We start from the raw sequence: 72,089 nt of genomic DNA on the forward strand, positions 1-72,089 counted from the left end.
TTAGTGATTGTGAATTGATAAATGGTGTAAGATTGTGCAAAAAGTTTGTATCTTGATTATATAACTAGGTTAGAAACCGGTGTATTACACAGGTTGAATATAGGAAATATGAAGATTCAATAATTATAAAATGATGTTTTGAGATAAGATATGATTGAAGTTGCGTATAAGTAAATACTTAAAATAACTAAAATCAGTAACTGGCGTTTTGTTATATGTAATTTGGGATTTTAGGTAACCTACATATTATTAGTGTATACTGTTGTATTCTAGAGTTGGTTATGATAGGAGAGACTCGGTGACCTTTCTGGTGAAATAGCTCTGTTTTCCAGCCAGATTACCTTTTCCCGTTAAGCGGAAACTGCTGTTGTCCGGTTAACCACCTCCGTTCATCTTCCCTTTTGTTTCTTCTTTTTCGAACTGGTTTCTCATCTGCAGATCTGTTGCAATTAAACTTGATGACAGCAATTTTCTTAACTGGAAACACCAAGTTCTAACTGTTCTCAAGAATTTGAGAATATTGAAGTTTCTTAATCCAAGCTTATCGGTTCCAGCCATTGGATCTGAAGCATGAGGCATATGGGAGAAGTCTGACGGCTTTGTGTCGGCATTCATTACTGCAACCGTATCGTCTTCTCATTTGTATTTAGCATGGGGAACCTATTTGTCATCAGAACTATGGATGAACATATAAGAATCGTTTAATCAGCAAGCTTTTGTATTCATGACCAGTTAGTTGATTTGTTTCTGTATTGAGAGTGTTGTAGTTTTTAATACTTTACTTTCTTTAAAGTGATTTAGTATGTTTATTCATTGAAAGTTAAATTGGTTGAAACGTAAAAGTGTCAAAAGATAAGATATTAGGATTAGTTTATTTAGTTTGTAGGTAATAAGAGTTTGAGTCAAAAAAGTTAGGAGGCTTTTGATACAAGTACCTTGTAAGGTTCAATGTAATTTGTGTGTGTTGGCCCGAAATGATCTTTGATCTCTAGAATGAGCGTGATTAAATAAACTTGCATAAACAATAACTTGAATGTATGTACAAATCGAAATGAGAGTGTGTGATTACAAATGAAAACATGTTGAAGCATGTGCAACATCCGTGAGGTTATTTTTAAGCTGCTGGTTCACGTGTGCATCACATGCACATTGGATTGTCTTGTGTTTTCCCTATTCAAGCATGTGTTTATTTGTGTTTTTCTTTTCAAGTAATGGGTCAGTTAGTTCCTTTATTTTAGGTAGTGGAGTAGTGGCTTAGTGGGTCTCTTTGACTAGTTATTTAAAGTTGTTATGTTTCTGCATTTTGCAAGTGTAATCGTTGTTTTGTTTAATCAGAAAATTGGCATTCAGCCACAAGTGTGTTTGTGAGTTGTGAGGTTTGCTTTGATTTAATTCACTGTGTTTATCAAGTGGTATCAGAGCCACTTTCGAGATGTCGGACCTGCAGTTGATCGGTGGTGTGAAGAAATTGAATAACCAGAATTACAAGACCTGGGCTACGTATCTTTCTTCGTATCTGCAGGGGCAAGATCTGTGGGAAGTGGTGCAAGGAAACGACACCGTGCAACCCCCGAGAGAGACTCAAGATGGAGCTCTACGGAAATGGAAAGTCAAAGCAGGAAAAGCAATGTTCGTACTCAAGACAACGGTGGAAGAAGAACTCCTTGATCATATCAAGGATGCAGCGAATCCTAAGGCGGCGTGGGATACCCTAGCTGAAGTTTTGTTGAAGAAAAATGAGGCTAGGCTGCAACTGTTAGAAAATGAGTTATTCAGTATAACTCAGGGTGATCTAACAATCCCACAATATTTCCACAAAGTCAAAGCTCTATGTCGCGAGATCGGTGATCTTGATCAGCAGTCTGTGATTGGTGATGCGAGGATGAAGCGTATCATCATACACGGTTTGAAGCCTGAGTATAGGAGTTTTGTTGCTGCGGTTCAGGGCTGGCCAACACAACCTTCTCTAGGCGAATTTGAGAACCTGTTGGCTAGCCAAGAAGCACTAGCCAAACAGTTTGGGGGCCTATCAGTTGGATCCAGTTCGAAGCAGGAAGATCAAGCTTTATATGCTGAAAAGTCGAAGGGTCGGCACAAGAATAAGCCACGTAACATGAACCGGAATCATGATAAAGCCAAAAATCATGATCAACGTGACAGAAAGAATGACAACTTTGATCGTGCAGGTAACCATTCGGGTGAAAGAAAGACTCGTTTTCAGGGTAAGCGGTTCCCGTTTAAGTGTTACAAATGTGGTAATAGGGGTCACATGGCACGTAATTGCGACGAACAGGTGAATGAAGAAGGTAATGTTGCTGCAGTAGAAAACGAAGAGGCCTGGGATGTAGAAGCTCATGTAACCCAGATTGAAGAAGACGTAGCATTCGCTACTACTGTTGAAACACAAGGAAACCGGCTAGATGATTGGATCGTAGATTCCGGGTGTTCCAATCATCTCACCGGTGATAAAAATCGACTCAAAAATCCAATTAAGTATGGTGGCAGCCGGGTTGTAACAATTGCAGATAACTCAAAGCATCTGATAGCCAACATTGGTGACGTTGTGCTTCCCTCCGGAAGTAGTAAGAAGGAGTTGACTCTAAGGGACGTGTACCATGTTCCAGGGATGAGAAAGAACCTGATTTCGGTGCCTTAGATGACGGAAGAAGGCAATTATGTTTTATTTGGGCCCAAGGATGTCAAGGTATTCAAAGAATTTGAAACCTCATCAATTCCAATTCTCCAAGGACGTAAAACTAAGACTGTTTATGTCCTCAATGCTGAGTCTGCGTATGTGGAGAAGGCTAAAGGGAAGCAAACGGCGGACTTGTGGCATAAACGATTGGGCCATGTAGGGTTTGATAAGTTGGGCCGTACTGTGAAACAAAAACTTGTTAATGGGGAGGTAAATAAAGACGGGGTATGTTCTGGGTGCCAGTACGGCAAGGCTACGCAACTTCCATTCAAGTCCTCTAATAATCGATCTGCCAACATCCTTGATCTTGTTCACTCTGATGTTTTTGGTCCAGTAAAACAATCTTCAATGCAAGGTTTCAGGTACATGGTTACTTTCATTGATGATTTTTCAAGATTTGTGTGGATCTATTTCATGAAGGAAAAGAGTGAAGTCTTCTGCAAGTTCAAAGAATTCGAAGTCGATGCAGAACTAATGACCGGGTGCAAAGTGAAGTGTTTACGGTCTGACAACGGTGGAGAGTATGTGTCTGCTGAATTCGATAATTATCTCAAGAGAAAACTTATCAGGCGCCAATTAACTTGCCCTAATACGCCTCAACAGAACGGGGTTTCGGAACGCAAGAATAGACATCTGGGTGAAGTGACAAAGAGCTTAATTCATGACAAGAACTTACCTGGTCGTTTTTGGGCAGAAGCAATGCGGGCGGCTTGCTATGTGATCAACCGAGTGCCGTCACAAAGCCTTGGTTATGTATCACCATATGAGAAGTTGACTCGAAAGAAACCCAATGTGAGTTATTTCCGTGTTTTTGGATGCGTATGCTATGTGTTTGTGCCTTCTCATCTTCGTCACAAGATGGAGAAAAAGGCGATTCGTTGTGTGTTTATAGGGTATGATTCACAGTGGAAAGGTTGGCGTTGTAGTGACCCTAGCAGTGGCAAGGTTTATGTATCAAGGAATGTGATTTTTGATGAGCAATCTTCATGGTGGTCTCCTGAGAAGCAAGTGTTGCCTGATAGTGAACAACTTAAGGAAGATCTTGAAAATTCAGAAATTACTCTATGGTTTACTGAAGATGATTTGTACGTTGAAGGTGAATCAACGGGTCAAAATAGTGAAGGGCAAGCTGGTACAAACAGTGAACCTGATAGCCAAGTCAGCCCCGGTTTGAGGCGATCTCAACGGGTACGTAAACCTAATACAAGATATGCTAATGTTGCCATTGTTGAAGATGTATGGGCAGAACCTAGTTCATTCGAAGAAGCTTGTTTGAAACAAGAATGGTATCTAGCAATGCAGGAGGAAATGGAAGCTTTATACCGGAATGAAACTTGGGAGTTGGTCCCAAAACCTGATGGTGTGAAACCGGTAAGTTGCAAATGGGTATACAAGCTCAAACAGAAAGCCGATGGGTCCGTGGAAAGGTTCAAAGCTAGGCTTGTGGCTCGTGGTTTTTCCCAAGAGTATGGCGTTAACTATGAAGAGACATTCAGCCCCGTGGCTAAGTTAACAACGGTTCGAATGTTGTTAGCCATTGCAATGAGTAAAGGGTGGTCGTTGGAGCAAATGGATGTGAACAATGCGTTTCTTTATGGTGAGCTCGATCATGTGATCTATCTGAATCAACCAAGTGGGTTTGAAAGTGAAGAACATCCAGAGTATGTGTGCAAGCTACAGAAAGCTATTTATGGGTTAAAACAATCACCGAGAGCTTGGTTCGGTAAGATTGCTGAATTTTTGGAGTTAAATGGTTTCAAACTAACCCATGCAGATTCAAGTCTCTTTGTCAAGAAATTAGGTGCACAAGTTGTAGTGGTTTTGGTCTATGTGGATGACCTCATTATTACCGGGGATGTGCAAGAAGAAATCACACAGCTGAAAGCTAATCTGTGTGTGAGGTTTAAGATGAAAGACTTGGGCAGGTTGGTACATTTTCTGGGATTGGAGCTAGACTACAGTGAAGAAGGAGCAATGTTGCATCAGAAAAAATATGCAACTGATTTGCTGCATAAGTTCGGGATGTTTTCCTGTAAAGCTGCTGCAACACCAATGGACTCAAGCATGAGATTATATGCTAATGTTGGGAGACAACTTGAAGATCCATCCGAGTACAGGAAGCTGGTTGGGAGTCTGATATACCTCACACTTACAAGGCCAGATTTGTCATTCTCTGTTGGTGTGTTGAGCCGGTTTATGCAAGACCCTCGCAAGCCTCATCTTATTGCCATTCGAAGAGTGCTTCGGTATTTGAAAGGAACGACAGGGCACGGAATATTGTTTAAGAGGGAGATTGAGCCCAAGCTGATGGGGTATTGTGACGCAGATTACGCCGGGGATTTGAATACAAGAAGATCGACTACCGGGTATGTTTTTCTGTTCGGGTCAAGTCCGGTTTCATGGTGCAGTAAACGACAGCCTACGGTGTCTCTGTCGACTACCGAGGCTGAGTATAGGGCAGCCGCCATGGCTGCACAGGAGTGTGCTTGGTTGGTTCAGCTGTTGGGTGACCTAAACCAAGTAGTAAACTACAAAGTTAGGTTGCTATGTGATAATATGTCGGCGATTAAGTTGGCTGAGAACCCGGTTTTTCACGCTCGTACTAAACACATAGAGATTCATTACCATTTTATAAGAGAAAAGGTGTTAAAAGGTGAGATTGAAATGGAATGGGTTGATACTACAGACCAAGCTGCTGATATGTTTACAAAAGGTTTGGCGAGTGCAAAGCTGCTGATGTTCTGTGAGAAGCTGAGGTTAATGGAGCTGGATGTTGAGAGGGAGTGTTGAAGCATGTGCAACATCCGTGAGGTTATTTTTAAGCTGCTGGTTCACGTGTGCATCACATGCACATTGGATTGTCTTGTGTTTTCCCTATTCAAGCATGTGTTTTATTTGTGTTTTTCTTTTCAAGTAATGGGTCAGTTAGTTCCTTTATTTTAGGTAGTGGAGTAGTGGCTTAGTGGGTCTCTTTGACTAGTTATTTAAAGTTGTTATGTTTCTGCATTTTGCAAGTGTAATCGTTGTTTTGTTTAATCAGAAAATTGGCATTCAGCCACAAGTGTGTTTGTGAGTTGTGAGGTTTGCTTTGATTTAATTCACTGTGTTTATCAAAACATACATACGATCCTATTTATAGTTTTCAACGGGTATGAGTGAAGAGTTGTGTCTCTTTGCGAATAGACACGTCCCTTGAATGTGTGGCTGTGATTAATCATGAAGAGTCACGTTGTTTCCTGTCCATTTAATCCAACCGGTGCCTCCTTCTTTTCTTTGCCTTGTACCGATCGGAAACTGTGTGAGGGAGGGACACACCCTTTCGGTAAGGGGTGGTGGTTACCACCTTTCATTCTTGACAATATTGGTCCTTGTAGTTCATACCGCTATATAACTATGTATTCTAACTATCTAACTAAGTGCTTGATGTTAAGAGATTAACCGGGTTTCAGTGTGCAAGTTTATTGAATAGAAGAAAAGGCCGTGACCCTTGTTTTGATCACAAAAAAATCCGATTGTGTGAGACTTGAGTGTGATTGTTTGAATCTGGCCCACCATGATTCAGTATTGCAAACAAATTACGTAGTGTGACAATAAATTATGCAAAATCCTGCAAAAAATTATGTTCTTGATTCTAGAATATATGCTTTGTATGATATCGTTACTTTTATGTGGAGGATTTAAACTGTATACCGTAATACTTCTCTCCCCTGTTCTTTTTAGCCTAGGTGAGTTCAACTTATTTCCAATATTTTAAAAACATAACGCATGTAAAGGATCTTGTAATATTAATCTTTAATAAAGGTTAAATTTTCTTTTTTTACTTCTCTCCCCTGTTCTTTTTAGCCTAGGAGGATTTAAACTGTATACCGCTTGCTTTTCATAGAAGTTTTAATTATATTGACCATGAAAAGTTGAAAACATCATTCGTTGATTGCTGACTCGTAAAATATATTTTGTAATATTTGTCAGGTTTTCAGCTTGGGTACACAGTGATATTTGGGTCATATGCATCATTTCTCTTTGTTCGAACTGGTTGGTGATTACTTTTTTTATTATCTTATTTTCACCAGATAAAATATGTTAATTATGTCTCATGTAAAATTTACATAAATCTACATAAAATTAAAACAGGACGGTTTGGTTTACTATATAAAACTGAAACCAAACAGAATTTTTCGGTTATTGAAAAAATCAAAATTGAACAATCCGTTAATCAAATGGGTCGGTTATTTCGGTTTCAGCTCATGTGTAATTTTCTTGTTAATCACAGGACATATTGCAGCACCACTCGTGTCACATATGTTTTGCAACATCATGGGTCTTCCCGCCTTCTTTTCACCAGGGACATACTCTTGAACAAAATCATTTATTGGTGAGCGTGGGATTTGTAGCAGGAGCGCTAAGCGTTGTATATCTTTTGTTTCCGCTCACTTCTTCAGCATTGTACAATTCAGACCCAGCTATTCGGCCGGCCAAGCTGGGCAGGCGCCCAAGGCCCAAAGTTTTTAGGGTCCGATAGATATGTGTAGGTTTAGTATTATGTATACACATAACAGGCCCAAACATATTTGATTATGGCTGAATCTCGCCTAATCCCCGTTGACAGCAAAAAATACAGGCCCAAAGTCCCAAAGGGTGAATATAACGCCCAATGAAAGATTCCTGTTGTGCGTGTGTACTCAGTAGCACTAAAAAAAACATGTGACGTTTCGGTTTCATCATCGACATCAGATAATCACTCTTTGTTTCAGCCTTCGGGTATGAATTTGTGAAATGGATTAATAGAATGTAAAGTTTTGATTTTTAGATTTAGAATTAGTCAATTAGATGAAACCTTGAATCTTTGATGTTTAGATTTATTGATTTAGAATTTAATGAAACTTTTTAGTCTTTGATGTTTGAATCTTTGAGACTTTGATGTTTAGTTAAAACTTTGACATGTAAAACTATGTGTCTCATCCGGGTTCAATACCCGTGTTAACATGGCACGTTTTACCATCTTCATGGGGATGAGGTCCCATATTCCCCATGTGTGTGTGTGTGTGGGGGGGGGGGGGACAAGCGGTGTTCCGCATGGCCCCACTCCACGTCAGCACCATGCAAGGCCTCACCGCAGGTCTATCATATACGCAAGTCTTAACCGCAGGTATAACATATAGCCTTAGTGAGCATGTTAATCACGTACTTTTATTAAGACACTTCTATCCCCGGGAAGTAACAAATACATCTCAAATTCATAAACAACTCCAATTTAAAGTCAACATTTCATAACACAATTAAATACTATCCAATATTACAAAAATAAACAACGATATCCAAATTATTGTCTAAATGGTTCAATAGTCGATTCGTTTACACAACTACATGAAATCCCATGACGCAAAAAGCCTAAAAATGAACATAATAAGCAGTAAAACATCGCACATCTCCCTCTTTTACAAATCTTGAACCACACTTGGATTTCATGACACCTATAAATTAACAATAAAGAAATATGAAGAATCAACGTAGAGTTCATTTCGAAAGAAAAGCAAACTAAAACTCGCATAAGGTTACCTTGTGTTTAGAGTGCCAAAGTTAAGTCACCAGCCATCATTTGTCAATCTCTTCACCACCAAAAGCTAAATTGAAAAAAAAGATTCAAAGAACTTTTGTCAGCTATATTCAAACGAAATTCAGTTTGCTAGAAAATTTCATGCATAATGAAACAAATGGTGAAGTTATGTATGCATGCCAGTTGAAACTAAGGTTAATAATATTCAGTACTTTTTATGTCTTTCTAAAATACTATATGGTACATATCAAAGGTCAGTGTAATTTTTAACATTTACGTACACTGTATTGATATTTCAGAAAAAAAAAAATACTGAAATCAAAAGCAACGTCCAAGCAAAATCAAATACTTTAATTATATGTTTTCTAAATTAAGAAAATTTCACTATTGTCTTTCTTAAAGAACGCGATACTTATGTAGTAAAAAGGTTAGGAAAAAGAGAATAAAGGAGATAAATCTTACGATGGAGCATTAATACTTAGATCGGGAATGTGAGAAACTTTATGCCAATCTTCACCCATGTTTTTGTTATACCTTTTTATTTAGATGTTTACAGCTTCTTATCGCAAGTTTGTTTAGATCCTTGAAACTCTGAATCTCATCCGGTAGAGAAAGTAATCCATCACAATCTTGAAATTTCATATTTCTTCTGATGCTTGGAAGATTACGCGGTAAAGAAATTAATTTCTCACACCTTTCTAATTTTAAATCCTTCAGATTTGGAAGATTATCTGGTAAGGCAATTAATTCCCTACACCAGCTGATATGTAATCTTTGTAAACAAATAAACCTATCGGTGTTATCTATTGACATGTTTATATCATCATCAGAAAATACTTCAAAGAATCCATGTGCCACAACTCAAGAACCCTAAGACTGGGGAGTCTCCCAAGTGGTGGAATATGCTCACAGTTCTTACACCCATAGAAAACAATTTCAACCAAATTCCTTAAATTTTCCATCCAACTTGGAGAAATGGTCTTTCCCATGTAATTACGCATTTTCAATATCTCTAAAGATGGATTTGGCTCTAATCCCTCAAGAACCTCTTCCATGTATGGAAACATTTCTGGTGTACTTTCTTCTATGTTGAAGATACTACTGTCTAACCAGTCTAACAACAAAATCGATAGATTTTTTTTTGCATATGAGATTGGCACTATTGGCCTCACTTAAACCTTCAACATACTTAAGTGCTTCTATCTCCAACCTCCCCTCAAGAAGATTTAAATCCCCCAATTCCCTTATTTTGGCCCCTCCCTCCTTACCAACAGGAAACCGTGTGATGAAACAATGGTTAACCGGGCAGGGTTAACTCACTGGTCTCGTCAAGAAGGGTTAATCCCTTCCTCTCGAGGATCGCTGGCTGGATCACCGGTGGGTTGATCTCCTGCACAAGGAAACAAACCGTGACTCAAGGAGGATGGGGTGGGGGGTGCTCCTTGTTACCACTCTCCGGCGTGAGAATCAGTAGTCTGTCTGCTTGGGAAGCAAAGTATGATAGTAGTAGTAGTGAGAGAGTTGTGAAGAGATACCTCAAACCTGCTTTGGGGTTGGTATTTATAGCCGAGGAGTGAAGGAGGAGGTGGATGGATAGACTGACGGCATGTTGCACCTTTGCAGGTGTGTCAGGCATGTCGGTTGTGGAGGTGATGCCATGTCAGTCTGTCGCTTACGTAGACCTGACAGGCGGCTGCCATTGGTGCTACTTGCTCTGTGGTGTCAGTCCCACTTGATGAGTAGACAGGGTGTGGTGCAAGCCGCATCGCTGTCTACGGTAACTGTAGATGTTCCCGCGTCTCACTCTTTGATCAAGAAATACGCGAGATGCGGTGCCATGCCGCATCGTCGTCTGTGGTGACTGTTGCTGTTATCCAGCTTCTCTGTATTGATAGAAGTGTTCACTGGATGCGGTGCGAGGCCGCATCGCTGTGAATACTTCCGTTTTCATACACCAGATGCGGTGCCAGCCGCATCGCTATACCGTTCTCATATTCCAGGTAAGACCTCCTCCATCATTGGACAGATTGGATTCAACCACTGTGTCGATGCGTTCCCGCACGGACACAAGTAGGTTGTTAGCTAGTGGGGGTTTTGAGAAGGGTAATGGTCACTCGCGGTCGATGCTGACGCGAGATCTGGGACCATACCCCTTCAAGTCCCCCCAGTCTAGTGTTGCTGCCATATGCAAGTTGCATGTGGGAGGAGTACTGGACTATGGTGTTTAGAAGGTAGTTTGGAGTCTGGAGAAGATCCTAGGCCATGTAGATGGTCTTTGCTCTTTGTAAATCAAGCTGGAGATCTAGAAGGGTCATTTGATGCCTCTTCCGTATGGTGAGAATGTTTCGTCTGATGCGAAATTCTCAGCCTCGGGTTGGGTGCCACCTGTTGGTGTGTCGAACCAACCTTGAGATCTTGCTAGGGATGTGCACAAACTTCGAACCAACCTCTGAGACGGTGGTTGAAGATGTGCACAAACTTCGAACCACCCATTAAGGTGGTGAATGATGAAGAGAGTGGTCTTCCACAATAATTGGACATCTAATGATGATCCCTTTTGTGGGGTGTTCATGTTCTTCCAATTAGCTCTCTAGTAACCGTACGTCTTTTGCGGTTACCTCGTTGCTTGACATTGTTGGCCACGGTTGGGTGAACAATGTTTGATACTTGCGTCATTGTTGGCCATGTTTGGTCGAACAATGTGAATCTGGATAATGGTCAAATAAACATGGTCATAGGCATGGTAATGCCCACCATTGTTTATTCTATCCGTATTACAAGTAGGGTAACAAAGTCATAAGCAGACTTGTTACCGCTGTTCGGCCGCTTGTTGTTCGACGAGATCTCTTATCAGCTTTGGGGATCCCGTCCGCATCTCTTCCTTAGCCACTTTCCTTCACGCTCCAATACCGAGGAGTTTTCCTTGAAGTAGCTTCGTTCATCTATGTGATGACTTAGTTGTGGCTCTTCCGTAGCAACCATTTGCGGAGCTATGGGTGTGTCCGCAGCGACTCATGAGTGTCTACGGTTTTGTCACCCCATACTCGCTTGAAACGTGTGTGTTGCTCGGATGTGGCTCTTGAAGGATCAGGAGTCAGGGTTGCTGATGTGCGTGCGCGTACATTCCCTTCCTTCTTCTTGTTGAAGAAGTTGTTTATGCGCCCTTTGTGGTTGTGAACCGGACATGAGGGATTTGAAGCTTGAAGAGAATGAAGGCAATGCGGTTTACCTGTTTCTGAGATGCGGTTCAGTCCAAAGAACAACGCTGGTTCTGAGTATCTGACACACCTGTACGGGCTCGTGTGTGTCATCTCCGCATATTCCACGTGTGCTCGTGGGTATGTGCGGACATGTTTATACCCCCTTAACCATGGAAAGATATAATTTTTTGGCTATTTTATGGGGTATGTAAAAAAACCGACATGTGGTATGGGTTATGGTGCGGTACACCAGAGAAACCGCATGCCGCTTGTGTTTGGATAATGTTGTCGCTTTTTGTTGTATACGTGGCTGAGCGCACGTGTGAGTTGGTGGAAGTTGGTGAGATTTTCTGGCATGTGCTGAAATGAAAGGACATTTGCACTGCCCGAGGTCATTAAATGCACTGTAGCAGGAGTGTAAACGTCTCTTTTGTCAGGCGCGTGGGCGGCCACGCGCGCGTGATAACCGTCAGCGGAAACGCCGCTTGACACGTGGTGCCGCATAATTCGCTCTTTTTGGACGTGATGATTCAGTTTTCATGCTGCATTTATTGCGATGAGTATATAAGGGGAAACCGTTCGTGGTTTTCCCTCACTTGTTCGAAATTTCAAAATTTTTCCGGTGAGAGAAACAATTCCATTGTCTTCTCTGAAAAGGTTTGCTGAACTTCCGGTGAGGTTATTTTGAGTTTTTCCACTCACGTTCTTCCCTTCGTCCATATTTCTGATGGCTGAACCATCAAATGTACACAATGTGGAGGGTGAAAATCCCGAGCAGCCACTGGCAGGGGCTGAAGAAGATGAAGATGATGATGGTGGTGCCGTCGGTGGTGGCCTACCGGTATTGAAGTGGTCGAAAGGTGGTTTTAAAACCCTGATGACCACTATTTAGATGGCGGACGATTGGGATGCCACCTACCCATAAGAGGGTGATACTGGTGCCGATGCTCCGGCCGGCTATATCACCCTGTGGGCTGATTTCTTCACCGAAGGCAACCTTCGATTGCCGGTGACGGTGTTCGTTGCTGAGGTGTTAGAATACTATCATCTCCATATTTCCCAACTAAGTCCATTTGGGATGTTCCGGATTAGGAACTTTGAGTACACCTTTCGTGCCCATGGTTTGGACATTACCGTTGAGAATTTCCGGCGGTTTTACTAGTTAACGGTGAACACCGGATTTTTTTCCTTTAACCAACGACATGGGAGTTTGAATTGATGACACCTCCCAAGGGTGTCTCAAAGTGGAAGACGAAGTTTTTTTACGTCAAAGCCTGTGCGGTCTACGCCCATATGACTTTTCGGGACGTAAATGTGGGTGTTACCGATGAGGATATTCCTGTTGCCACATCGAAGACTGTAGATTGGTTCTCTAGGTTGCGGCCTATTGAACTCAAGAAGTTAGACAACAACCAGTTGTGGGTGTTGCGGATGATGCTCAGTAGGCCGGATAGGAAGGCAAGGCCCGTTCTGCGGGAAAAGAGTGGTGGTAAGCCTGTTACTCTTGATTAATTTCTTTGCTTCTTTATCCTTTTAGTAATGTGTATGTGTTTTATCAGAGAATGCGGTTGGCCTGTGGAGGATGTTTGAGCCCGATTTTGAGGGAAAAGTTGAGCTAATTCCGTGTGAGGTACGGGAAGGTTTCAACCTGGAGATTGTTGGCAATTTCCGCGTTCCCACACGTGATGTGCTGAATGCACCCGTGCCAGAAGGCGAAGGTATTTTCTAAGTTGCTCTTGTTTTCAAAGTTCACCCTTGTAACTTGTTTGCTTGATTGCTTCAATGCAGGTATCCTTGGGGATCTGGGGAAGTTTGAAAAGCGTATCCCCAAGAAACATGTGGAGAAGAAGCAAGTAAAGAAAACCGCGCGGGGTCACGGTAAGGAGAAGACTGAGGGTTCTGCTGCCCCTCCCTTGGTGTCACGGGCCGCAGGTACCTACCGTTTTTGTTACCGCAGATATACCGATTACGTGGTAGTATCTGATACCCTTGAGGGTTTGGGTGTTCCAGGTGGTGGTGCGGCTGTAGGTGGGGCTGCTGCGGGTTCCACCCTTGATGGTGGTAAGAGGAAACCGGAGCAGGCAGCTGCTGTTGGTGGTGAATTGAAACGTCGGAAGCTGCAGTCTAAAAGGGCTGCTCCGACACAAAAGAAGCCTTCGGTCCCTGCTGGTAAGTGTATAACTGTGCAAGTGTTTTGTATGCACAACTTGTTTATTGATAGTTATTGCTTTCTTTGTATTGCAGAACCACAAGATGTAGGATTTTCTTTCTTTGATGCTTCCTTGTCTCCCTCGCATACCACAGCTGCGGACGCGGGGGTACCAAAGGAACCTGCGACACCTTTTGTTAAGGTGGTTCCTGATCCAACCGTGCAGGTAGAGAAAACGGCGGAGAAAACTGCGTCCCAGATTTTTGATACGGTGGATTCCTCCAACAACCTGATCAGTCCAAATGATGCTGATGGATTGGACTTGAGGTTTTCTGGTGTTGGACAACAAAAATCTGGAGCTGGATCGCAGAAGTCTCCAACTGCTGAGAAGGTTTCTGGTTCCGCATCTGGGGGTGCGGGTGATGAAGGACCTCTAATTCAGCCTGAGGAGTCTGAGTTGGAGTACTATTACCGCACGTACACCCCGGATCGGAGTACCAGCTATCATCGTCCCCCCTGGAGCGTTATGCAGGGGGATGATATTTCTAATGATCCTTCTGCGTGCAAGGAAATTCTGGGTGGTCTGGGCACCCCTTTTGAAACTGAGCGTGCTCGTTCCGCACCCCGTGAACTACGCATTAACCAACTTTCCACCATGTTAGTCGGAAGTTCCATAGTGGCGAATGCCATTCTGGAAGATTACCAGGTGCTAGGCCGCAGGGAGGAGAAAGTTGCTCGCTTGCGGGCCGAAGCGGAAGAGTTGGTGAAGGCTGCGCGTGCGGGTGCGGAGCAGCTTGATAGGGATAGGGCTGCTTTTGAGAAGCAAAAACAGACCGCAAAGTGGGCTGCAACTGCTGAGCTGAAACATGTTTGTACTCTTGCTAAGTTACTTTCTGATGAACGCAAGTGTTGGAACGAAAAACTTTCCAATGAGCGCAAGACATGGAAAGAATCTTGGGCTAAATAGAATGAAAATCTGTTTCGTGCTCATCAGGAGCTGACGAATGCCAAGGCAGCGAATGCTGTTTTGCGCAAGGAGAAGGCTGCGGCTGAGGTGATTGCGGTTAAAGCCCAACAGGCGGAGGCCCGGGCTGTGAAGGCACTTGAAAAGGACAAAGAAGCGGGGGCTCGTGCTGCAAAGGCCCTTGAAGAGGCCAAAGAGAGGGAGAGCCGTGCTTCTAAGGCTCTTGAAGAGGCGAATGCTGAGCGCATCCGTTTGAATCAGGTTGTTGGCAGCCTTCAGGTATGATTTGTTTTTCCTGTTTTATCTTTCCTTTTGCCTTTCGAGAATGTTTACTAACTTTGTGCAAACTGCTTCTTGTTTTTGAAAGGTTGAGGTTCAGACTTGCGAGGCTAAGCTCGCAGACACTACTGCCCGCGTGACTGTAGCGGAAGAGTGGGCAAATGCGGCTGTCGAGGCTAGAGATGCCTTAACCTCTTCGTTTAACCAACTTGAGGCTGAGCGTGAGTGGATGCGGAGTCACGGTGTTGCACATGTAAGTATCCCATGCCTTTGTATTTACTCGGATTAGCATGTGAATCTTATCATTCTTTTTATTGCAGATTGTTCAGGCTATTATGGATGCGCCTGAAACCGCCACTAGTTTATCCTTGGTCAAGCAACGTGCCCGTGATGCTGGTTTTAAAGCTAGTTATAGCCGTTGTATCGGTCATATAAACGTCATGTCTAAAGGCGGTTATACTGAAGAACGGTCCGGGTTTCGTGACGTGGACACCGAAGCGCTTCTTGATGTGGCCGTTGCATCTTTTTATGACACGTCTCTCTCTTGTGTGGAGAAGCTTGACGAATGCTTAGAGGCCACGGATTATGTAGACCGGTTGCGGATGTTATATGCCGACGCGGAAGAGGAAAATCCTGCTGGTGCCGGCCAAGATGGCGTGGGTACCAATGGTACAAAATAGGACGTAGGTTGGCCTGTGTGCCCCCTTTTTTGTTTTCCTATTGTACATGTTGGAACTTTATGTAAATCCATTGTGCACCGCGTGGGTGCCTGAATTTTTTGAATATAAAGTTTGTTGCTCAATTTGTACAAGTGTTTTTACTTCTTGCATGTTTGAACGTGTGTATGCGGGACTCTACCCATTGTGAATGGGGTTGAGTATACTCTATACCGTTGTCGTATGAGTATACGTCAATTCCATTGCTTGCCTTGTTAGGTTTTAGGAACTGTGCAAGTGTTGTAAAAACTTGTCCGGAGCTCTACCAATTGTGAATGGGGTCGAGTATACTCTATACCGTTGTCGTATGAGTATGTGTCAATTCCATTGCTTGGCTTGTTATGTTTTAGGAACTGTGCAAGTGTTGTAAAAACTTGTCCGGAGCTCTACCCATTGTGAATGGGGTCGAGTATACTCTATACCGTTGTCGTATGAGTATGCGTCAATTCCATTGCTTGCCTTATTAGGTTTTAGGAACTGTGCAAGTGTTGTAAAAACTTGTCCGGGGCTCTACCCATTGTGAATGGGGTCGAGTATACTCGATACCTTTGTCGTATGAGTACGAGTCAATTCCATTGTTTGCTTTATTAGGGTTCAGGAATTGTGTTAAGTTTTGTAAAAACTTGTCTAACCGGCCGGATAGACACTTAATATTCTGCCTTTTGCTGGCCTATTACAATATTTGTGTGTGGTTAACACTTTGTGTGGGTATCGCGAATGAAGATTTTGCCAATCTGTTTTTGCGGATACAGCAAAGTGGAACACGCATTTGTAATAGTAGTAACAAACAATATTGCATTGAATTGCTCGTTTATTTATTTGCAAATGGCCTGCGGCCCAATAGGTTACATAAAAACATGGCTTATATGTAACAGCGTCGAAGCTGTTGTGCATTCCATGTACGTGCGATAGGTTCGCCTTCTAACGTTTGTAACTTGTATGCGCCTTTGCCCAAGACCTCATTGATGAGGTAGGGTCCTTCCCACTTGGGGGCAAGTTTTCCTGGGCGTTCAACATTAGATGCTTCGTTGTCGTGGAGGACGTGGTCTCCCGGGTTGAAAGTACAAACGCGGACGCGTGAGTTGTAGTACTTTTCAAGTTTGTATTTGTACTTGGCCTCGTTGATGGCAGCGTTTTCGCGCCTTTCTTCCAAGAGGTCCAAGTCAATCTTGCGTTCCATACTGTTGTCTATTTTTTCAATAGCCAACATTCTAGGTGAAGGGATGCCTACTTCCGCGGGGATCACCGCTTCTGAGCCATAAACTAGGCTGAAAGGTGTCTCCCCATTGCTCGTTTTTGGGCTTGTACGGTGAGTCCATAAGATGCTTGGGAGTTCATCGACCCAGCCACGCCTGGCTGTTCCCAACCTTGCTTTGATGCCTTCGACTAGACTTTTGTTGATACTTTCAACCTGGCCATTCCCTTGCGGATGTGCCACAGATGAGAATATGTGTTCAATGTGTAGTTCTTCTAGCCATTTTTGAAATTCGTCGGCAGCAAAGTTGGTGCCGTTATCGGTAACAATGCACATTGGTAGACCGAAACGGTAGATGATGTGTTCCCAATTGAATTTCCTTGTTATCATAGCAGTGGTTGAGGTGAGCGGTTTCGCCTCTACCCATTTTGTGAAGTAATCAACCGCTACTATGATAAATTTGACCGCACCTGGTGCGTTTGGGAAGGGTCCGACCATGTCGATTGCCCATTTCTGAAAGGGCCATGCGGTGGTGACCGGACCAAGTTGTTCTTGGGGCGCAAAGTTTTTGGAGCATGTCGTTGACAGTTAATACATTTGCGCAACTCTTTGACGGCGTCCAGGTGCATGCCGGGCCAGTAATACCCAGCATTCATGATTTTGGCCACTACCATGCGTGGTCCTGCGTGTATGCCACACATTCCCTCGTGTATCTCTCTGATGAGGTATGTGGCATCTTGGGGGTTGACGCATCGTAGGAGTGGCCCTAGGTATGATTTACGGTATAAGATACGGTCTCCTATTTGATAATGGCACGCTTTGTATTGTAACTTGCGTGCCTCTGACTTGCTTTCGGGAGTCACACCTGATTGCAAATATGCAATAATTGGTGTCATCCAAGATGTTGTGCCGTATTGGATGACGTTGACCTGGCGCAGGGGTACCGAAGGATTCTGCAGAATTTCGATGCTTATCTCCTTTGCCAGGTGTTGGAAGCTGGTGGATGCAAGTTTTAATAGTGCATATGCGGATTTGTTTTCATTTCTGTTGATATGTCGGATATTGAATGAAGTGAACTTTGATGTTAGTTGCAGGGCTTGCTCGAGGTAGAGGATCATGATATCCCCCTTTGCGGCATAGTCGCCGCGTATCTGCCCTGCAACTAACAAAGAGTCGACGTGTGCTTCCAAATGTTGCACGCCGAGTTTGACTGCTAAACGTAGTCCTGCCAGTAGAGCCTCATATTCTGCCTCGTTATTTGTGCTTTTGAAATCGAGGCGGATTGCATATGTAAGTTCTTGGCCATCAGGGCTGACGAGTCGCAGACCTGCGCCTGCACCTTCCTCGTTGGAGGCACCATCAGTAAGACTTGGATGCGATTGGCCGGTACCTCGGCGACGAAATCAGCTAAGACTTGGCCTTTAATTGCGGGGCGCGGTTTATAGTTCAGCGTGTGCGCGCCCAGCTCGATTGCCCATTTCGCTAATCTCCTAGAAATGTCAAGTTTGGATAGGATCGGGCCGATCCTGTAAATGGTTCACACCGTGATGAAATGGTTTGCGAAGTAGCGTTGCAACCGTCTTGAAGCGTGTACTAGTGCTAATACCAATTTCTCCATTATTGAATATCTTGTCTCTGGGTCGTTGAGCATCTTGCTGATGTAATAGATGGGTGTTTGAACCCCCTCCCGCTCCACTATCAGTACCGCACCTAACGCGTTGTCTGCGGCAGATAGGTATAATATGAGTGGTTCATCCTTGCGTGGTGCGGTTAGAGTTAGAGTTGCGGTCCACTGGAATCGTTCTTTCTTTAAACAGTTCTGCAGGGTCTTGATGAAAGGATATGATTAGCTGCATGGTTGGCTAAGAATCTATTTAGTGCGGCTAGCCTGCCGGCCAGCCGTTGCATTTCTTTCATCGTTGAAGGCGATGGCATGCGCTCGATCGCCTGAACCTTTTCCGGGTTTACCTTGAATCCATCTTTGGTTACAATGAATCTAAGGAATTTGCCTTCTTCCATTCCAAATGAGCATTTCCCTGGATTGAGCTTTATGTTAACGCTTCGCAGAGTTTGGAATGTTCGTTCAATATCAGTGAGCATGGTATGTTCCTCCATGCTCATGACGACTAGGTCGTCCATGTAGATTTCGACACTTTTGCTTATTTGCCCGCGGAAAGTGTCGTGCATCAGTTTTTGATAGGTTGCGCCCGCGTTGCGCAACCCAAACGGCATTTTTGTATAACAGTAATTCCCGGTGGGAGTGCGGAATGTCGTTTTGTCTTCATCCTCGATTGCCATATGTACTTGGTGGTAGCCTTTATAACAATCGAGGAAACACTTCCATCTGAAAGGTGCGAGGTTATCGACTTTTTCGTCGATTTCCGGAAGTGCGTAACAATCCTTGGGACAGGCTTTGTTGAGGTCTTTGTAATCGACGCACATGCGCCAGCCCTCGGATGGTTTCTCTACCATGACTGGGTTGGATAACCAAGTCTGGTATTTAACTTCCCGCAGGATGCCTGCGGAGAGCAGTTCTTCCACCTGCTCATGCATCGCCTGGTTTTTAGCGGATCCAAGGTGGCGTTGGCATTGGATCACCGGCTTAATACCTGGCATGGTATTTAAGCAATGTTGCGCGATTTCACGCGGGACCCCAGTCATGCCTGCCGGTGTCCACGCGAAAATGTCTTGGTTCCTGAAGAGAAGTTGCTTCAGGTGCGCTTTGGTGTTAGGGGACAGGGCGTGGCCCAACGTAACCTTTTGTTCTGGGTATCTCGCGTTGAGAACCCATTTTTCCGGTTGGTTGTTGGGGGTAGGCCTTGCTATCTTGGTCGGGCGTATTTCGTCCGACATCATGACGTCTCTGCGTGCGTAGATTATCGCGACCCCTGTTTCGGTTGGGAATCCGACAGCAGAGTGGGGTACGGATGTAATCATGTTGAAATCCCCTTGGGATTCTCTCCCAAGGAGTACGTCATATTTGGAAGTATGAGGTAAAACCATGAAGTTTACCTCTTCTATTCGTGTGTGCCTTTCGCTGGTAAGGCGCACAGGAAACGTAATTTGGCCTAGGGGAAAGACAGTTTCCCCTGCGAACCCGGCCAACGGGTAGTCCACTGCTTGCAACCGATCTTTGTCCTCCTGATCGAACTGGTTGAAGCATTGCTCATAGATGATATCGGAAGTACTGCCCGGGTCGATGAATAGGCGCTCGGTGCAGTAATGAGCCAGTTGGCCTGTAATAACGACGGCGCGTCTGTCGCGCGGGCCGCCTCAGACTTTTGGAAAGACGACTTGCTCGTCTTTCCAGTCATTGTCCGGTCTTCTCGCCGCCTTGCGTGGCCTACCTTTACCTCCGTTGATCATGTGGGTTGAGGCCACATACATGGTCCTCTTCCCTGAGGAGGTGCCTTCGCCATGAGGGGTGATGCGCTTGGTGGGTTTCTGCCCACCTGGCAAAAGATGTTACAGTTTCCCCTCTTTTAAGGCTCGCTCAATCTCCAGCCGGAGACTGATGCAGTTGTTTGTGGTGTGGCCCGAGTCCTTGTGATACTCACAATAGAGAGTGAGATCTTAATTTTTCTTGGACTTCATTGGTTAGGCCGGTCGCAAGAGCTGTGCATCCGTAAGAAGGACTTCGCTTGGCGACACAGTGATCTCGGTCCCGTTGCGGTCCCGAGAATCTTTCTTTGACGCACGGTTGTCCCGTTGGGGATTGTGGTTCCTTGGGTCAAACGGGTTGGTCCGCGGGAAGTATGGTTTGGAAATGCTGTCGCGATTTCCAACGTCCCGGTTGCGTTTATTGTTACGCTTGGACCCCTGGTGGGAGGTTTCGGCTTGGGGCTGTGCCTTTGCCATATGCGGTTCAAGGGACCGCTGCGTCTGGGCGTATGTCTTGACTGCGGCCATGACATCTTCCCATTTTTTAGGCAAGCCCTCCTTGCCAGAGATGGTCATAACCATCTGCTTGTCCCTGACGGCCTTGATGAAATGGTTCCGTGCCATTTGGTCTGCCACGTCACCTATCTCCAGGCACTCTTTATTGTATCGGACGACGAATGCTTCTAGAGATTCGTCGTCCCTGCGCCAGATATTCATGACGTCCAACGAATCACGTTCGTGACGTCGTTGCTGGCTGAAATGAGCGAGGAACTTTGCATGCAAGTCTTCGAATGAGGCCAGTGATGCCACTGGCAAAGAATCGAACCAAGCCCAGGCCAAACCTGTGAGGGTCTGGGGTGAAAAAATTGCACCAAGTGGGTTCATCCCACTGGCCGTTGCATCCCGCGCCCATGAAAATGTTCATGTGGTCGTCCGGGTCGGACGAACCGCTGTATTTCCCAACATTAAATGGGAATTTTGTTGTGGTGACATGGGCGTGGGCCATTCGCGGGGCGAATTTGGAGTTTTCGGCCGCAGCTTTCGGCCTGTAAGGCTGGTTCTCAGGGCGGTTTGCAGCCCTAAGGTATGTGTTGCGGGGATGAGTGGGAGGAATATAGTTGCGTCCTCCCGGTCTGCTGCTAGTGTCATGCGAATCCCCGCAATATGTATGGTCGTCCGGGTCGGTACGGCCATAACCTTCATACTGGGGTAGCGGTCCCAGCCGACTTTGGATGCCGGAACTGCGGTGGGCTGTGGATTGCCGCCTGTTATCGCCTTGGGGGCCCAGGCGGCTTTGTATTGGGCCTCTTGTGCGGGACCCATATGAGGAATCGTCCTCATTTATTGTGCGGACCACACAGTAAGAGGATCTGCGGTCCTGACGTCTGCTTCTGGAGGCTGGACGTGAGGGTGCCCTGCCGTCATATTGTAAAATACGACCCGCAGGTGTGTGTGGTGCCGGGGTAGGCCCGGCTTGTATTTGCGCTTCAGCGCAAGCTCGGTTATATGTTGCGGCCAGCAGGGCGGCCTGCTGGTCATACCAGGTGTGAGGGTCCATGTCCGGAGGGATCACAGATGCGTACTGTGATAGATCGTGTCCGAACGTCAGGGATGGACCCCTTTGCGTTGATGTGCCAATGTGGCCCGGATTTAGGTCTGGGGGAGCAGTCCCCGCATTCCCTGGGTTGGTGGGGAGTAGATTATCCTCGGTAGTGTTGTTTTGGTGATCAGTCATGATCTTTTGAGAGGGAGAAGGATGGTTGAAAAAGTGCTAAGAGTAGCGGTGGGCGCTAATGATGAAACAATGGTTAACCGGGCAGGGTTAACTCACTGGTCTCGTCAAGAAGGGTTAATCCCTTCCTCTCGAGGATCGCTGGCTGGATCACCGGTGGGTTGATCTCCTGCACAAGGAAACAAACCGTGACTCGTAACAAGGAGGATGGGGTGGGGGTGCTCCTTGTTACCACTCTCCGGCGTGAGAATCAGTAGTCTGCTTGGGAAGCAAAGTATGATAGTAGTAGTAGTGAGAGAGTTGTGAAGAGATACCTCAAACCTGGTTTGGGGTTGGTATTTATAGCCGAGGAGTGAAGGAGGAGGTGGATGGATAGACTGACGGCATGCTGCACCTTTGCAGGTGTGTCAGGCATGTCGGTTGTGGAGGTGATGCCACGTCAGTCTGTCGCTTACGTAGACCTGACAGGCGGCTGCCATTGGTGCAACTTGCTCTGTGGTGTCAGTCCCACTTGATGAGTAGACAGGGTGCGGTGCAAGCCGCATCGCTGTCTGCGGTAACTGTAGATGTTCCCGCGTCTCACTCTTTGATCAAGAAATACGCGAGAAGCGGTACCAGGCCGCATCGTCGTCTGTGGTGGTTGTTGTTGTTATCCAGCTTCTCTGTATTGATAGAAGTGTTCACTGGATGCGATGCAAGACCGCATCGCTGTGAATACTTCCGTTTTCATACACCAGATGCGGTGCCAGCCGCATCGCTATACCGTTCTCATATTCCAGGTAAGTCCTCCTCCATCATTGGACAGATTGGATTCAACCACTGTGTCGATGCGTTCCCGCACGGACACAAGTAGGTTGTTAGCTAGTGGGGGTTTTGAGAAGGGTAATGGTCACTCGCGGTCGATGCTGACGCTAGATCTGGGACCATACCCCTTCACCGTGAAAGCATTCAAAGACTAGTTAGTTTCTCGATTCCAAACGGCAAATGTCGGAGTGAAAAACATTTGTTGATGTCCAAACGTTGAAGGCTAATCATGTCTTTTAGGCCGTCAGGTAAAACTTCTATTCCGACCATGCTAAGGTCAAGTATTTCAGATATCCGAGCTTGCTAATCGATTCAGGCAATTGACGCAAGTTCCCACAATAACATAAAATCAACACTTGCAAATTCAAGTATCTGATAAATTCAAGTATCTTAGATGAACCTGATAAATTCAAGTATCTTAGATGTTTGAGTTTACAAATTGATTCTGGTAATGTCCAATAGTTAGTAAGAGCCAAGTGTAATACCCTTACATACATGTGGTTGAAAAGTTGACTAATGCAGCCTTCATCCCCCTCCCCGAACATGAATATTGACCTTAATGATGTTAACTTTCCTAAATCCTCAGATGATAAAATTAACTTTTCATCCGAACATGACGAGCTCAAATGAAGCACCTCATTTGGGATTCCATCCTCGTTACAAGCAGGCTTTATAACTAAACAATCATGTTTCATTACATGTCGTGCCATGTCATGCACTAGATCATGCATTTTACATCTTTCAATACCATATTGGCCTTCAACCTGGAAGAGGGATTTCCAAATCAAACAATTAAAAATTTCTTCCCCAATCACATACAAGTCTGTTTCTCCTCTAGGCGGAATGAAACCGTTCGCCACCCATAACGAAATTAGGTCATCCTTTCCTAGTGTATAGCCTTTAGGAAACAAACAAACATAAGAAAAACATCTCTTTAAATTAGGTCTTTCACACGTTGCCAGTCATTGCTACTACTTTTTGACCACATTAAGCTACCCAAAGTCTTCACTGCCAAAGGCAGTCCTTTACATTTCACAACTATTTCCCTTCCAATAGGCTCTAGCTTACGTACGTCATCCCCCACTCTTCCTTGTGCAAATGCATGCTTCTTGAATAATAACCACGAGTCCTCTTCTGATAAACAATCGAGTTCATGTTGTAACTCGCCAACCTTAGCCATCATTCGACAAGTTTTCTCTGACCGTGTTGTCATCACAACAATACTTCCTTCTGCCCCACAACTTAATGTTCCACTTAAGGTTTTCCATTTTCCCTCTTCGTTCTCTTCAACCCAAACATCATCTAGTACGATTAAGAATTTCCTTCCCATTAACTTGTTTTGGAGGGACTCTTGCAACACATCTAGATGTGTAAGTGTACACTCACGTTTATCTATGGATGTGATGATTCCTTTTATTATCTCTTTAACTTGGAAGTTTTCAGAGACATACACACAACATCGACATACACACAACATCGTAAGTCGAAATGTTGATCAACCCTCTCATGGTTATAGACTAATTGAGCTAAAGTAGTCTTTCCCATGCCTCCCATACCCCATATACCATACACCCGAATCTCACCATTGTCATATTTTCCTATATCTTTGTTGCATATCGTTCTTGTAACCATCTCCACCTCTTCATCTCTTCCTAAAATTTTTGAAGAATCAAGTATAAGCGAGCTCGTTTCCCTATTCGGCATCTTACCTTTAACTCCCACATCTACATGACTTGTGTCACTAGAGGTCAAGTTTAACTCAAATCTCCTAGATGCTATGTCATCCAGTTTTGTTCTTATGGCTTTAACTTTGTGAGCAGCCCTGACACGAAACTTAAATTTGGACAATGAGGCTCTTACCTTATATTTAATGCCTATTTTGATTCCTCTTTCGATGTCTATCTCTTTGCGTAGACTTCGTAGCAAAGCTTCAGTTGAGATATCGTCCAGCACATTTTCAGCCTTGAACGATGCAGATCTAAGACGCTGAAGCCACAACTCTATAGCCTTTTCCTTGATGTGTTTCTCTTCTGCATCTTCAATAACAGCCCGGATCTCCTCAAAATCTTTCTTGAGACGCAAACTGTCGTTTTTGAACCCTCGAAATAAAGTAAACTCTTTGATAAGTTGAGAAGTGAGTCTCCCCAACACATCCCTCACAAGAGCCGAAACAGCTGCATCTCCCATGATTAATATTGAACTGATCGTAATTCAAGAAGTGAATGCTTGAAAGCCAAAGCAAGAAAGTGAAGAAGCTGGAATGAATTATTGCAATCCAACAACCGTATGTTTCTTCTTATCCACTTCTACTGTGTAGATAAAGCTGAACATGCATGTGGTCTATGTTTTTTTTAAAGGATCCTTTTTTCTAATACAGTATATACTTTTTTAAATATTTTAAACACATACGTTGATGGCATGCTACCTGTATCACTTCAAAAAGAAAAGAAAAAAATTAGAACGGCAGAATCATTACAAAATGTTTAACAAGATAGTCTGAGATTTTCAACCAAAAACACAAATATTGTGATGTCTACTTGTGTGTTTACAGGAGTCACGATTAATTTTGTTTACGTTCTAAAAGACCTACTTTGACATATACAACATGTCCCGTTTGGATCCCTACTTAATTACAAATGTGTTAATGTTGTGCGAAGATATATACCCTTACGAGAAGTGTGCATGGGCAGGTCGGTTCGGTTTTAATCCATTACCAAACCGAATCAAAAGTTATAGTATTAATAATTGCTTTTTGGTTAATCGGCTTTAAGTATGGCTTTGGTTATAGGTTTGGTAACTGATGCTATTGATTGATTTATACATGCACATAAAATGGTAAAAGATCTTATTAGTAATACTGTCTACATCAGCTGCGTCTCCAAAAGGGAGATCGATATGTGTGATAGGAGAGCACAATTAAACAAGTAGGTGAGGGGTCTCTCTCGCTCTGACGTCTTGTGTGAACTCCTTTCCGCCCATTATTTGATCTTCACTCTAAGTGAGCAGGCAAGGCAATTGAGGTGATAGCAAGAGTAAGTAGAGAAGCTAAAGAAATTTTGTGTAATAAGCTTCATGGTCTTGTTTCATTGGTCTCTAAGACTTTGCCCGCTTAATTGTTCGTCGATCTTTTTCTGTAAGGCCCCGGGCCAGTGGGCCACACAAATTCTAATTTTTTCGCCATAGTTGTATGAATTCATGATAGCCGGGGCTTGTTGAGTTTAGTACTTGTTCAAATGGTTGTATTATCCATCTTCAAACGTGTAGAACATATATTTTGTAGAGATATTAAAAATAAAAACCGTCCAATACATTGTAGTAGGCCTGGCAAAACCGACCCACATGCCTAGTTTTGGGTTAACATGGGCCATTATTTTAACGTGTTGATTTTAGCTGTTCCAACAAAAAAAAGTAAACCAGATAGAAGCCAGGGACCAGCAAACACACAATATACAAAGCTAGTACACCACTAGATAATTGTGTTTTTGCTGGTTAACGGGTCAATCACATGAACCCGAACACAACCCGAATATTTGCGGGTTGACCTGAACACGACCAACTAAGCTAAATGGGTTCGCAGGCTCAACTTGAAATTGACCCGACCCTTCTAAATTGGAAAACACGTGTGTCACGCGAGTTGTATAAAGGAAGTGTTAAATAGTTAGTAACGAAGATTCAATTAATGCAGGGACGTTTGGTCGTGAACATCATCACCATCATACTCAGTAAATCCCTTCAATAGCAAAGCTAAGATAGGGTCTAAGGAGGGTAAGATATAGACAGCCTTACCTCTACCCCGTAGGAATAAAGAGGCTGCTTCCAGTGAGACCCCCAGCTCGTTAGTAGTTTAATGAAAAAAATTGTTTGGTCGTGAATAGAGAGGCTGCTTCCAGTAAGACCCCCTGACTCGATAGGAATAGAGAGGCTACCCCGTAAGATGTAGACAACCTTACCTCTACCACGTTTGGTCGTGAACAATATGTTTAATGAAAAATATTCTTTGTGTCTGCTTAGAAATGTAGTTAAACCAATAATTTTAATTTTAATTACAACAAAGGAAGGTTATCATTTAGACAGTATGTTATGAAATGTTTAGTAGTACCCCAATAGTATAATAGTCTACCATTCTACACCTCCAACCAACATCTTATATAGATATCAACAATACTACATATACAACCACAAAAATAAATTACATTTAATTTTTTTTTTGTTGTGACCATGATTTTGAAAAAAAAAAATTTTACGGTTACATATTTATTCTCATTTCAGCACCAAAAAATCAATTGATACACGGCATTAGATACATCGTGATATATACAATGTAGTTTATGTCGGAAATGACATTCATATCAATATGGAATACAAGTATAACTCATCCAAATAAATACCTCATTTCGCTCTCGAACATAAGTACAACTCATCCAAACTTCACTATGAAAGATATATGCCCGGGTGATTCGGGTTTTGAGTATTCCAGTCGGGCTTAGGGCTATAATCGAGCCTCGCTAGCCGAGCCAAACCAAGTTGGTCTCTGGTTCTAGCTCGAACTTAAACGAGCCATCTCGGCTTGGCTCATTTATTTTATTGAGCTAAAAAGTCGAGCTCGAACTCGGCTTCTAAAATGTTCGAGTCAACTCAAGCCTAATTGAGTTGTCTCATCATTTTTTTCATTATCATAATTTTTTTAAGAGAAAAATGCCCGGATAGTCCCTGTGGTTTCGCCTTTTTTCACCTATAGTCCCCAACTTTCTAAAACTACCTGAATAGTCCCCAAGTTTTCATTTTTTGTTCCCGGATAGTCCCTGGGTCTAACTTCAGTTACTTTTCTCTGTTAAAATGATGTGAAATGACAAAAATACCCTTTCCTTGAAAGGCCAAACCATAGGGACTATCCGAGCATCTTCTTCATTTTTATTTATAAAACCTCACCACCGCACTTCATCTTCAACCTCCACCCACCATCACCCTCTTCCACCCTCCACCATCACCGCCACAATCTACTGCTGTCGGTGTCTACTGTATGGGCGGTGCTGCTGCTGTCGGTGTCTACTGCTGTAGATTGCAAAAGGAACTAAATGTATTAAAAGGATGGAGAAATAACTCACCACAATTCCATCGACCCTTAGTTTGAAAGAAAGCCTCTTCCCGGTTAATGCAAGCTGGATGATAAGCTTTAGGGCAATTACTGCAATCACAAAACAACAAAGTCAAAACCAGTAACAAAACTCCAGTTAACGTAAACCCGAACCGATCATTAATCCGAACACTCACCGCTTATCACATATCACAAGGTCTCCACCATCATAACACATGAAGCAAACATCCTCCTCCTCAACCGTCTTCCGCCCTCCACCACTAGATTTCGAAGTAGCCTGTGGCGTCTTCCCTCCTCTTTTCCGTTTCTTCCCCCGGCACCCCCGGGTTTTAACAGACTGCTCCGGTGATTCCGCCCCTGCTTTCTCTTCATCACTCTCCATATCCGTATCCACCAACTTATCCTCATCTGCCTCCACCGGTTCTCCTTCGTCGTCAACTTTCGTAACACCAACAGGTTTCTCCACATCAACATCATCCTGACCTTCAGTTATTTCATCTCCTTGCACAGTTTCAACATTTTCTGTTAGGATTTGAGGCTGTCATGATTGTGTTTGTTTGCATAAAACTATGTAAATGCAGCGGAAATGAGTAGCAAACTTTATAAACACAAACAAAGGAAAGTAGAGATTGATAAACAATTGCTTTTCATTGAATTAAATGATTGAAATACAAAGCAAAAGATTACAGTAAAAGCTTACAATCTAAACTCCCCCTCAGCCTGATACACCAGAGTTGGTTGCACAAGATGAAAGGATGAATTGAGGAGAGGAACTCACTCAAAACGATCAAGTGTAACAGTACAGAGTACTATCATACTTATAGGCAAACCAAACTACTGATATACTTCAGCTGACGTCACCATCATAGTGACATCTAACGACCTAACAAACTATAAGCACTGTTCTATACAACCTACTGCTATGTAACATCTGATAATCACTAACATACAAAACATAAAGAAAACTACTGCTTCACATTCCACTGTTGTAGCCTTAGAACAGATGTTGAGTCTTTAGTGCTTTCTTCAAAGGTGATCAGTCTTTGAGAGGGCAGGGCTTGAGTCTTCAGCAGCACTTAGGTAACAGCAGTAGATAGAGCAGCAGAGTTTGTCTTCACAAGTTGTTAGGTAGTCATCAGAGTTTGGTTCATCAGTTGTTGTAGTTAAGCAGCACTTAAGATCATCAGTAGTTAGATAACCACTGTCAAGGGGAGAGATTAGAGTAAACTGCTGTTTATTAAGAGTCCACTGATGGGATCCGGTTTTGGCTTTACATTATCTGTTCCTCTGCTAGGGTTCAATCCCAACAATCTCCCCCTGGAACAGATAATGCCAAAACCCTTCCTTATTCAGGACCTTTATTCTTCATCAGAAGTTCCTTTGCTTTTCTTTTAAATTCTTTTTCAAAATCCTTGGAACTTGTATCATCCTCATCCCTGCACAGTGTAAGCTCAAGGAGATCCTGTAGATCTTCAGCACTTAGGCCTAGTGCCTGATTCCTTGATATATGCTTCACTTCGCCATTGAATCTGAGCAGAGTCAATACGTGGGTCTTTTGATCAGACATCCACTTTAGTATTTTTGAACTCAATGGGTTTCTTGGGAGAGTTTTATTATCTCATGAAATTGAAGAGGTTGGCCTGAAGAAGTGAAGAGCAGCATCTTGAGCTTCAGACACTCGTATGAATGCTTGGTCAATTATCTTGTTGGCATCAGCTATGTCTGCTTCAACTTCTTTGTCAATCAGCTCACTCTTTGTGAGGTTTGCTGATGACTTTTGGCTTACTACTTTGACCTTTTTAGCAAGGGATTGTAGTTTTGCCAATTTTTCTTTGTCTGAAGCTATTTTCTTCATAGCTTCTTCAATCAGTTCAGCTTCTTTGTCCTTATCTACTCCAGCAGATAGCATTTCCTTCTTTTCTTCTCTTAACTTTGTTACAAAGTTTTCTGCTGTGCTGATCTGTGTTTCGAAAAGTTTAACTTGTTCTTGAAGCTTTTTGTAATCAGACTTTTTGGGAAAATTAGAGTTTTTCATCCTCTGCTTTTCAAGTCTTTCATATGCTTCATCAGTTTGCTGCCTAGACCATTTTGCTATGGCTTCAGCAGTGCCTATTTCAGCATCCACCAACTCCCTTTTCTTCCTTTTATATTCAGCAGTGAGGTCAGCAATGAGTCTTTTGTACTTACTCCAGTTTGGAGCAGTTTTCCTTTTTGAAGGATCATTCTTCACCTTCTGAATCCTCTCTGCCTCATGCTTTAAGGCTACTAAAGGCCATTCCTCAAACTGTTGTTCTTCAGCAGGGTAGAATTTTTCTTTCATGATGTAGGCTAGAAGCTGTTCTCTAAGTTTCTTCTTTTGATCAGCCTTTTCTCTTTCTAGCTCTTGTGCAAATTCTTCCATCTGCTTTACCTTTGTGAGGTAGAACTCCAATCTTTGAGCAAAGCCTTCTTCATTCAGTCCCTCATTTTTGCAATCAATTTTGGTTCTAGCCTTAGCTTGCCTTGCCTTTAATCTGAGATACTCATCCATGTCTTCAGGAACCATATAGCCGATGAGTGAGGAGAATCTTCTTTTTGATGGGTCTGTTTCTGTATGAAACTGCCCCATCTCATCTTTGATGGCTTCAAGTTCAAGTGGATATTTAGCAGCATTAGGATCATGGCTAGCTTCATCAACAGTGATTGGCTTTCTTTTTCTTTTGAGGTGCTGTGATTGTGATATGGGAAGAGACATAGGAAGAATTAGGGCAGTTGTGGATGACTGGCTAACAGTGGTTGAAACAACTGGTGTCTCAACTGCTGTTGCCATTACAACTACTGATGTATCAGTTGTTGTCTTCTGCTTTTGAGCAGGTGGTGAGGGTGGTGGTGACTCATCATCATCAGGAATGAAGACCCTTCTCCTTTTTGAAGAAGAGACTGATGATGTTTTGGGTGGATCAGTGGTTTGTGATTGGATGGCAATGGATAGTGATTGACTAACAGTGGTTGAAACAACTGGTGCTTCAATCACTGTTGTCACTACAGCAGATGTTGTAACATCTGCTGTCTTCTGCTTTATGGCAGGAGGCATTAGTGGTGTAGGTTTGGATGATGGTGGTTTAGTGGTTTTTGGTTTTGATGAGGGTTTTTGTGTTGTAGACACTGGTGGTAGTGGAACAGTAGTTGTGATGGTGTGTGGTGAGGTGGTGTGTGTTGAAGGTGTGTGTGTTGATGATGTGGCAGCTGTTTGGCTACTTGCAGCAGTTTTTGTAACTGCTGATGTATCAGCTGTTTTGGGTTTTTCTAGTTCAACATACATCCCATCTTCTATGCCTTTCTTTTTCAACCTTTCTTTCTCCCCCTTTTTGGCATTATCTGCCAGAGGTGTATCCATGAAGAGAATGGCAGATGGAGCTTTCTCTCTTTGAGCATTCTGTTGAATGCTGGCCTTTATAGCCTTGATATCAGCTTGTGTATCTTTGAACCGAGATTCAACCAAGTTGGTCAGCATTGCACTTGAAGTTCATGCTTTTTAGTAGCCATTTGTTGCTGTTGTTCAAGCAATGGTTGAAAGATGTTCCATAGCTCATTTGCAGCAAGTGCTTGTGGAGCAGGTGCTTGAGCAGGAGGAGCAGATGATTGGGCTTTTTGAGCTTGTAACAGCTGCTGCACCATATCTTTTATTTCTTCAACTGAAAGATTCCAGATTTTCAACTCTGGCCGTCAATTCATTATATCTTGAATCATCACCTGATTTAACAGGATCATCTGAATCCCCACCAGCAGTGGTTATATCAATGTTTGACTTAGGAAGTGAATCCCAAAAATCATCCAATGATGCCCCTTGTTCTTGGTACTGGGGACTTCTTTCTTCAGCAACCGATAAACCTTTGATGGTACCAGTAGTTATATTTAACTCACTGGTGGTTACCGATGTTGCCATGGAAGAAATTGCCTTCAAGGGAGTCTTAGTAATGAAACAACTGTCCAACTGAAGACCTGTTGATCCATCAGTTGTAGTTGCTGCTCCACTTGAACTACCACCAAGAGTTACTTGTAACTCAAGGGGTGTAACCTCCTCAACTGTTGCTGGGATAGCAGAGGTATGCACATCAGACCCAGTCTCTTGTGGAGGTATACTCTCAGTAATAGGTGATTGAGAGGAACTGGTTTGTGTCTGAGCCATATCAACTGCATGCAACAGGGGCATTATTGTTTGTGGTAATATTATTGGTGAGGGTGTGGGGGTAGAAAGAGACATGTCCTTGGGATCAGGACTGTGGAAGATAGATCCGAGTGGATACAGAGCTTCATAATGTGGTGTCCCTGTGCTTACAACCTGACCCTTTTGTGAGGATGCAGGAGGAGTTTTAGGCTGGGGTTGAGATCTTTCTTCCAACTGCTGTGAGGAAGTAGCAGCAGTGGTTTCTGGTGACTTTTGTGTTGTCACTGGCAGTTGCTCTGGGATCTCATCTTCCAGAGTTGCCTTTGGTTTGGGTTTGGTGGGTTTTCTGGTTGTTTTTCTTTTGGTCTTTTTGGTGGCAGGTGTTGGTTTCAAAGCAGTGGATGTGCTACTTTGATCACCTGGAGCAATGGGCTCAGCAGTGGTTTCTTGAGGAACATCAGCAGTTTTTAAAACCTGCTCAGCCTCTTTTGTTTTTAGTTTTATTGGTGCCAACATTCTTGAAAAGGTTTCTTTTGTTAAAAAGTTTATTTTGAATGAGACACCTTGTTTGGGCAGTTCTGCATCTTTCTCTACAAATGTTTGTTCAAAAATATAGCTTAGAAATCTCGGAAAGAGCAGAAAAGCTTTATTATCAACGTTTCTTACCAAGTCATCAAATATTTCCTGGGAGTAGTTATAATTTTTATCATTCAAAATTGCATACCCCAGGCATTGGATTTTCGTTGGTATCTCATTAAAGGACGTTGTCTTATTCGAAACACACATGAGCAGTGTGTGAAATAAAAACCTGGGTGCAGAAGGGAAGTAACCCTTTTGTAGGTTATCTACCTTTGGTTGTTCTGCATAACCCCTGTTCATGAAATCCTTTATCAACTCGTCTTTTGTAAAATAGGTTTTTCCATTCAAATCATCGAGTTTAAAGATTTCAGAGATGGATTTCGGAGAAATTTTTACCTTCTTACCCTGTATCGAGGAGTTGATGGCGGCGATGATATCTCCTTGTTTTTCAAGGGTGGCATTTTTCCAGAACTCTCTCTGGGTATCTAGGTAAATGGGTGCATCTACTGTTATCAAAGTTTTGTACTTTGATGCAGAGAGAATGTCAAGGATGGAGTCGAAAGTGTGGTTATCGGTGGATTTTGTGAGGATACCCACATAGTTGTGCGGAGCTTTGTAGCGTAACTCCGTGGTTTCAGCGGCCATTTTAGTGGCTTTTGCTGCTTTGGAGGAAGAAGATGAAGGTTTTGATTTTGGTTTCGATTTTGGCTTCGTCATTTTTGATGATGAATATCGAAGAAGATTTTTTGGAGTTATGAGAGGGAAACTGTTTTTGTGAAGAGAATGTTTGGGATTCAATTCGACAGTGTAATCCCCTGTTTGGATTTAATCAGGGTTTTATTTAGGGAAAAAGTGATTGCTGATGTGGCAGCGGTTATTTTGATATGAAGGCTAAAAACTGACCACGTGTCAAACATCTGATGAGATGGAAAATGATGGAAGACAGTTGTTTTGACAACTACTGATGAAGCAAGCAGCAGTAGTTACAACGGTAATAAAATGAAACAGTGGATATAACAGTGGATAAAACAATGATTTTAAACATCAGTGTTTTTGAAGAGCAGAGGTTGACACTTTAACAGTAGACAGACTTTAGAGAGCAGATGTTTAAGGCACAACAACATTTTAGAGACAGCAGTGGATAAAAGTGAAAATCATATGTTTAACAACTGTTTGTGCAGCAGTGTTTTGACTTTTGACAAATAATTTTAGCATCTGTTGGTTTAGATGTAGATATTGATTTTAGTCTTTGTGGAAACACAATATCTTATCTAACATCTGTTGAGTACCAAAAATGCTATTCTTAACAAAATACATTTAGATGTATTATATCAAGATTAAGTTGTCAGCAGTGATTCTTTGAAATTTTGATCAGGATTTTTGCCATCTGTCTATTTTTCAGACAGTGGTTTAGCATCCCAGATGATAGATGATGAAGACTTGCTCTACTTTAGAACAACTCATTTTATGTCTAATTACCTATTGCCGATACTAAGTAGCAGCCAAAAATTTGTATCCATTTTTCATGATATTATGCATGGATCAGATATATCATGGCGAATTCTTCAGAAAAAATTCTGTCTTCCACAATGGAATCTGATAAGTGAGATTTCGAGTAAGTGTTTCCATAATCTTCTTCTGTCCGAAGAAATGATTCATCGAAATAATGAGTCACCATTGATATCGACACATCTGACAAATGTTCGGGAGTTCCTCTATGCAATCCTTTTCCTTCTTCTTGTTGCTGCATATCTCGTTTGTACACATCTTCTCTTTGAATGCTACAGCATCAGGTATAGTAAGCAAAATCCTACGAAAAGAAAAGGGGGGTCACCGGGGCTTCGGTCGCTTGACTCGTTGGTTTTTTGAGGGTTGATTGCTTGTCTTCTTGTAGTTGGATCTCCAAGTTTTTGGAATGCTCCAAATTCTACTTGAGCATCCAAATCTGGGTCAATACCAGCGAAAACATCTCTAAACAAGGTTCGAGAACCATGCCAATTGTGTCCGAAGAAGAAGAGCAAAGCAAATGAAGCATGTCCAAAAGTAAACCAACCCCTTGGACTGCTACGAAAAACACCATCAGATTTCAAAGTAGCACAATCTAATTCAAAAATTTCCCCCAATTGAGCGCGTCTAGCATATTTTTTGACAGTAACAGGATCACTACCTGAATTTACATATGGTAATATTCATCTCTTACCAAAAACAAGTCATTTATGGATATTATTAGGGGAGCCCTAGAGATCTAGTCTAGGCCCCTGTTCGATCCACAAGGATCAAGATCAAATGAACGCTTATTCTCTTTCTGTTAAGCGAAGATATATTTCTAACCCCTCAGTAACTAATAATCAAGTGAGACACTCGGGGGGAGTTATTGTCTATCGTTGGCCTCTATGGTAGAATCAGTCGGGGGACCTGAGAGGCGGAAGAGTTGGTTTGAATGATTCGCTTAAAGTTGTACACATCTTCTCTTTGTTTTCGGGGCCTCTGGTGAGTTGCGGAAAATTCCCCACTGCTGCCTCATGGAAATTCTTTGAAAGGCAATAATCAAAACATCTGATGAGATGGAAAATGATGGAAGACAGTTGTTTTGACAACTACTGATGAAGCAAGCAGCAGTAGTTACAACGGTAATAAAATGAAACAGTGGATATAACAGTGGATAAAACAATGATTTTAAACATCAGTGTTTTTGAAGAGCAGAGGTTGACACTTTAACAGTGGAGAGACTTTAGAGAGCAGATGTTTAAGGCACAACAGCATTTTAGAGACAGCAGTGGATAAAAGTGAAAATCATATGTTTAACAACTATTTGTGCAGCAGTGTTTTGACTTTTGACAAATAATTTTAGCATCTGTTGGTTTAGATGTAGATATTGATTTTAGTCATTGTGGAAACACAATATCTTATCTAACATCTGTTGAGTACCAAAAATGCTATTCTTAACAAAATACATTTTAGATGTATTATATCAAGATTAAGTTGTCAGCAGTGATTCTTTGAAATTTTGATCAGGATTTTTGCCATCTGTCTATTTTTCAGACAGTGGTTTAGCATCCCAGATGATAGATGATGAAGACTTGCTCTACTTTAGAACAACTCATTTTATGTCTAATTACTAGAACATGAGTGTCTTAGTAGATCAAAAATAAATTTACAATCAATTTCTGATCTGTGACAAATCTAAACTTTGAGCTTAACATGACCTTAATGTGTGAGTCATTTCTTTTTGACTAGTTTTAAGGATAGGAATTTCACACAAAAATAAGGAAATTACATCCTGACCAGAGATGAATTTTCACTATTAAAAAAGAGTAAAAGTTCAAAATACATTTTATAGAAAATAAAATGCATCTGGTTTTATTAAAAGGAAAACACCCTAAAAAAAATAAAGGATGTTTTGAAGATAGTCAAAAAGGATCTGACAATTTTTCAAGTAAATGATCAAATTATTCTCAAAGTTTTCTGAACATTGTCTGGTTCATTTTCTTGTTAGTTGATTGTAAATTTCTTTTAAGCATAATCACTGGGTATGCCATTGTTTCCAGAACAATTTCAGAATCGTTGAATGCACACAGTTACATGAATACCACTGATGATCTAATTTTAACCTCAAAAGTGTTTTATGCTGATACTCTTTTCTTTTGATTTCAAAAGTTTTGAGATAGCCACACTTTGAGATCTGTTCACTTTCCCTTTTTACCCTGTTTATTTACATGCTCAGAAATACTCACAAGGAGAATTTATTTTGAGCATGCATTATCCAAAATCACTTTGAAGCAATGTTTTCAGAGATCTGAACATTTTGACCATGTTTTATTACAGATCTCACATTACTTATGATTGGGACATTTTTGATATTTTATTTTTCTCAAAATGTGTTAGACAAGGTTGATTTGGTCCTTTTGAAGGCACTCAACATGCCTTTGAACACATGAGAAATTTTGACTAAAGTTTTTCTCCCTCTTTTCAATATCAGCTGTAAACAAGGTGTTATAGATGAACACGAGTTTTGCTGATCTGAGGTACATACTTTAGATTTATTAAAACATCACAAATATCAAAACAACAAATGAAATCAATATTAAAAACAATGAACGAACCCATAATTTATCAGATATTTTTCAGATTTGAAAACTATGAGTGACATATGTATGAAAACATTTGTTGTGTGAGATTTGTGTGTCATATGACATCTTGGTTGATCTACAGAGTTTTTGTATAATCATTTTGACCATGATTTACTCGTTCTCTGTTTTTCAACTGAATGCAACCAACCTTAGTATCAATGAATTCTGAGCTGAACTGTTATGTCAAATTGATTGTTAGATCGAATTTGACTGTCCAAGCTCTGATACCAATTGTTAGGATCTGAGGCTGTCATGATTGTGTTTGTTTGCATAAAACTATGTAAATGCAGCGGAAATGAGTAGCAAACTTTATAAACACAAACAAAGGAAAGTAGAGATTGATAAACAATTGCTTTTCATTGAATTGAATGATTGAAATACAAAGCAAAAGATTACAGTAAAAGCTTACAATCTAAACTCCCCCTCAGCCTGATACACCAGAGTTGGTTGCACAAGATGAAAGGATGAATTGAGGAGAGGAACTCACTCAAAACGATCAAGTGTAACAGTACAGAGTACTGTCATACTTATAGGCAAACCAAACTACTGATATACTTCAGCTGACGTCACCATGATAGTGACATCTAACGACCTAACAAACTATAAGCACTGTTCTATACAACCTACTGCTATGTAACATCTGATAATCACTAACATACAAAACATAAAGAAAACTACTGCTTCACGTTCCACTGTTGTAGCCTTAGAACAGATGTTGAGTCTTTAGTGCTTTCTTCAAAGGTGATCAGTCTTTGAGAGGGCAGGGCTTGAGTCTTCAGCAGCACTTAGGTAACAGCAGTAGATAGAGCAGCAGAGTTTGTCTTCACCAGTTGTTAGGTAGTCATCAGAGTTTGGTTCATCAGTTGTTGTAGTTAAGCAGCACTTAAGATCATCAGTAGTTAGATAACCACTGTCAAGGGGAGAGATTAGAGTAAACTGCTGTTTATTAAGAGTCCACTGATGGGATCTGGTTTTGGCTTTATATTATCTGTTCCTCTGCTAGGGTTCAATCCCAACATTTTCCATCTGTGTATCACTCTTAACATCTGTCATCACTTCTTCCTCCATTTTCACAGTCTCTGTCTCATCACTTACATTAATATTATTATTATTCTCCCCGTTGTTAATATCTTCCTCTCCTGCAATTAACTCGTTATCTTTTTCAGCTATCACATCAACGGTGGAGATTTCATCTCCAGCAGCACCGTCCTCAACCTCCTCCTCGGCCGTCTACGCCGCTGTTTCCTCCACCGCCGCCGTGAGAACGGGTTTTGAATCTACAGCAGTAGAAACCGACAGCAGCAGCACCGCCCATACAGTAGACACCGACAGCAGTAGATTGTGGCGGTGATGGTGGAGGGTGGAAGAGGGTGATGGTGGGTGGAGGTTGAAGATGAAGTGTGGTGGTGGGGTTTTATAAATAAAAATGAAGAAGATGCTCGGATAGTCCCTATGGTTTGGCCTTTTAAGGAAAGGGTATTTTTGTCATTTCACATCATTTTAACAGAGAAAAGTAACTGAAGTTAGACCCAGAGACTATCCGGGAACAAAAAATGAAAACTTGAGGACTATTCAGGTAGTTTTAGAAAGTTGGGGACTATAGGTGAAAAAGGCGAAACCATAGGGACTATCCGGGCATTTTTTTCTTTTTTTAATTTTATACAAGATTCGATAACATAAAAAAAGAGTAAAATGCACCGATGGTCCCTGTGGTTTGGTGAAATTTCACCTTTAGTCCCAAACTTTTCAAAATTACACCCTTAGTCCCTGTGGTTTGACAAGTTGTTACTCGAATAGTCCCCAAAGCGGATGAAGGTTAGTTTTCTCAGTTAAGTGGGTGTGAAATGACAAAATTACCCTTAGTAATAAAAAAGATAATTAAATCAATAAAAGAAATAAAAAAGGTGGGACCCACCTTCCACTTCTTCATCCTAAAACCACCACTGCCCACCACCTATTGAAACCGCCACTTGCCACCTCCTCTTAAAACCACCACTTGCCACCACTACAGAAAACCACCACCCTCCATCACCACCCTTTCTCCGTCAACACAACCCTAAAATCAACTACCACCTCCTAAAAAAACCCAAATCTGTAGTAGAGCCATGGATATCATCAAGTCACCCACAAAGATTTAATCTTTTCACAGTAAAAACAAAAACCTACATGCTCAATTTGAATACCTAAATCACGTAAACGTATGTGGATACTCAGCTAATGTGTAAACAAAATCAGGCCAAATTGAACCTGGATCGGAGCAAAATCGGTCCAAAATGAAACTGAAACATGCAAAATCAGGCCAAATCAGACCAGTCGGTGACCTTCACCTGGTTCAGATTCAATTTTCAGGTTGTTGTAGTTGCAGGTTTCAGATTCGACTTGTTTTTCCGACGACCTCAAGTGGAGACAACGACCTCACATGGGCGGTGGTGCTGGTGGTGTGGTCGTTGCCGGAGATGATACCGACGGTAGAGACGGCGGTGGGAAGATGAAGATGAAGAAGGTGTGTGGTGGGGGTGTTGTGTATTTAAATTAACCCGAACCCGAATAACCCAAACCTGACCAACCCGAACCTTAAATGGGTCGGTTATCGGGTCACTTTTTCCCAACGAAAAACACGAACAATCCGACCTGAAAAACCCAAAACCCAAAAAAAATTACCCGAAGAACATCCCTACTCACGAGAGAGCCCTTGGCGTCTGTAGCGTGGTGTTTGGCGCCCTATAAAGGTGATGTGGCATGGGATGTTAACCAACAACTTACACTTAATTAGTGAAACTTTTTCAGGAACTGTTTCCTTTACCCAAACAAAAAGACAAATACCTCAACAGCTGCTCTGCCAGCTGTAAAGAAAATATTGGTGCAAGATCATCACCAATTTTTATTTTTTTTTTGAACAACCAAACACAACATTTTATTCTACCAAAACAAGGTCTTCACCTAGCAGGAGCTGGACAGAGACCATCCACCAAACAATATACAATATTACACAAGCAAAAACTATACGCCAAACCACATACCAGACTATCCAAAATCCAAACCGGAAAAAGCAGACCAGGTTATAACATCAACTCCCGTGATCTTGGACCTCTTAAGCATCCACCAAAGAGTATTCTCCTTGATATCCTGAAACATTTTAGAGTGTAATGTGTTGATCCCTTTGAACACCTTATCATTCCTACTAAGCCACACCCTCCACAGCATCATACGGAATACCGTGTGAATCACCTTTTTCTTTTCATCCGGCCCATTCTGATTGAGACTGAAGTCTAGGATCTACTCAAGAGAATAAAACTGAGGTCATATGCGTGACATTTGGGTCATATGCGTCATTTCACTTTGTCGGCACTGGTCGGTGATGATTGTTTTAATTTTGTTTATTATATTCGGAAGCTTTTCACTAAGCAACTCGCAAAGTATGTTAATTATGTCTCATGTGAACATGAATTCATTGCCATTAAAGGGAACATGAATTAGCTCAGTTAAAAATAATAATGTTTGAACATGGGCCATTTTCGACCCATAACCAAAATTTTGGCTTATATACAAACGATTTGGTTTATTCAGTTAATTTGGTCTTGGGTCACAGAGGCTGGTTTTTGGGGCTTGGGCCCACTGGTTGGCAAACTAGTTGCTTTGGTCCAATATTGTAGTTGTTGAGTCCAAGAAATTTAATGACCCTATCTGACTATGTGATTTTTTTTATGATTATATTTGAGTCCAATACTGTAGTTATTTTTTTTTTTCTTTATGATTATGTTTTTCTGATTATGACCATCTATCTGACTATGTGATTATTATTTATTCAGTTTGGTTTCATAATTCACATCCAAACACTCCCTATAGTCACACGTCTTGAATTCGTTTGCAATATGTTGTACTTGAAACATTTCAGGGATTTTCTTTCTACTGGTGTTCTTCACCGGGTTTTTATCATGGGCTTATCAAGCCGCTTGTCCACCCGCCCCGAAGAAAGTCGGGCCTCCAGACGGGCTTCCCATTACAACACCAAGAATCAAGCTTCGTGACGGAAGATATTTATCCTATAAAGAATATGGTGTCCGTGTCCCTAAAGAATCAGCAAAGTACAAACTAATTTTTGCTCATGGGTTCGACTCTGTCAAGCATTATGCTGTCATTGCCACCTCAGCATCCCCCGTATGGTTTCTTCTTCCGTATGTTGTTGATAATTTAATAGTTTCGGTACTAAGGTTGACTAAATAGTAAATACTTGGTTGACTTTTGCAGGCTTTAATTGAAGATTTGGGGATTTATATTGTTTCATTTGATCGACCGGGTTATGGAGAGAGTGATCCGGATCCTAAACGGACGTTAAAGAGTTTGGCTTTAGATACAGAAGAGCTTGCTGATCAACTGGAACTCGGATCCAAATTTTATGTGGTCGGGTTTTCTATGGGCGGACAAGTGATTTGGTCTTATTTGAAGTACATTCCTCACAGGTATGTGTGTGTGTTAGCATTCTAATGTATCATTAATGTTTCTCTTTTATAGTATTATAAGTTTGGAGTATCCGTTCTTTGCATCTTTTTTCTTTTTAAAGTTGTATAATTTATGTAAGAGTAAAATGCTATTTTCGTCCCTGATGTTTGGCCAGTTTTGCGACTTTCGTCCAAAGGTTTGTTTTTCCGCATCTGGATCCAAAAAGTTTAAAATCGTCATTTTCATCTGGCCCGTTAACTCCATCCATTTTTCTCTGTTACGTCAGGGGTATTTCCATCTTTTTTGTTAACTTAAAGGGCAATGTGGTCTTTTTCAGGGGTATTCGCCTATTCGGTCTTTTTTAGGGGTATTTGCCTATTCGGTCTTTTTACATAAAGTGAAAAAGACTGAATTGCCCTTTAAGTTAGCAAAAAAGACAGAAATACCCCTGACAAGCCGGATGAAAATGGCAACGTTTGAAATCTTTTGGATTCAGATGCAGAAAAACAAACCTTTGGACGAAAGTCGCAAAACTGGCCAAAATTCAGGGACTGTAATCATATAGATTTTTTTTTTTTTTGACAATTTCAATTTTATTTGAAATATTCAGTTTGATGCAACTTAGATCGAAATTTGAGTTTAATTTATGTTTTATGTTTTTCTAGTTGTAGTTGTCATATGTATATGTGATGAAAACAGGGCTAGCAGGAGCGACTCTTATAGCTCCAGTAGTTAACTACTGATGGCCCTGCTTGCCATCAAACTTATCTCAACAGGCATTTTCGAAGCAGTTTCTTCAAGATCAATGGAGTCTGCGGGTCGCTCACCGTTCCCCATCATTGACGTACTGGTGGAACACGCAAAAATGGTTTCCAAGTTTAACCGTTATTGCTCACAGCCCTGATATTCTATCCTCGCCAAGATAGAGAACTCAAGCCGATATTTACAGCTGGCAGAGCAGGCGTTGAGGTACTTAAAATGCATTTTTTGATGTACCATTGTGTTTATCGTTTTGGCAAAATGGTCGGGTTTTGGTAGAGGGTCAAAATGTGTAACTAGGGGTGTTCGAAATTCAATTCGGAAAATTCGAAATTTGTCTCAATTCTATTCGATTATCAAGAATTCGAATTCGATTCAATTCAAATTTGAGTCCAGTAAATCAAATACAAACTGAATACGAATTTTAAATTTGATTCAAAATTCAAGTTCGAATTCAAATTTTACATATTTATTTATTATAATTATATATAATACACATATAACTTAAATTTGGGCTATAGTATAAACTAATCTATAAATTTAATATTTTAAATGAATTTAATCAAAAAGAGTTTATCCGAATTCGATTCGAATTCAAATTTTTAACTGAAGACAAATTGATTTCGAATTGAAGTTTTAATCCAGATACGAATTCGAATCAAATTGACCAGCTTTTAATCGAATTCGAATTCCAGAAAAAAAATTATTCGAACAACTCGATTTGAGTAATTCAAAAATTCTTTATTCAATTCGATGAATACCCCTATGTGTAACGAAGGGGGCGCCAAACCAGATTTTCTTCAAAAAAATAATTTTCATATAAAAGTTTGGTATCAGATATAATAATTATATATTTTGATTAATTAACTCAAATAATTATGATTTTTGAGGTCTTAAGCTTTAAAAATACATCATTGGCCACTTTTGACCCGTTTGACATGGTAGAGATAAAATAAATAATTACAACTGATCCACTTGTATGTTAATGGGTACTATCTTTTTTGTAACGGATCAAAATGGGTAATTGTGTGTGCACGCGCCAAATATGAATGCATTAACTATAATAAAAATGTTTACGCGCTATATGTTATTACTTCTGTTATTTTTTTGTTTGACCCGTTTGACCTACTGTTTGAAAAATGTGAATCTATTGTTTCTCTTTTTTTTTGTTTATGAAGGAACAAGTAAGACAACAAGGAGAATATGAATCTATCCACCGTGACTTAAATATCGGATTCGGTACATGGGAATTTGATCCAACAGAAATTGAGAACCCGTTTACAGAAAACGAAGGGTCCGTTCATATATGGCAGGGTGATGAAGATATTCTTGTGCCCGTGACACTGCAACGGTATATAGCCCAACAACTTCCATGGATAAAGTACCACGAGCTCACGGGTGCGGGCCACATGTTCCCTTATGCTGAAGGGAACAGTGATGCAATCCCAAAAGCACTTCTTCTTGGCCAAAGTTAGTTAAAACATTGTTAACATAATACAATAGAACTGTTATATTTAGCATTATCCTTTAGGGTTTGAAATTAATATTAATAATTAAAACATATGGTAATGCGTTCATGTTATTTTATCGTGTTACCTGTGTTTCCTTATTTCTTAACCATGGTTAGTGATTTATGAAACATGTCGTCTCATTCCTGTTATTGAATCACTTATATTTAAGCGTATTAAATGTGTCGTGTAATTCGTGCTATTGAACTCGTCACATTTAATTGTGTTTCATTATTTCTTAACCATGGTTAGCGATTTATGAAACGTGGTCTCATTCCTGTAGGTCCCTTTTCTCGGAGGATCGAGAACAAACCTAAACCTTGTTATACTAACCCACTAGCGAGTGCGGAATCCAAGCTATTAGGCAAACCGGGATGAAGCAAGAACAAACACAAGAACACACAAAGTTCACCGATTAACACCACTGTATTAATACGTATGAAGGTTTACGGTTACAAGCACAAGATTTACAATCTGTTTGCAAACTCTCTAAAGTGTGTGTGTGTGTGTGTTTTCCAGCAGAGTTTCTCTAACTCTCCAAATGTGCATCTTACTAACACTAACACACTGCATGGGTATTTATACCCATACATAACAGGTCTGTCCGAAGGATTCGACAGATGGTCCGAAGGATCATCTGTCGATGACAATGTGTCCGAAAGATCAGCATGGACATCGAAGGATCATCCTTCGATGCCTAATGGTCGAACCATGGTCGAACCATATCTTTCGAGCACCTCGAAGGATGATGCGTATCCTTCGAGGCTATCCTTCGATTCAGATAAACATCATGTTGTCCAAGTCAAACTAGGAGGATAGTTGACTTGGTCAACTTACACACTGATTTGGAAACATCGTTTACATACAGACCGAATACAGACAAAGTACAGACACAAGTGCACCAACAAACTCCCCCTTGGCTGTAGCTTTGTCTTTATCTTGTCTTTATCTTCTATAGATGTAGACTTGTCTCGAACTTCGACAGTCTTTGGTCTTCGAGTTTCCAAAACTCTGATGTCCTTTCAAGTCTTCATGGTCGGAGGATCTTCAAAGTCTTCACGTCTTGAAAGCAGAGAGTGTATCAACAAACTACCCGTATCATGTAGGCAGTGTGTTAACAAACTCCCCCTTAACATAAGCTCCCCCTTGAGTTATGCTCGTGAAATACTTTAACTTTATGAAGTGAGATCCTTGTGGTGTTGATGATAGCCAGCGGCAACTCGATCATCTTCATCTTTTGAGTGCCTTCTCGTCGTGTCTTCATTCCAAAGCTTGTCATCGACCATGTTCTCCTAGCCTTTAGAATCTGCACATGCAAGAAATCTAAACGCGTAATGAGAACAACTGCTTGGAACATAGTATAAGCAAATGACACACGAATGACCATGTCACAATCAAGCACCGTCCGACAGTTTGAAAGTTTAATAAATTTTTCAAATTTTAAATTCTAACTTTCAAAACATGCAAATTTCGACCGTTTATGAAGATTTAGTCAGTTTGGTTTTCGTTCAGGTTTCAGGCAACGAAGACTTGAGCTCCAACATCGTACGATCGAAAATAAAGTAGAAATAAAATCTTTTTGGCTTTTATAAAGTTTATATTAAAACACAGATTTCAGGTGTGTTTTTGAAATAAAAAGACAACAATTTAAAATCCTTTGAGTGTTATCAAACGACATCACCGCTAATGTCGTGCTGATATGCACCAAACGACGAAACTGTTTAAAAGAAAAACAATAAAGATTAAGCAGTAAATAAATAAATATATACAAACATTCTTTTTGTGAGTTTCGAGGGTAAGAGAATCATATCAGTGTACGGTCATGCCAAAACACTCTTGTTGTTCAGTTAGTTAACATTAAGATAAGCATCCTATAACAATTATCGGTATTGTTGTCCACTTAAGCTCAACTTATCAGATGTAATCATGTTTAGAGGATACGTTAATGTATGGTTTATACTTACCAACCGGTGTTCATCCACATCACGACACATTCCCGTATCAAGGTATGCACGAGAGTTCATCTTACCGGTGAGTATACCGATTATCATCTGTTTGACCGTATAAATTGTGAGATACTCACTTATTTTGATTTGAAAACAAGTCCTTTGTGATATAATCACTTATTGATGAGGAACTTGATTTTCATATGCATGAGGGCACAGGTGCAAGTCCGTGAACAGGTCAGTACTTCCGTACAGCAGAGAGACGAACTTGACACCCGGATAAATGTGATATTTTATCACTTATTTGTTTTGGACATGTGATTGTTTATCACTTATTGAGGTCGAATGCAGTATGCAATATGTACACGTATGTATAGTATCATGGAAGATCTAGACTTGCGTCCCCGTTATTTTTCGGTAAAAGATACAACCATGATACCCAGATGATAAGCAGCATAAAGACCGAATATCTCAGAACCTCGGCAATCTATCAAACGAAATTTCGGTACTAAGACCATATGCCAATGAATGGTTCCCACCTGGTCTTCAGTCGATTAAGATTTATATCACCCTGCACACTTTAAAATGATTGTGAGCCTACCGATACATCTTATATAGAGCTGCTTATCGTTTTGCATTTAAGGTATAAAGAGGTTTGGATAGACCACTGATGTACTATCATTTTCTCTTTTGCTCTCCAGGAAACTCATTTTTGATTTTCTATTGTTTTTGTGTTTTTGAAATTTTTCGATGTTTTTGTATTTTCCGATTTTTGGATTTACTCCCCCTAAAATCAACAAACTAAGATAAATTTAAAAACACACAAAGATATTTACAAAAATGATTTTCCGATGTTGGTTTACTCTTGCTTGACCTTAATGCCATTTACCAATAATAAGAAGTCAAATCTAGATTTGTCAAAAGCTTTGGTAAATAAGTCGGCACGTTGGTCATCGGTGTGGACCTTAACAACATCGATTAGCCTTTTCTCAAAGCAATCACGTATGAAGTGATATTTGATTTCGATGTGTTTGGTCTTTGAATGCTGCACAGGATTTCTAGTGATATCTAAAGCAGCAGAATTATCAACGTAAATAGGAGTAGTTAGGAATTCAAAACCGTAGTCCCGCAATTGTTGTTGGATCCAAAGAACTTGTGAACAACAACTTGAGGCAGCAATGTATTCAGCTTCGCATGTTGATGTAGCGACACACGTCTGCTTCTTGCACTGCCAGGTGACTAGGCGATTTCCTAAAAACTGACATCCAGCCGTTGTGGATTTGCCGTCGATTTTACATCCGCCAAAATCAGAATCACTGAATGCGACCAAGTCAAAGTTATTATCCCTAGGATACCACAGACCGGTGTCTGGATAAGCCTTCAAATAACGAAAAATCCTTTTGACAGCTGCAAGATGTGAGGCCTTCGGGTTGACTTGATATCTGGCAAGCAGGCATGTTGGGTACATTATATCTGGCCTTGATGCTGTGAGGTACATAAGGGATCCGATCATCGCGCGATAGTATGAAGGGCTAACAGGTTCACCCTTTACGTCAGGAGTTATTCCGTGATTAGTTGGCAATGGGGTACCAATGGGCGTTGCATCGGACATCTGGAACCGGCTCAAGATGTCTCCAACATATTTAGTCTGATGGATGAATATCCCAGACTCCGTTTGTTGCACTTGTAGGCCCAAAAAGAAATTCATTTCCCCCATAGCACTCATCTCGAATTTATCCTGCATGATGCGCTCGAAATTCCTACACAAAACATCATTAGTAGAACCAAAAATAATATCATCAACATATACCTGAACCAGAAGAAGATCCCCATCTTGTTCTTTGATGAAGAGAGTACAATCGATAAGACCTCTTCGAAAACCGTTCTCCAGCAGATATGTAGATAAGGTTGCATACCAAGCTCGTGGCGCTTGATGAAGACCATAGAGAGCTTTGTTGAGCAACCAAACCCGATCGGGATGAACAGGATCTTCAAAACCTGGAGGCTGTTCGACATATACCTCTTCTTCAACCACACCATGTAGAAATGCACTTTTGACATCCATCTGGTAAACCTTGAATCCTTTGAATGAGGCATAAGCCAGAAAGATCCGAATAGCTTCCAGACGTGCAACTGGTGCATAGACTTCGTTGTAGTCGATCCCCTCTATCTGACGAAAACCTTGAACGACTAAACGAGCTTTGTTTCGAATAACCACTCCACGGTCGTCTTTCTTGCATTTGAAGACCCATCGAGTGCCAATCTTCTTGTAATTCTCAGGCTTTTCAACAAGCTTCCAAACACCCAGCTTGTGATATTGCTGTAATTCTTCCTGCATGGCCTCAACCCAAGCACAGTCTTTCAATGCTTCTTTCCACGACTTTGGTTCTTCTTGTGACACATAACACGCGAAGGACCAGTCATTTTGTTGACCAGACTCTCTTATAGCTGAATACAAACCAGCATTCCGGTTGTTTCTCAGCTGATTACGCGTCTGCACACCGCGATGGACATCTCCTATGATATTCTGCTGGGGATGGGTATCGTGAATCCGCATTTCAGGATTATCTGGCACACGAGCATTGATACCCAAATTGTTCAGATTAAGATCAACAACCAACTCCACACCAGGAATGTGGTTAGAAGTGGATGCATTCCCTTCAGCAGTATCTATATTCTGCGTATGAGGTGTATCCCCAGAGGCACCTTGAACAGGAGCAGCTGGAGCTGAAGATCCTTCGGCTGCATCATGATATTCATCATCTTCAGAAGAGTCATTATAATCAGCAGCATCTTCATAAACCTCATTTTGAACCATGTTATTGACTGACGTAGAAGCTTGAGGGTCAACAACAATAGGTCTAACCAATGGCGAGACAGCAGCGTTGTCACTTTCCAACAGCATCCGAGCAGCTGCTGATTCTTCGTCAAAGGTTGGCAGATTAAAGGAGTCAAATAGCCCATCATAATCGAACATCCACGGATCACCCGGAGCCCTAACAGGACTCGTGTACCTTTGAACCCTAACTTCGCTCCATAGCTCAATCTTTTTAGTAGCTAGATTCCAAACACGAAAATTCGGAGTTGCATATCCAAGGAAGAAACCCTCGATAGCTCTTGCACCAAACTTTCCATCCGGCTCGATCATAGTACAAGGAGCACCAAACGGTTCAAGGTAAGAAAGATCCGGTTTCCTTCTCTGAAGGAGTTCGAAACAAGTCTTGCCATGTCTCTTAACTGTAAGAACTCTGTTCAACGTGTAGCAAGCAGCCGATACAGCCTCTCCCCAGAATTGAATAGGGAGTTCCGACTCTACTAACATTGTTCTTGCAGTTTCAATAATAGTTCGATTCTTCCTCTCAGCGACACCATTTTGTTGTGGAGTATAACGAGAACTGTACTCATGAAGAATGCCTTTAGAAGTACAAAACTCATCCATAACTTGATTCTTGAATTCAGTTCCATTGTCGCTTCGGATCCTTTTCACTTTCAATGTATAGAGATTCTCCAACATTGTAAGAAGATCCTTGAGGATGCCAGGAGTTTCACTCTTGTGTGCCATAAAAGATACCCAAGAAAATCTAGAGTAGTCATCAGTGACTACTAAACAATAAGCATCACCAAAAGTTGTCTTGTGCTTCATAGGTCCAAAAAGGTCCATATGAAGACGTTCGAGAGGCATGCTAACAGTGTTGATTTTCTTCAAAGGGTGAGACTTCTTTGTTTGCTTCCCTTTTTGGCACGAGACACAGATATCTTGTAGATGAAAACTTCTCACAGGCACACCATTCACAAGATTATTTTTCACCAAATGGTTCATTTTTCTCAAGTGAATGTGTCCCATTCTTCTGTGCCAAGATATAGACTCCTTTTCTGTGGCTTTTGAGACAAAACAAGTAACTTGTGCAGATGTTGTAATCGCCTGGCTCATGTCGAGAATATAAAGATCATTAACTCTCGGAGCCGATAAGAGAACCCATTCTTGTGGAATTTTGAAACCAGGCTTCAGCACATAACAGCCAGCATCATCAAAAATCACTGAGAACTTTTTATCGCAGATTTGCGACACACTGAGAAGATTGTGATCAATTTGCTTCACATAATTGATCTTATCAAAGCACACGATGCCATTGGAGATACTTCCTTCTCCAGTGATGTACCCTCCTTTATCACCCGCAAAAGCAACATACCCTCCTCTAATATTTCTCACGTCATACAGGAGCCGTAAGTCGCCAGTCATGTGCCTGGATGCTCCACTATCAACAATCCAATGACTATTAATAGTTCCTCCTAGAACATCCTGCACATGTCAAATAAACACATCAGTTGAGAATGGGGACCCAAGCCTTAGTGGTCTTGGGTCGTCCCTTGGCATCACGATACGTAAGCTCTATCTCTTGATGGTTTTCAAGAACAACTGCTCCCCCTGAACTGTCACCCGACTTAGGTAACCAAGTTTGTCTGTGCCTACCAGTTTTTGAAGATTCTGGTTTAACAGGTTGTGACACACTTGGTTCCTTCTGAACTGTTTTAACTTCAGATTTTAAAGCTTTTTCAACAGTTTTTATGTTCTTACGTCGTTGTTTAGTTTCTTGTTCTTTTACAGTTCGTTTATCTTGTTTAGGTGAAACTGACCGACGTTGAGGGTGAACTGTTTCAGGTGAAGCCTTCTCAACTAACTTCTTCTTTGGAGCATTTGGGCAATTTCTGATAATGTGCCCAATTTCTCCACATTTGAAACAAGTTCTCCTTTCAACAGACTTAGGAGAACTTGATCGACTACCAGATGTTGAGGTCGTGGACCCAGAGGTACTAGCCTTTTCATCACACCCGTTTGTGTGTTGAGTGTAATTGTTATCACTGTTTCGTTTTAAGATTGTGACTTGTTTTACAAAATCTGTATTAGATTTGTTTTCAAAAGTTTCAATCTTATCAGTACCCTTGGATGACACAAACTTGACATCCTTTTCTTTCTTTTGAACTCGAGCTCTTGTTGTTTCAGGCTTTTGAGCTCGATTGATTGGTTGTTTACCTTTAGAAGCACTAGGTTGTAGAGTGGTTGAAGATTTCTGATTCCTAAACTGTTTTCTAATTTCAGATTTAGGAATTGGATCACATTGTGTTACCACAATTCCTGGTAGAGTTTTTCCCAAAAATTTGTTTGTATTGTCTTCAAAGACTTTATCAATCAAAGATTTATTTACATTTTTAATTGGAAAAACGTGATCTGAATAGATTTTACTATCTCCAACCAAGGTATACAACACATTACTGCTTTTAACAGTAGACACCGCCTTCTTTTCAACCTTGACAGGATCAATCACTTGCTCTTTAACAGATGAAGCCTCAGGAGTATCAGGATCACAAAGGATGTGATTCTCTCGTGGAATATCTACTCCTTTCATCTTGCTAAGTGATTTATCCTGATCACTTACAGCCACTTCTGATTCATCATCCGATGTCTCATAGTCCTCGATAATTGGAGGACTTTGTTTCATGGATGGTGAAGTTTCTTGTTCCTTAGGGGCTGTGTTTGAAGAACTGTCCGATTTGAACCCTAGGCCAGTAGAAAATTCCTCAAAGTTCAAAGGCACACTGGGTTCATACCGAGGCATTTCCTCTTCATCGGGCATCTTGGTATAGTTGTCCATCAAAGGGGGTGGACACGCCTTATACCCTACACCTTTCACGTTACCTTTCAGTTGTTGAACGTCTATGATGTGATCAAGCACAAATCGGGAGTTAGAATAACTATCCAATTTCTGTTTGATCGCATCATGCTTGCATTGGGCAATGGCTAATTGCTTCTTAGTTTCTTCCACAAGGTTAATGTACTCATTTATACTTACTTGTTTGTGGTAAACTACTTTGTTAACCTCGGACACATTTTTCTTCAATGTTTCTATTACAGATTTAAATTCTTTTTCATTCCGGGTTAAAGCCATGTTTGCCTCTTGGCATTTTGACAGTTCAATAACCAAATTCTGATTATGACTATGAAGCTTTTCTGATTCAAGCTTCATCTCTGCACATGATTTACAAATACTAGGAGCAGGAGGTTCAGAAGTTACCTGACTAGTAGAGGCTGAACCATTTGCCATAAAGGCAGTTTGAAAAGAAAAAGCTCCATCTTCAGAGAATAGCTTTTCCATTTCCATTGATGTATCAGCAGCCTTCCTAATCAGAATTGATTTCTGACATTTAAGCTCATCAGCTTCATTCAGTAGCTCCTGTATATCATCATCTCCTTCTTCATTCACATCAGGCTCTGAGTGATTATCCCCAGAAACAGAGCCTTCTTCATCCGAACTGCCCGAATAACCAGAACTGTCATCGCTCCCAGAAGATTCTTCTTTATGAACCTGCTCGATGACTTTAGCATACAATGCAGTTCCACTTCCTTGATCACCTTCACCAAACTGCACTGACCAGTCACATCCTTCATCAGCTTGAACAGCCAAAGCCCGATTGTGATTGGTAGCTCCAGGCTGTCCCTGATTGTTATTCACTGCCACCATCCTCCGTTCACGGTTTTCTTGTTGGGCATTCGCATTAGTCTGGTTTCTGAACGGGTTGTGATTGCCGTGTTTTGTTGGTCGAGTGCACTCACGTTTAAAGTGCCCTTTCTCGCCACAATTAAAGCACGTGACGGCATTAATATCAAACCCATACTTCGTGTTTTTCTTTCCTTCCAACGAAGTTCTTCCAGTTCTCGCCATGAAATCTTTTGCCCTTCTAACCGCACTAGCAAAAGCCCATTTAATATCCATCAACTCCATTTCTTCCTTGTCGATCTGATCATAATCTTCATTGGTCATGTTGATGTTTCCAAGCTGACCAGCTACCAAACCACAGTAAGCACTGACCATGGTGTTGATAATTTCCATATGTTCCTTAGCAACTTCAATACTAAGGTGTGAAAGATTTGAGTTGTCGACTCGGATTGTGTGATGACTTTGGGATTGAGGTTGAGGATTGCTTGTATAGTGAGCTTGCTGTTGTTGTTGTTGAGGTTGTGGTTGTGGCTGTGTTGGAACAGGAATGTAAGACCTCGGATCGAATTGAGGTTGTGGTGGAGCAGCTGTAGATTGAGGAAATGGAAAGGAACTCGTATTGGACACAAAAGCAGTTTGAAGCTTCGGTTGCTGAACAGAACTAGCTGAAGGACCAAAACCAGGCAAATACATTTCTGTATTCTGAGGAGCTGGAGCACGCCTTGCTTTCCTAATTTCTTCATCATTTTTATGTTCCAGCTTCTGAATGAACTCATAGATGTTAATCTCATCTAGAGCTTTAGTATGCTTCAACAGCTCAATAAACGAACTCCATTTTGGGGGTAGGGCGTCAGCAAACCTGTTCACCATGTCTTGTTGAGTAGCTGCCACCCCATAAGCACACATTTCACTAATCAAATGATAGAAACGTGTGGTCATATCATTCAGAGTCTCGTTTTCCAAGAACTGAAATGATTCAAATTCTTTCTTCAACAAATCATGCCTAGACTTTCGAGCAGCTGCATTGCCTTCTCCTCTAGCAACTAAGGCATCCCACAATGCTTTCGTGGTCTTGCAATATGAAAACTGATGGTAGATGTCTTTGTTGAGTGCTTGAGTAAGTATGGCATATGCCTTTTTCTCCAATTCATAAGCCTTCTTGTCATTTTCAAGCATATTGGCGTAACCTTCTGAAGTGGATGCTCTACTTTCAAGACTTTCATTGAATGCATTGACAAAACACATCCAAAGGTCGGTGCTTTGTCCTTGAACATATGTGTGAAAGCGGCCTTTCCATGACGGAAAATCGTTCATGTGGTTCAGCTTTGGTGGACGATTGTTACTGCCTGTTTCACTCTCACTAATCAGAAGATTCTGAAGACTTTGACTTTGATTGGATACCAAAGCCCATTGACACGAACTTATTGATTGTTGTTGTTTTGGAATGGCACTCGTCATATATTCAGCCATCGACATCTGTTTCAGATCTGGTTGTGGATCCGTACTCCAATCCCAAGGACTTGTGCAACTCATTGTGATCAAAAATTAACAAATAACCTACACACCACAAACTGTTAACAACAAACAGACAACAATTGAAAGATAAAAACCTGTTCGAAAGATCAAGACTAGTTCGAAGGATCAACAGTGATCGAAAGATTACTGTTGAGTTTCGAGCAAAGCCTTCGAAAGATTCTCAATGAAAGATCCTTATCTTTCGACTGATTATCACGAAAGATTCACAGTTCGAAAGATCTATATCTTTCGAATACTGATCTCGAAAGATTCACAATGAAAGATCCTTATCTTTCGAGATGTATCCTTATCTTTCGGACAACCAACTTTCGAAAAGATTCCAACTACGAAGGATAACCCTTAGACTTCGAAAGACTACTCGAAGGATGCTTATCTTTCGAGCTGCCTTTGATCGAAAGATGTCGAAGGATATCTTTCGATGTCGAAGGATATCTTTCGACAGCTCTGACACACTGACACAAAGTACGACGGGTTGGTGAAAAAGGTGATGTGTTGATGTACCAACTTTCGGCAGAAAGGATGGTTCTGCAACAACTTTTCACCAAACAATTGACTTTCAAAAATTTTTGCCAAAATAAGCAACCTTATCTTCAAGAACTGGTCACCGGAAACACACCGGAGATATAGCCGGAAAAATCAAGGTTTCACAAAAACGATTTTTATGTTACCCAAACCGACCCCGAACACTCCCGATAGGTTTAGTATGCGTTTTTATGCAGAAAACTACCAAAAACGGGTGCTAAACCAAGTGTCCAAACACACCAAGAACTTGAACAAACCGGTTTTAAACAAGGTAAAGAGCGAGGCTCTGATACCACTTGTAGGTCCCTTTTCTCGGAGGATCGAGAACAAACCTAAACCTTGTTATACTAACCCACTAGCGAGTGCGGAATCCAAGCTAGCGGGCAAACCGGAATGATGCAAGAACAAACACAAGAACACACAAAGTTCACCGATTAACACCACTGTATTAATACGTATGAAGGTTTACGGTTACAAGCACAAGATTTACAATCTGTTTGCAAACTCTCTAAAGTGTGTGTGTGTGTGTGTTTTCCAGCAGAGTTTCTCTAACTCTCCAAATGTGCATCTTACTAACACTAACACACTGCATGGGTATTTATACCCATACATAACAGGTCTGTCCGAAGGATTCGACAGATGGTCCGAAGGATCATCTGTCGATGACAATGTGTCCGAAAGATCAGCATGGACATCGAAGGATCATCCTTCGATGCCTAATGGTCGAACCATGGTCGAACCATATCTTTCGAGCACCTCGAAGGATGATGCGTATCCTTCGAGGCTATCCTTCGATTCAGATAAACATCATGTTGTCCAAGTCAAACTAGGAGGATAGTTGACTTGGTCAACTTACACACTGATTTGGAAACATCGTTTACATACAGACCGAATACAGACAAAGTACAGACACAAGTGCACCAACAATTCCTATTATTGAATCATTTATATTTAAGCGTATTAAATGTTACATGTCATGTGATCCTCTTAGTAAACATGTATGTGTTAGTGTTTAAGAAAGTGGCATGTCAAACTATATGTGTCTCATTCATGTTCAATACCCTGTTAACATGGCATGTTTTACGATCTTCGTGGGGATGGGGGTCCCATGAATTTGCGAAATGAGGGCGGCAAGTGGTGTTCCGTGTGACCCTGCTCCACGTCAGCACTCCGCAATGCCTCACCGCATGTTAATGACATACTTTTATTAAGATCGGAGAATTTTTTTTGGACACTTATATCCCCGGAAAGTAACAAAGAGATCGTATTCATAAACAACTCCAAATTAAAGTCTAAATAACATTTCATAACACAATTCAATAATATCAAACGTTTTAAAAATAAACAACAATATCCAAATTAATGTCTAAATACTTTTAGATGATAAAAAATGAAGTAAAATACTAACGTCCGAAATTGCTTACGGATACCACCTCTTCAATCCATTGTATTGATCAACAAATCAAATCATCCATATTTGATCCTGTAATGATAAGTAATAACTAATAAATAAATTTAAATGAATGAAGACAAACATAAACAAACACATAAATTGTGAACGCAAATGGACAAACACAACAAAAGTCCACGAACAAACGAAACATGTGTTCATGTCTTTCTGTTTAACTGAATGAGCAAAAGATTTAAAATTTGTTCATGGAACATGTTGAAAGAAAAAAAATATGTAGACTATAATCTAATAGATGATAAGATGACCATGTTCAAAGAAAAGTAAAATAAAACATGAAATGCACGCATTAAGGTTACCTTATGTATAGAGTGCCAAGTGCAGTCACCAATCATCATTCGTCAATCTCATCGTCGTCGTCATCGCCATCCTCATCCACGTCCTCGTACTCGTCCTCGTCATCGTCATCGTCAACAGATACTTCCCAAGAGCTAAATTGAAAAAAATAGATTTCACGAACTTTTGTTAGCTATACTAATTGAAACAAAATTTAGTTTGCTAGCAAATCGCATGCATAAAGAAACAAATAGTGAAGTTTTGTATGTGTAATTTTTATATATATTTCTAAAATTTTATATGGAACTTAGCAAAGGTCATTGTATTGTTTGAAATTTTCTTCCATTGTAATGATATTTAAGAAAATAATAAAAGAGTTAATTACTGTTTTCATCCCTGTGGTTTGTCTAAAATCACTATTTCAGTCCATTAGTTTAAAAATTGCGATTTCACCCTGTGGTTTCCCTTTCGTAACCATTTCAGTCTACCCCGTAATCATTTCAGTCCTTGTACTTAACAGACCACATGGACTGAAATGGTTACGAAAGTGAAACCACAAGGACTGAAATGGTTACAAAAGTGAAACCACAGGGACTTAAATCACAATTTTTAAACTAATGGACTGAAATAGTGATTTTAGACAAACCACAGGGACGAAAACAGTAATTAACTCATAATAAAAAAACACTTAAATTTTTTTAAAAAAATTTCTTCCACTGTAATGATATTTAAGAAAATAATAAGAAAACACTGAAATCAAAAGCAACGTCCAAGCAAAATCAAATACTTTATTATTTGTTTTCTAAATAAGAAAATTTCACTATTGTTTTTTTTAAAGAACGTGAGACTTATGTAGTAAAAATGTTAGAAAATAAAAAGAATAAAGGAGATAAATCTTACGTTGGACCATAAATAATTAGTTCGGGAATGTGAGAAATTTTAGGCCAATCTTCACCCTTGTCTCTTTTACACCTTTTACTTAGATGTTCACAACTTCTTATCTCAAGTCTCTTTAGATCCTTGAAACTCTCAATCTCATCCGGTAGAGAAAGTAATCCATCACAATCTTCAATTTTCATCTTTTTGATTCTTGGAAGGTTACACGGTAAAGAAATTAACTTCTCACACTTTCTTAATTCTAAATCCTCCAGTTTTGGAAGATTATCTGGTAAAGAAATCAATTCCCCACACCACATGATCTTTAATCTTTGTAAACAAATAAACATATCGGTGTTATCTATTGACATGTTTATATCATCATCTTGAAAATACTTCAAAGATTCCATCGCCCACAACTCAATAACCCTAAGACTGGGGAGTCTCCCAAGTGGTGGAATATGCTCACAGTTCTCACATCGAAAGAAATGAATTTCAACCAAATTCCTTAAATTGTCCATCCAACTTGGAGAAATGGTCTTTCCCATGTAATCATACATTTTCAATATCTCTAAAGATGGATTTGGCTCTAATCCCTCAAGAACCTCTTCGAAATCTGGAAACATTGCTGGTGTATATAATTCTTCTGTATCACTGTCGACCAAATCACATTCTGACCACTTTAACACCAAAATCGACAGATTCTTTTTGCATTTGAGATTGGCACTCTTGGCCTCACTTAAACCTCCAACATTCTTAAGTCCTTCTATCTTCAACTTCCCCTCAAGAAGATTTAAACCCCCCAATTCACTTATTTTGACCCCTCTCTCCTTACCAACGGGAAACCATGGAAGCATTCGAAGACTAGTTAGTTTCCCGATTCCAAACGGCAAACATCGGAGTGAATCACAATCATTGATGTCCAAACGTTGAAGGCTAATCATGTCTTGTAGGGCGTCAGGTAAAACTTCTATTCCCGAGCCTAGTAAGGTCAAGTATTTCAGATCTCTGAGCTTGCAAATCGATTCAGGCAACTTACACAATCTCCGACAATAACATAAGATCAACACTTGCAAGTTTTGGAGATACATAATCGAATCAGGTAAAACTTCTATATCTGAATTTGATAAATTCAAATATCTCAGATGTTTGAGTTTACAAATTGATTCTGATAATGTCCTTAACTTGGTAAGAGCCAGGTGTAATACCCTTACATACACATGGTTGAAAAGTTGAGTAATGCAACCTTCATCCCCCTCCCCGAACATGAATATTGACCTTAATGATGTTAACTTTCCAAAATCCTCAGATGATTAACTTTTCATCCGGACATGACGAGCTCAAATGAAGCACCTCATCTGGGATTTTAACCTCGTTACAAGCAGGCTCTATAACTAAACAATCATGTTTCATTACATGCCGTGCCATGTCATGCACTAGATCATGCATTTTACATCTACCCTCCTCAACCTGGAAGAGGGATTTCCAAATCAAACAATTAAAAATTTCTTCCCCTATCACATACAAGTTGTCTGTTTCTTCTCTGGAGGGAATGAAACCGTTCGCTACCCACAACAAGATCAGTTCATCTTTTTTTAGTTCATGGCCTTTAGGAAACAAACAAAAATAAGAAAAACATCTCTTTAAATGTGAAGCCAAGTTATCATAACTTAACTTTAAAGCAGGCAAGACATTATTTTCTTGTAAGTTCCATATGTTACTGTCTTTCACACGTTGCCAGTCGTTGCTACTACTTTTTGACCACATTAAGCTGCCCAATGTCTTCACCGCCAAAGGCAGCCCCTTACATTTCACAACTATTTCCCTTCCAATAGGCTCTAGCTTACGTACGTCATCCCCCACTCTTCCTTGTGCAAATGCATGCTTCTTAAATAATAACCATGAGTTCTCTTCTGATAAACATCCCAATTGATGTCGTAGCTCGCCAACCTTAGCCATCATTCGACAAGTTCTCTCTGACCGTGTTGTCATCACAACAATACTTCCTTCTGCCCCACAACTTAATGTTCCACTTAATCTTTCCCACTTTTCCTTTTCGTTCTCTTCAGCCCAAACGTCATCTAGTACAATTAAAAATTTCTTTTCCCTTAACTTGCTTTGAAGGGATTCTTGCAATACATCTAGATGTGTAAGTGTACACTCACTTTTATCTATGGATGTGATGATTCCTTTTATTATCTCTTTAACTTGGAAGTTTTCAGAGACATACACCCAACATCGTAAGTTGAAATATTGATTAACACTCGTTTGGTTATAGACTAACTGAGCTAGAGTAGTCTTTCCTAGACCTCCCATACCCCATATACCATACACCCGAATTTCACCATTCTCACATTTTCCTATATCTTTGTTGCATATCGTTCTTATAACCATCTCCACCTCTTCATCTCTTCCTAAAATTTTTGAAGAATCAAGTATAAGCGAGCTAGTTTCCCTATTAGGCATCTCACCTTCAACTCCCACATCTACATGACTTGTGTCACTAGAGGTCAAGTTTAACTCAAATCTCCTGGATGCTATGTCATCCAGTTTCGTTCTTATGGCTTTAACTTTGTGAGCAGCCCTGACACGAAACTTAAATTTGGAGAATGAGGCTCTTACCTTGTATTTGATGCCTATTTTGATTCCTCTTTCGATGTCTATCTCTTTGTGTAGACTTCGTAGCAAAGCTTCAGTTGAGATATCATCCAGCACATTTTCTACCTTGAACGATGCAGATCTAAGACGCTGAAGCCATAACTCTACAGCCTTTTCCTTGATGTGTTTCTCTTCTGCATCTTCAAGAACAGCCTGGATCTCCTCAAAATCTTTCTTCAGACGCAAAATATCGCCCTTGAACCCCCGAAATAGAGCAAACTCTTTGATGAGTTCAGAAGTGAGTCTCCCTATCACATCCTTGACAAGAGCCGAAACAGCTGCATCTCCCATGATTAATACTTCAGAATATTAGAATCAGAGAAAGATCTATGATGATCCAATAAGTTAAAGCTTGAAAAGCAAAGCAAGAAAGTGAAGAAAAAGTGAATGCAATTCAATAACTGTAGTTCATATAATTGATAGCTTTTTATAAAGACATGCCAACCCACAATTATACACTATTATATTATAAAAGAAGAGAACTTATAGGTTCTTTTTTTCCCACTAAAGCCATTCGACAGTTGTTGAATCCATTGGTCCACTTTGCATACCATTAACTATTTCCCCTACATTAATTTGTAAAATAGTTGTGTAAGTTACTTTTACTATTCAATTTTGTATAAATTTGTATGCTTACAGTACTTTCACTCATTGCATAACCTACACTTATTTATCTAAATTTCCCTTTATACATTCATTGCACAACCTCCTTTTAGGTGAGTTTTGGTAATGTTTTGACTTAAATTTCTTTACTATTATAATGTTTTACGTTTTGGTCTAAATTTGACGAGTTAATATTTTGCAACGCACGTGTCTGGTTCAACGTTTTTACGTCTATTTTTTTGTTTGGTTTCACAGTCCCGCACAACGCACGGGTACTAAAAACTAGTTTGTTATTATTTTCCTTTGTTTTATTATGCTGCAATTATAGGTGATAAAAGAATATTATATCACAAATCAGATAATGGTCCCTTGGTCCACTATGGATACCTGATTCCATTATCACATTTTCATTATTACACTTTTAACACCTACCACACCATCACACTCCATTACACCGCAACAATCATTAACCCACACCTAATCATAGCCCTTAAATCAAATTTCACGACCGTGATATACATCATGGTATTTCTCTTCACCATCGTGAAATGCCCACTTGCGGCGGTCTTTCGTATTTCTCTTCACCATCGTGAAATGCCCACTTGCGGCAGTGTTTCACTTTCACATTCATCACACCCGTGATGGGGGGTTTCACGGGGTTGCCCCGACCACCCTTAGAAAAAACCATACGTATCTTAATAGCCATGATTGCTCTTTACAGAACGTATTTTATAGTAATGTAGATAAATAAAAATAAATAAAATTTATGGTATGTTGTGTGTTCAATTAACAGTTTGGAAGAAAGAAAACTTATGGTGATCAACATTTCATTTGTAACCAAATAACTGAATCAAACTAGAGCTGAACTTTGAAATCTGCATTCAGTTTTTGGTTCGGGTTTGACCCAACCTAGGTCATCTTCTATTTCACGAAATATAGTTATGGGGTGTTCATGGTTCGGGTTTGACCCAAACCGCTAACTGCGATTTCATGGAACACAAAACCAAATCGGCCAGCCCAGCCGAATTGGCAGTTTAACGGTTCTGTTTTGACAACGTAAACCCATTTTTTCTTATAAAAATCATGAACTTGTATTAAAAACTTTTAACATGATAAAAGATGGTTAACGTTTAAAATACATATACTTAACGTAACTCCATCATCGTCATCATCATACTCGGTAAATCCCACCAATAGCAAAGCTAAGGTAGGGTCTGAGGAGGTTAAGATGTAGACAGCCTTACCTCTACCCGTTAGGAATAGAGAGACTGCTTCCAGTGAGACCCCCGGCTCGATAGTAGTTTTGCATCAAGCCTTGGACATAAGGCACATAACACTCAACAATTAAGACAAAGGCCGATTAGTGCATGTACTCCCTTGTATTTCGGCTATCAACGCCACCACATGATGCATGATTAACCCCTTTTTTAACGTTATTTTCTCAAAATTGGTAAGATAACGTTAAAATTAGTGCACTTTCACTTTTGCCCCCCGAGCGCCCACACATATATACATTATATGCGCATACCGCCAGCGGGGCGTTTATATACTTAACGTTACTACGTATTTCAAAAACTAAAAAAATACAAATAATAAAGGTTAAACTGCCAGTGGTTGCATGGCCCGTTCCAAATTCCAAACCGGACCAAATCGTTAAACCACCATGGCCGATTCGGTTTCATGGCTGCTCGGACCGAATCGTTAATCTGCCAAACCACCAAAACCAAACTGTGAACTACACCTTTCGGATCTCAAACCAGCCAAACTAGTTGACTTGTTTTGGGTTGGGAATGACAGCCGGTTTCAACGGTATATTGTTGCCTGAAGTATAATAGATATAACACCAGATCCATTATATTATCCCTTTAGTTAATGCAAAATGCAACTTTGGCAACACAAATAACTAATTAAACGCCACACATTGTACTGATGTAGCCTAAGATGACTTGTACTTTGTACAATATAAGTTGTTCTTTTTGAAATTATTGAATTCAGACTAAAATGTCGATACACGCAGATAAACAAATAATTGATCTGCATGGCAAGCAAGAAGATCCTTTCTGGACAAAAACTCTATGACTGAAAACTATTAGACGGAATTTCATATTAAGCTAGATCGTATTATTATTATAAGGCCATGTTAGATATATATCATAGGTTATGCTGTTACTATTATTATTATTATTATTAGCCTAAGTTAGGGGTAGTTATTAATCATTCTCTGATGTATATATAGAACCGAATATGTATCATTTGTTTTTACCAATTCATTCAAGAACAATAAGAAACTTTCGGCCTCTCTCTCAATAGATTCATTCCAATATAGTGGTATCAGAGCCACCGATCCGAAACCAGATATCAATATCAACGATACATAATCCATACAATCACATCAAATGACGACAAACGTGGCATCTAATGGTGGAATTCAAACCCAGACTCCAAAATTACTGGGACAAAATTACTACCATTGGCACATACAGATGAAGGTTTTACTAGAATCACAAGACTTGTGGACGATTGTAGAGGAAGGATATACAGAAATTGCGACAGGGGCACCAGAAAATGAACAGAATATTTACAAAGAAAAGATGAAAAGGGACAAGAAAGCACTGCATATCATATTCCAGGCAGTGAACGAGACGGTGTTTGAACGTATAGCGACATGTAGAACATCAAAAGACGCGTGGGAAGTATTACACAAAGCCTACAGGGGCGAAAATCGGGTTAAAACGGTAAGACTTCAAACCCTAAGATGTGAATTTGACAGTTTACGAATGAAGGAAACTGAAACCGTAGAAGATTATGTTAACCGAATTACAATAATAGTAAATCAGTTACGTATGAATGATGAACGATTAGAAGAACAACGCGTTGTTGAAAAGATTCTAAGAAGTCTGACTAGGAAATATGAATCGGTTGTGGTAGCGATTGAAGAGTCGAAGGATTTAAATACAATTTCCACCGAAGAATTGTTAGGTATCCTTCAATCGCATGAATTAAGATTACGGCAATATGACGATAATACATCGGTGGAACAGGCTTTCCAAGTCCATAGTAACGGATATGATAAATCTAGATTTTCTAGATTTGATAACTCCGAAAGGGGACGAGGGAAAGGTAAGGGTAAATTCAACAGAATGATCAGGTGTTATAATTGCCAAAGGTTAGGGCACACGGCAAGATTCTGTAATAAGCGTGAAGAAGGAGAACGGTCAAACAATGTACTGATGCATAAAGATGACACTGAAGATGAAACCGAAGACACGATGTTTATGATCTTTAATACGGAAGAAGTTGTCAAGAACGACTGTTGGTATCTTGATAGTGGTTGTAGTAACCATATGACGGGCAACAAAGATTTATTTATAAATCTAAATGATTCACAAAGACGTGAAGTCCGGACCGGCGATGACAAAAGGTTGGAAGTTCTCGGATGTGGTGATGTAAATGTTAAGATTAAAGGTTATGAGAAGCGAATCCCAAATGTATTCTATGTAGCAGGTCTTAAACACAATCTCTTAAGTGTTGGACAACTAGTACAAAAAGGCTATGATGTATGTTTCAATGACAAAGGATGTGTGATTCATGACTCGTCCGGACGTTGTATCGGTGTGGTGAAGATGACCGGAAACAAAATGTATCCATTAAATCTGAATCATGATGTGGTACCAAGAGTATGCAATATGACTACTCAAGACAACTCGACATTATGGCATAGAAGATATGGCCACTTAAACCTTGAAACTTTACACGATATGGGGAAGAATGGAATAGTTAATGGGCTGCCGAAGATTAACAAATCTGAACATGTATGTGAGGGATGTGTTTTCGGCAAACATGCTAGAAAACCATTCTCCAAGAAGGCTAAATGGCGAGCAAGTGAACCACTACAATTGGTTCACTCGGATATATGTGGACCTATGAACACACCATCGATTGGAGGCTGCAAGTACTTTATTACGTTTATAGATGATTTCTCAAGAAAGACTTGGGTATATTTTCTAAAACTCAAATCTGATGCATTACGTTACTTTAAGAATTTCAAACAACAAGTAGAAAATCAGATAGAACGCAAGATAAAGGGCATAAGAACAGATAGAGGAGGAGAATACTGCGGACATGAATTTCAAAATTTTCTTAAGAATAATGGAATACATCATCAACTTACGACAAGTTACACACCCCAGCAAAATGGAGTAGCCGAAAGAAAGAATAGAACTTTAATGGAATTAAGCAGGAGCATGTTAAAAATGAAAGAGCTACCGAATACCTATTGGGCCGAAGCAGTGGCCTGTGCCACCTACTTGTTAAATCGGGCGACCACCAAGAGTGTGCCAAACTTGACTCCACAAGAAGCGTGGAGTGGGAAAAAACCTAATGTAGATCATCTACGGGTATTTGGCTGCATTGCATATGTGCATATCCCCAAGCAAAATCGCTCCAAGTTAGACGATAAAACTGAGCGGGCTATCTTTGTTGGGTATAGTGAACACAGCAAGGGATACAAGTTATTCAACCCAATAACACACAAGATGATAATAAGTAGAGATGTGATTTTCAGCGAAAATCAACATTGGGCGACAAATAAAGAAAATGATAGTGGGCTTCGGATAGAAATAAGTAACACAAGTGGAGATGACGATGATGCAGCTGTAGCTGTAGATGATCAAATCGATCTACCAACACCAAATGATGAAGATAATGTTCAACATACTAACATAGAAGTTGAAATACCGGGGAGTTACAATGAAAGTCCGACAGATGTTGAAGAAACAGGAAATAATGAAAATAATGGTTCTTCATCAGACTCTGAGAATGAAGTTATTAGAACAAAACCGATAACTCAAGTATATCACGATACAACAGAATTAACTGAAGCACAAGTAAGAGAACTCTACAGGAAAGATCAAGGGAATACAAGCGGAGTAGTGAATTTTGTGTTATATGCAGATACGGATCCAACAACCTATGTTGAAGCAAGCAAAGAAACAATATGGCAAGATGCCATGGATAGAGAAATGGAATCAATTATAAAGAATGACACATGGGAATTAGTGGATCCACCTTTGAACCAAACACCAATTGGCGTCAAATGGATATATAAAACTAAGTATGATGAACATGGACAGATTAGCAAACACAAAGCAAGGTTGGTCGTGAAAGGTTACAATCAGAAATACGGAATAGACTATCAAGATGTCTTTGCACCAGTCATCAGGTTTGATACAGTTCGACTTGTTTTAGCATTAGCAGCACACCACGGATGGCATTTACATCAAATGGACGTAAAAACAGCCTTCTTAAATGGATATTTAAAAGAACAGGTGTTTATCGAACAACCGGAAGGATATGTGGTAAAGGGTAAGGAAAGAAAGGTGTGTAAGTTAAAAAAGGCTTTATATGGTTTAAAACAAGCTCCGAGAGCATGGTATAGCAGAATAGAAGGATACTTTGCCACTCATGGATTCAAAAGGTGCATTTATGAACACACTCTATTCACCAAAATGTCAAAAGAGGAAAAGATAATCATTTGCCTATATGTAGATGATCTTATTATTGCAAGTGATTCATTATCTAGCATCGAATCCTTTAAGGAATTAATGAAAAAGGAGTTTGAAATGACTGATATGGGAATCCTACACTACTTTCTGGGAATGGAAGTTTCGTTCGATAATGGGAATATCATTCTAACCCAACAACAATATGCAAAGAGCCTACTAAGTAAATTCAACATGATGAACTGCTCAGGAATTTCAACTCCCATGGAATATGGTTTACGTTTGACAAAACAAGATCCAGATGACGAAGTAGAACCTAATTTATACAGGAGATTGGTTGGGAGTCTTATGTACTTAACCAATACTAGACCGGATATAATGTTTGCAGTAAATAAGATAAGTCAATTCATGGAACAACCAAAGCGAAGTCACTGGGAAGCTGGGAAAAGAATACTTAGATATATAAAGGGAACACTAGATCAAGGATTAGTGTATTCAAAGGGAGGCAAAGGAAAGCTAATCGGTTACAGCGACAGCGATTATGCAGGGAATATCGACGACAGTAAAAGCACATCCGGGTATGTATTTCAACTGGGAACAGGAACAATAGCATGGCAATCGAAAAAACAAAAGGTTGTGGCGTTATCATCAACAGAAGCAGAGTATATTGCTCTCTCCTTAGCTGGCTGTCAAGCACTCTGGCTCAAAGGGATCCTAAACGAGCTGCATGAAGAAGTAAATGGTCCTGTGATCATCCATTGTGATAATAAATCCACAATATGTTTAGCCAAAGATTCTATGTTTCATGGGAAAAGTAAACATATGTAGGTCCCTTTTTCGCGGAGGATGACGAACCTAAACCTTGTTATACAAACCTACTAGCAAGTGCGGAATCCAAGCTAGCAAGCAAACCGAGTTAGTAGCAAGTAGAGAAACAAACACACAAAGATTCACCGATTAACACTAGTCGTATTAATGCAATGAGGGTTTCGGTTACAAGCTCAATGTTTACAGAAGTGTTCTATAAACTCTCTAAGTGTGTGAGTGAGTTCTGGGCAGAATGCTCTCTAAGCTTCTATCTCTCGGGTGTGTGAAAATGGCAGAACTCAGAACTGCAGAACTGACTCACACTCAACACATGCATGGGTATATATACCCAGCTCAGCATGTCTGGTCGAAGGATTCGACAGATGGTCCGAAGGATCATCTGTCGACCACATGTTACACGAAAGATCAGCATGGACCTCGAAGGATCATCCTTCGAGGTCTAATGGTCGAACCATGGTCGAACCATATCTTTCGATCACCTCGAAGGATCAGGTGTATCCTTCGAGGCTATCCTTCGATCTGAACATCTTTCAAATGTTGTCCAAGTCAAACCGGAGGATGGTTGACTTGGTCAACTTACAATACAAATCAGGACATCGTTTATATCAGACCGAATACAGACAAAGTACAGACACAAGTGCACCAACAAACTCCCCCTTGGCTGTAGCTTTGTCTTTGATCTCTAATCTTTGTCTTGTTCTTCTAAAAGTGTAGACTCGTCTTGAACTTCGACGGTCTTTGGTCTTCAAGTCTTCAAGACTCTGATGTCCTATCATGTCTTCAATGTCGGAGGGTCTTCAAAGTCTTCACGTCTTGAAAGTAGAAAGTGTATCAACAAACTACCCGTATCATGTAGGAAGTGTGTTGACAAACTCCCCCTTAACATAAGCTCCCCCTTGAGTTATGCTCGTGAAAAGACTTTATCTTTATGAAGTGAGATCCTTGTGGTGATGATGATGGCCAGCGGCGACTCGATCACCTTCATTCATTGAGTGCCTTCGTGTCTTCATTCCAAAGCTCGTCATCGACCATGTTCTCCTAGCCTTTAGAATCTGCACATGCAAGAAATCTAAACGCGTAATGAGAACAACTGCTTGGAATATAGTTAGCATAAACAAAAGACACACGTATGACCATGTCACAATCAAACACCGTCCGACAGTTTGAAAGTTTAATAAATTTGCCAATTTTAGCCTTTTAACTTTCAAACATGCAAATTTCGACCGTTTATGAAGATTTAGTCAGTTCGGTTTTCAGTCAGGTTTCAGGTAGCGAAGACTTGAGCTCCAACATCGTACGATCGAAAATAAAGCAGAAATAAAATTTTTTTTGGCTTTTATAAAGTTTATATTAAAACAAGCCTAAAATCTTTTTGGTATTTTTGAAATTAAAAGACAACAATTTAAAATCCTTTGAGTGTTATCAAACGACATCACCGCTAATGTCGTGCTGATATGCACCAAACGACGAAACTGTTTAAAAGAAATAATAACAGTTAAGCAGTAAATAAATATATACAGACATTCTTTTTGTGAGTTTCGAGGGTAAGAGAATCATATCAGTGTACGGTCATGCCAAAACACTCTTGTTGTTTAGTTAGTTAACATTAAGATAAGCATCCTATAACAATTATCGGTATTGTTGTCCACTTAAGCTCAACTTATCAGATGTAATCATGTTTAGAGGATACGTTAATGTATGATTTATACTTACCGACCGGTGTTCATCCACATCACGACACATTCCCGTATCAAGGTATGCACGAGAGTTCATCTTACCAGTGAGTATACCGATTATCATCTGTTTGACCGTATAAATTGTGAGATACTCACTTATTTTGATTTGAAAACAAGTCCTATGTGATATAATCACTTATTGATGAGGAACTTGATTTTCGTATGCATGAGGGCACAGGTGCAAGTCCGTGAACAGGTCAGTACTTCCGTACAGCAGAGAGACGAACTTGACACCCGGAAAAATGTGATATTTTATCACTTATTTGATATGGACATGTGATTGTTTATCACTTATTGAGGTCGAATGCAGTATGAATATGTACACGTATGTATAGTATCATGGAAGATCTAGACTTGCGTCCCCGTTATTTTTCGGTAAAAGATACAACCATGATACCCAGATGATAAGCAGCATAAAGACCGAATATCTCAGAACCTCGGCAATCTATCAAACGAAATTTCGGTACTAAGACCATATGCCAATGAATGGTTCCCACCTGATCTTCAGTCGATTAAGATTTATATCACCCTGCACACTTTAAAATGATTGTGAGCCTACCGATACATCTTATATAGAGCTGCTTATCGTTTTGCATTTAAGGTTTAAAGAGGTTTGGATAGACCACTGATGTACTATCATTTTCTCTTTTGCTCGCCAGGAAACTCATTTTTGTTTTTCTATTGTTTTTGTGTTTTTGAAATTTTTCGATGTTTTTGTATTTTCCGATTTTTGGATTTACTCCCCCTAAAATCAATAAACTAAGACAAATTTAAAAGACACAAAGATATTTTCAAAAATGATTTTCCGATGTTGGTTTACTCTTGTGCTTGACCTTAATGCCGTTTACCAAAATTAAGTTTTATCCGAAAAGATTTAACAAATTTTGGAAAAATGAGTTGGCATGTCGGTAAGCGGTGCGGACCTTGACAACATTGATGAGTTTCATATTGAAACAATCACGTGTGAGGTGATATCCGAGATCAACGTGTCAGGTCAAAGAGTGCTGTACGAGATAATAACAATTCACAAAGCAGCTAAAATATCGACAAGTATAGGAGAGATTAAGAATTTAAAGGCGTATCCTGCAACTGTTCCGTGCATTGCAAGGAATCTAAGCACTCTCCCAACTGGATATCCACCCGGTGTGGACTTCAAGGTCGAATTTGCAACTGCTGAGAAGTCTCTTGACAGCAATAAGCTCATAAACTTCCGGGTCCGGCTGGTCTTCCACATTTCACCAGCGAAGGTCTTTGACTTTCTCTTTCAGAAATGGTGTGCGGATGTTCAATCCACGCCAAGGCATCGGCACACATTTCACTTCATTCGTTCCTGAGGACCCGATCAAAACCAGAATGACCAAATTTTCGGCACGTTCTTCATTTGGTCGACTTTGCATCTTCATTCAGCCACATTTTCTTTTTCTTTTCTCTCTCACCATCAAAGGCAACAATTTCTTCTGTCGCCTATCTTGTGCAAGGACATTCCACTATCAACAATCCTAAGACTATCAATAGTTCCTCCTGGAACTTCCTGCACACTCACTCAGAGATTAGTTGGAGAGAGGGACCCAAGCCATTGTGGTCTTGGGTCTTCCATTTTCATCAATGACAATAACTTCTTGTCTTTGATGGTTTGTAAATTGTGATGGTCCCCCTGATTCAGTAACCGATTTAGGTTTCCATGACTGTTTTGTTTTATCAGTGTCATTCTTTAAAATTTTAACTTCATTACAGTTTGAAGTTTTTGAATTTGTTGATTTTACAGAAACAGATTGTTTTTGAACCACATCGGTTTTAATTGCTTTTTCAATCCTTTTGACCTGTTGGCGTTTCTGTTTCTTCTCCCTTTCTTTTACAAGTCGGGGATCTTGTTTTGTGAAAACAGATGGCTTACGGTCAGTCTTGCCACGGGGATCATCAACCTTTCCTTTTTGCTTATGAAGATAAGGGCAATTTCGAATTATATGCCCAATGGTTCCACACTCAAAACATGATCTTCGTTCAACATACCTCGAAGAATCATGTGTTCTCTTAGCCGATGATGTTGAACTTTGTGAACCCGAGGTACTAGGCTGTGAACTGTTTTGTTCATTTCTTTTCAAAACAGTAGCTTTCTTGACAAAATCTAAGTTAGATTTATTTTCAAACGTTTCAATTTTGTCTGTTCCCGTCGATTTCACAAATTTAACATTTTTCTTCTTCTTTTGATTCGGCTTCTTCTGGACTTGAGCCGGTGCCTTTGCTTTGGGCTTGGTGTGATTTTGCTGTTTTGGCATTGCTGGTAATTTCTTGTTGCCAAATTGTTTTCGAACTTCAGCCTTTGGGATTGGAGGACACTGTGTAACTGTAACATGTGGTCCTTTCTTCCCCAAAAACTTACTTGTCGAATTTTCAAAGACTTTATCGATTAAGGATTGATTAACATTCTTAATAGGAAAATCTTTGTCTGAGTAAATTTTATCATCACCAACCAAAGTGTACAGCAAGGTCACACTCTCCGACTCCTTCTCAGACGAGGACTCAGTTGCAACAGTCTTAGCGGGTGTGGCAGGGGGATCACATAGAATGTGATTCTCAAGAGGTATGTCCTCATTTTTGACTACCGCATCAGACTTTGCTGGAGCAGCATCATCAGATTCATCATCTGAAGAATCAGCATCCTCAACCTCAACTGGAGGATCCTGTTTCTGTTTAGCAGTTACAGATGTATCTGCTGACACATCCGAATCTGAGGATACTTCTTTCTGGTATCCGAGTCCTGCTGCAAACTCCTTCACATCAAGAGGAACAGATGGTTCGAAGAACACTCTATCCTCCTCATCAGGCATGGCATCATAATTGTGTCTGACTGGTGGTGGACATTTTTTGTATCCTATGCATGTGACATCCCGTTTTTCTTTCTGAACGTCAATGATGTGATCTAACACATAGCTAGAACTCAAATAACTGTCTAGCTTGAGTTGGATCGCATCACTTTCGGTTTTCACACAAGCCATCTCTTTTTGCATACTCTCAAGGCGAGATATATACAAATTAATATCAGTTTGTTTTCTTGAAACCATTTTAGTCAGTTCAGTTTTATCCTTCTTTAATGTTTCAATTACTGACTTAAATTCTTTTTCATGGTTTTCATAAAACATGTTGGCTTCTGTGCATTTAGAGAGATCCACAGTCAACTTCTGATTGTGGAGAAAGGTCACATCATATTTTTCTTGCAAAGCGTCATGCTTACTTTGCAAGTCACTCAAATTCTCATTCACAGTAGTATGTTTGTCTTGCAAGTCAAACAAACTAGCTTGTAAAGCATCATGTTTGCCTTGCAACTCAGACATACTTTTCTCAAGATCAGCACATCTAGCATGCAACCTAGCACATTCATCACAATTAACAGCAGTGGGTTCATCGACACATACCTGACTTGATGAACCGTCGACATTAGCCATAAAGGCTGAATGGAGAGAAGACGAAGAGTAAGCAGCTTGATCCACCAGAATAGATCTTCTTTGAGTTTCTGCTACAGCTTCCCCCAAGAGTTCATCAATGTCAATATCATCTGAAACATTAGATGTCTCACCCACATGATCATCACCAGAGTTGGATGATTCTTCATCAACACTCCTGCTGTATCCAGAGGAGTCTTCATCTTCAGACGATTCATCACCACTGGCAGAAGATTCTCCACCATTGGTGTGAACCAGCTCCTTCACAATCTGAGCAAAACATGCTGTTCCATCAGGAGCATCACCACCCAACTGGATTGACCAGTCACAACCTTCATCCACCTGAACTGCAAGTGCTCGGTTGGTTTGGTTGTTGACAGGCACCAATGTACGATCATTGTTTCTGTTCTGCTGGTTGCCTTGGTTCCTGAAGGGGTTTTGATTCCCGTGCTGGGCTGGCTTTGTACATTCCCGTTTAAAGTGGCCCCGTTCACCACAGTTGAAGCATTTAACGGCCTGCTTATCGAACCCATACTTGGTATCTCGCTTACTTTCCAAGCTGGTTCTTCCAGTACTCTCCATCCAATCCTTTGCTCTTCTCACAGCACTCGCAAAGGCCCACTTGATGTCCATCAAGTCCATCTCCTCTTTATCAATCTGCCTGTAATCTTCTTGTGTCAGATTAATGTTGCCAATCTGACCTTCTATCAACCCACAGTACGCGCTCACTACAGTGTTAAGCAGCTCCATGTGTTCCTTAGCCACTTCTACACTGATTTTAGAGAAGCTTGACGTGTCGAGCTGTACTGTACTTGACTTTGATTGTTGACCAGCAGATGATGTTCCTCCATAACATGCACGTTGTTGTTGTTGAGCAG

The 72,089-nt window shown here is 40.6% G+C and overlaps 4 protein-coding genes and 1 pseudogene across 5 annotated transcripts; 1 reads left to right on the forward strand and 4 right to left on the reverse strand.

Annotated features, from left to right (window-relative positions):
• Nucleotides 1-7,945: 7,945 nt before the first annotated feature.
• Nucleotides 7,946-24,974, reverse strand: LOC110886616 (putative disease resistance protein RGA1). Of its 2 annotated transcripts, none has more exons than XR_004864254.1 (3): nucleotides 8,712-9,628; nucleotides 8,252-8,316; nucleotides 7,946-8,166 (listed from the first exon to the last, which is right to left on the reverse strand). XR_004864254.1 is itself a non-coding variant. In XM_022134431.2 (3 exons), exons 1-2 carry the CDS (start codon nucleotides 24,854-24,856, stop codon nucleotides 8,278-8,280), a joined length of 366 nt encoding a protein of 121 aa, XP_021990123.1. In that variant the 5' UTR covers nucleotides 24,857-24,974; the 3' UTR covers nucleotides 7,946-8,166; nucleotides 8,252-8,277. The 2 variants fall into 2 exon arrangements, 1 of the variants encoding a protein (XP_021990123.1); XM_022134431.2 differs by lacking the exon at nucleotides 8,712-9,628 and adding an exon at nucleotides 24,530-24,974.
• LOC118480953 (putative disease resistance protein RGA3) lies at nucleotides 22,736-24,517 on the reverse strand. The gene has a single exon (XM_035975976.1). It carries the CDS (start codon nucleotides 24,144-24,146, stop codon nucleotides 23,604-23,606), a length of 543 nt encoding a protein of 180 aa, XP_035831869.1. The 5' UTR covers nucleotides 24,147-24,517; the 3' UTR covers nucleotides 22,736-23,603.
• Nucleotides 24,975-39,039: 14,065 nt separating the features above from the next.
• Nucleotides 39,040-43,344, forward strand: LOC110883331 (annotated as a pseudogene).
• A 12,283-nt stretch (nucleotides 43,345-55,627) lies between these two features.
• LOC110883330 (disease resistance protein RGA2-like) lies at nucleotides 55,628-57,713 on the reverse strand. Its single transcript, XM_022131119.1, has 2 exons — nucleotides 56,470-57,713; nucleotides 55,628-55,724 (listed from the first exon to the last, which is right to left on the reverse strand). Exons 1-2 carry the CDS (start codon nucleotides 57,711-57,713, stop codon nucleotides 55,628-55,630), a joined length of 1,341 nt encoding a protein of 446 aa, XP_021986811.1.
• LOC110886615 (putative disease resistance protein RGA3) lies at nucleotides 57,647-59,425 on the reverse strand. The gene has a single exon (XM_022134430.2). The coding sequence runs from the start codon at nucleotides 59,392-59,394 to the stop codon at nucleotides 57,751-57,753; it is 1,644 nt and encodes a 547-aa protein (XP_021990122.1). The 5' UTR covers nucleotides 59,395-59,425; the 3' UTR covers nucleotides 57,647-57,750.
• Nucleotides 59,426-72,089: the final 12,664 nt, after the last annotated feature.

The sequence above is a fragment of the Helianthus annuus genome, chromosome 1, assembly GCF_002127325.2.
Source record: "Helianthus annuus cultivar XRQ/B chromosome 1, HanXRQr2.0-SUNRISE, whole genome shotgun sequence".
Classification (NCBI taxonomy): domain Eukaryota; kingdom Viridiplantae; phylum Streptophyta; class Magnoliopsida; order Asterales; family Asteraceae; genus Helianthus; species Helianthus annuus.

Excerpts from the sequence above, each read along its gene's own strand:
- LOC118480953 (XM_035975976.1), bottom strand. The coding sequence starts at position 24,146 with ATGTTGTGTGTATGTCGATGTTGTGTGTATGTCTCTGAAAACTTCCAA.
- LOC110886616 (XM_022134431.2), bottom strand. The coding sequence starts at position 24,856 with ATGGGAGATGCAGCTGTTTCGGCTCTTGTGAGGGATGTGTTGGGGAGA. Across the intron at positions 8,317-24,529 it reads AAATAGGCATTAAATATAAG|CTTTTGGTGGTGAAGAGATT; the intron begins GTAAGAGCCTCA and ends TTTTCAATTTAG.
- LOC110883330 (XM_022131119.1), bottom strand. The coding sequence starts at position 57,713 with ATGTTCGGGGAGGGGGATGAAGGTTGCATTACTCAACTTTTCAACCAT. Across the intron at positions 55,725-56,469 it reads CTAATTATTTATGGTCCAAC|CTCTTGGGAAGTATCTGTTG; the intron begins GTAAGATTTATC and ends TTTTCAATTTAG.
- LOC110886615 (XM_022134430.2), bottom strand. The coding sequence starts at position 59,394 with ATGGGAGATGCAGCTGTTTCGGCTCTTGTCAAGGATGTGATAGGGAGA.